Source organism: Brassica napus, chromosome C3 (genome assembly GCF_020379485.1).
Source record: "Brassica napus cultivar Da-Ae chromosome C3, Da-Ae, whole genome shotgun sequence".
In the NCBI taxonomy this organism is placed as follows: Eukaryota; Viridiplantae; Streptophyta; class Magnoliopsida; order Brassicales; family Brassicaceae; genus Brassica; species Brassica napus.
This window is the reverse complement of record NC_063446.1, coordinates 48615030-48687118: the sequence shown is the minus strand read 5'-3', so window position 1 is coordinate 48687118 and position 72089 is coordinate 48615030. Positions and strand designations below refer to the sequence as shown.

At 39.5% G+C, this 72089-nt stretch overlaps 2 protein-coding genes and 4 long non-coding RNA genes across 9 annotated transcripts; 4 read left to right on the top strand and 2 right to left on the bottom strand.

The window, feature by feature from the left end:
- Nucleotides 1-18816: 18816 nt before the first annotated feature.
- On the bottom strand, nucleotides 18817-20197 carry LOC106404627. Its single transcript, XR_007321397.1, has 2 exons — nucleotides 19555-20197; nucleotides 18817-19013 (listed from the first exon to the last, which is right to left on the bottom strand). It is a non-coding gene; the product is annotated as an uncharacterized LOC106404627 (long non-coding RNA).
- Nucleotides 20198-21032: 835 nt separating this feature from the next.
- LOC111204652 lies at nucleotides 21033-35660 on the bottom strand. The gene is made up of 3 exons (XR_002657145.2): nucleotides 35426-35660; nucleotides 22205-22379; nucleotides 21033-21815 (listed from the first exon to the last, which is right to left on the bottom strand). It is a non-coding gene; the product is annotated as an uncharacterized LOC111204652 (long non-coding RNA).
- LOC111209769 lies at nucleotides 27628-36027 on the top strand. 4 transcript variants are annotated; one of them, XR_007321396.1, is made up of 6 exons: nucleotides 27628-28293; nucleotides 28390-28670; nucleotides 28890-28945; nucleotides 29530-33740; nucleotides 33837-34392; nucleotides 34977-36027. It is a non-coding gene; the product is annotated as an uncharacterized LOC111209769 (long non-coding RNA). The 4 variants fall into 4 exon arrangements; XR_007321394.1 differs by lacking the exon at nucleotides 28390-28670 and having other exon boundaries at nucleotides 27632-28293; XR_007321395.1 differs by lacking the exons at nucleotides 27628-28293; nucleotides 28390-28670 and having other exon boundaries at nucleotides 28677-28945; nucleotides 34977-35344; nucleotides 35512-36027.
- Nucleotides 36028-47201: 11174 nt separating this feature from the next.
- On the top strand, nucleotides 47202-49089 carry LOC125584469. Its single transcript, XR_007321392.1, has 2 exons — nucleotides 47202-47961; nucleotides 48055-49089. It is a non-coding gene; the product is annotated as an uncharacterized LOC125584469 (long non-coding RNA).
- Nucleotides 49090-54592: 5503 nt separating this feature from the next.
- On the top strand, nucleotides 54593-55528 carry LOC111209491. The gene has a single exon (XM_022709419.2). The coding sequence runs from the start codon at nucleotides 54593-54595 to the stop codon at nucleotides 55526-55528; it is 936 nt and encodes a 311-aa protein (XP_022565140.2).
- A 2408-nt stretch (nucleotides 55529-57936) lies between these two features.
- LOC106403603 lies at nucleotides 57937-60419 on the top strand. Its single transcript, XM_013844419.2, has 3 exons — nucleotides 57937-58228; nucleotides 58297-58671; nucleotides 58717-60419. The coding sequence occupies exons 1-3, from the start codon at nucleotides 57937-57939 to the stop codon at nucleotides 60417-60419; spliced, it is 2370 nt and encodes a 789-aa protein (XP_013699873.2).
- Nucleotides 60420-72089: the final 11670 nt, after the last annotated feature.

The following is a 72089-nucleotide window of genomic DNA, read 5'->3' as shown; positions in this document are numbered from 1 at the left end:
TTGATGAAGCACGTGCTGAAGACTTGAGGAGCAAGATCGCTACCTTCTCTCAGGGGCCTGCAGAATCATTCAGAGGCTCTTGGATCAGATTCAAGTCTTATCAGAGAGACTGTCCACACCATGGATTCAATGAAGTACAACTGCTCAGTAATTTTTACAGAGGCATCGCGGTGCAGTACCAGATGGCTTGATGCTTCCAGCAATAGGAACTTCAACACCAGGAATCCAGAAGAGGCAGTAAAGGTGATTGAAAACCTAGCATCTAGCAACAGCACCAAGAACACTGATTTTGAGAGGAAAAAGTCTGCCACCATCCTTGGGAATGATCAGATAGATGAGGTGAAGGCAAAGCTAGATAGTGTTCACAAGCTTCTCAGGAAGCAGGTTTGCTTGGTTGAAGATGCAGAAGCTGTAGACACAGAAGGTAGAGCAGAGGAAGAAGAAGAAGTGAACTTCATTGGTGGAACTGGATTCCAAGGTTCTGGAAACAAGGGTGGAAACAGAAATTCCTATGGAAATAGGGGAAATTTCAACCATAGTTCACAGTACTAGAAACCTTACAACAACAACTATAGCAACAACAAGAATTATGCAAGTTCCTACTACTAGAAGCCACCACCGCCTACTCAAGAGAGCAAGATTGAAGAGATGCTTGATAGGGTTCTTGAGACACAACAGTGAATGACAGTGGACTTCAATGGGAAGATTGATTCTGTCTACACCAACCTGAACACAAAGTTTGACACTTTGAGCACTCATGTGAAGAAGCTTGAGATGCAGGTTGTGCATACAGGAGATGCTGTCAAGAGGCAAGAAGCCTCGACAAGAGTAGTAGGGGATGATGTGATGAAACACCACGTGAATGCCATCATTGAGGATGATTTTTGGCAAGTACTGAAGGAAGAGAAGCTGCAAGAAGGAGATTTCGAAGTAGAAAGTTTAATGAGTTTCGGCGGATCGTATTGGTGTCGGTCGATGCCAGACTTCGAACATCGATCGACGCCAGCCAGTCCAAATTGATCAACAGGATCTCAAGAGCATCGACCGATGACACCAACGGAGTCAACCGCATCTTGCAATGCCATAAGGATTCTGACTCACGAGGAGTTCGCAGCGAAACACCTACATCCGCCCAGCCCTGATAACGTTCGAATCGCTCGACGAGCTGACACCTTCATCGATCGACATGGAGAATCTAATATCGCTCGACAAACAGAGTCCACCATCGATCAACAACCTCTAGTGCCTATCGATCAACGAGCACCTATTACCTACCGAGTGCAGATGCCAAAGATAGATGTTGCACGTCTTAATGCACTCAGGCCCAAACCCAAACCTTCAGAAAACCCACCAGAGACCGTCAGGACACCTTCAGATGATGGAGAAGATCCTATGGAAGAGGATAGGGTTCCTACTGGAAGAACCCTAAGGAGAAGAAAGGAAAAAGTGGTGAAACATCTGAAGAGGGGGGCTAATGAAAAGGAAAAGGAAAATTTCCGAAAGAGAGTCTTTAGGATTCCTGTAGATAAGCCATTCAAGGAGGCTTATTATACTCACAGATTGTGGATGTTCTTCAGAGAAACTAGAGAGAAAGAAAAAGACATCAAGAAAATGTTCTGTGAAGCTAGAGAAAAGATGAGGATGAGGATTACATTGAAGAAGAAGAGTGATCCCGTGCAATTTGTAATACCATGCACGGTGAAGGGTATTGAATTCCCACATGCCTTGTGCGACACATGAGCATCAGTCAGCATCCTACCTAGGGTTATGGCAGACCATCTGGGTCTGCAGGTGGAGCCTTCGCAGGAATTGTTCACTTTTATGGATTGTTCCCAGAGGAACTCGGGAGGAATTGTAAGAGACCTAGAGGTGCAGATTGGTAATGTCCTAGTTCCAGTTGATTTCCATGTCTTGGACATCAAGCTAAACTGGAACTCTTCTCAACTACTTGGGAGAGCCTTCTTATCAACAATGGGAGCAGTGTGCAACTTGCAAACCAACCAGTTGTGTATAACACTCATAGATCCTAATGCCCACTATGACCCCATTCCAGTCAAGAAGCCACATATGTCCTCTAGAAGAATCAACGATCCATGAATCATTGCAGCTTGCCACTGTGGAGCCGAGTACGAGACGGAATACTCAGCATCGATCGAGACTCACACAGCAACATCGATCGATAGTGGCCATCATAAATCGACCGACATACCACATGAAGACTCGGTCGATAGTCGTCCAGATGATTGGGAGAACGACTACTACAACCCCATCATGGGAGTAAACGATGCACCACCTGAGACCCCTGATGATTTGTATGATGAAGAGTACAGAAAGAAAGGAATTCTAGTCCACAAATTTCGCCCTCTACGACCAGAGATTCAGGCACAAGTGGAAACAGATTCAATTCTTGCAAAAGCCTATAGAAAAGGAAGCAGTTCCAACCAAATCAGTGAAGCAGACAGACGAGCAGCGATCGACAGAGAGATACAGGAATCGATCGATAGAGCCAAGAAGAAACCGTTCGATATTAACATGCCACCATCGATCGATAGACATCCAAAATTCGACAAAAGAGCCTTTGAACTTTTTGGAGCCAGAAAATTCCACTGGGAAGACAAGGACGAGTATGGAATCTACAGAGATGATCAGGGATGTGCCAGAGATATGGATGGACACATCATCAATGTGTCCAAGGAAAAGATCAGAAAGCTAATGGAAAGAGCTTCGAGAGATGAGCCAAGCTACATATGTCTTCCTGAACATGTTAACTTATTCACACAGGCAAAGCTGGTACCAGAGATCTACACCAAGGACAAGATCAATGAGATGTTCTATGGAGTATGTGGAGAACAAGAGAATAACAAAGAAGCTTTCCAGATGAAGCTTGATGGTGTTTACTATCCATTGAATGATAGTATCAGTTTGCTCACTACTTGCATGGAGGAGATGAAGCAAGACATAGCCAGAATTCAGCATGCTACCGACGTTGCTCGATCGTCATCGATCGATAGGGATCAAAATACATCGATCAACATTCGTCAACGCACATCGATCGACAATCAGATGCCAACATCGGTCGACAACGATCCACCACGCCCACATACGATGAAGTCTCAACAAAACTTTCACACCAGGGAAGAGATAGATCAGTTGGTAGAAGAGATCTATAGAGCTCTGGAAACTACAGAAGAGAAGCTTGATGGGAGATGTGATGACATATATTTACCAATGGATCTTAGCATCAGTGCTTTGACTTCCAAGATTGAAACTATGCAAGGACAATTGGTGGAGATTCAGAGTTACATTGCTCGTCGACCAGAAGCATCGTCTTTGATCGACAGAGGCAACAACAAATTGACCGACATTCATCATCGAACATCGGTCGACGACGCTACAAACCGAGGCTGGCTAGTACCAAAGATGACATCAGACATGTCCGACACACATTACCATGGAGAGGAGATCTCAGTTGACACTTACGCCACACTTAGGAGACATCAGTTCAACCTGGAGAGTCTTGAAGAAAGATTGCAGAGGATGGAAAACACAACTACAACAATGAAAAAAAATGGCGTAGAGGGGATGAAGCTATGAGAGACTTCACTGGTACATGGTTAAACAAGCGCAAAGAAGAGATGGATACTTGTCTTCCAACAAATTCCAGCTTTCAACACTACTAGCCCAATCACCTCCAAAGTCAAGCTAAATGACTATAACAAAGCGCTGAGTGGGAGGCAACCCACTATTAGGTAATATATTTATTTAGTTTTTATTGATATATTATTTATGTTGGTTTTTAATTATTGCAGGTCAAAAAAAAAAGATCCAAGTAGACGATTACCGTGAGTATCGACCGACGAGAAGATGTCGACATCGATCGACATTGCCTAACCTTCCGCAACCGATATCAACATCCCTACATCGGTCGACATCCATTCCGGTCCGGTATATCGTTCTAACTTGTTACATTGAGTCCTTATGATTTAGTTATCACCATAACTCCGACTGAATTTACACTGGGGACAGTGTAGTTTAAGTCTGGGGGGGAGGTTTACAGATAGTCATTTATTTATGAGTTTTATTAAAATATTTTTCAAAAAAAAAAAAACTTTTTTTTTGATGAAATGTGAAATTTATTGATCATGTAGAAAGAATATGAATTTACAAATGCTATGGATACCTCAGAACATTTACAAGGCTGTATAATGAATGAACTCATATGATTTAAAGTGTAACTTCGAACCAACGTTTTCTCAAACCCTCCAACTTGTGACCCACCTTGTAATGGAGAGAGGTGATTCTGTTCCTTATCCCCTTATCAATGATTCTCACTACTTGTTCTGCTGTTCGAAAGCCAGTATTGTGTCTGCGAGTATTCCTCTCCTTCCATACATTGTAGACACACGCTTGGAACAGCATTTTAATCAGGATCTTATCCATGCTTTGCAAATTGTTTCTGCACACAAAATGCAGCGTTGCCGACCAGTCAGGATCAGTCCTATTCCCAGTCAGTCGGTTCGCTAATGTATCCCAAACAGTGAAGGAGAAAGGACAAGCGAAGAACAGATGATCTTTCGTCTCATCTCTTTCTCCACATAGAGGACAGCCTTGTTTTATTCCCCAAGTTCTCATTCTGTCTCCCGTTGACAGTCTATTGTGCACTGCCAGCCAGACAATAAAGGAGAACCCCGGCACTCCTTGACTAAACCAAACTCCTTTACTCCAAAACACAACATTCTTCTTCTCTCTGATTTGATTCCAAGTTCGGGCAGTAGAGAAACTGGGTTTGTAAACATCATCTGAATGTTTCCAGAGCACCACATCACTACCCTTTGAGCCGTGAGGGACCGGAGTATTTTGGATGCGATCATAGAGGGCATAAAAAAACGACTTCTATGCCCCCTAATGTTCCAGCCAGCTTGTGTAACAGCATCACAGACCCGAGCCTTACGAGCAACGCCAAGATGGCATATACCGACTTCCCCGGTGACTTCTATAACCTTGCCTTGCTTCAACCAATCATCAAACCAGAAAAAAGCAGTCTTGCCATCATCTATCTCATACCTGAGGAATTGGTAAGCCACTGAACGAAGCTTCAATAGCTTTCTCCACATCCATGATCCTTTCCCATTCTCCTTTATATCCCAAAAAGAGTTTTGGCGCAACAGGTAATGATGTATCCAAGACACCCAGAGAGAATCCCCGTTTGAAAATATCCTCCAAATGAGACCCAAAGCAAATACTCGAGATGAATCATGTAGCTTCCATAACCCCAGCCCTCCTTCGGTTATAGGACAACATAGGTCATCCCATGCCACCTTAGCTTTGTGAGTCAGATTTGGAGAGCCAGACCACAAGAATGCACTACACATACTCTCTATCTCATTCAAACACGCCTTGGGAAGGATAAATGCCTGACTCCAGAAGTTTACGATGCTCGAGATGATGGATTTAATCAATTGCAGACGCCCAGCATACGACATACATTTGTTGCTCCAAGAAAGCATTCTTCCCCGCACCTTATCAAGCAACGGCTCATAGTCATGTCGTGTCAGAGCCTTTGTAGTTAAGGGCATACTTAAGTAATGCACTGGTAGAGTCCCAACCTTGATCCCAATGTCCGCAGCTTCAGTGAGCAGAGGGGTAACATCTTGTCCAGACGCAAATATAGATGACTTAGAAGCGTTAATGTAGAGTCCCAAAACACTCGCAAACTGTTCCATAACCTCCAAAACGCCTTGAAGGGAGTCTGTTGATCCATCAGTGAAAACTAAGATATCATCCGCGAAGCTAAGATGCGTGAGCTTCACTTCTCGACATTGCGGATGATACTCGAACTTCTGTGCTTCAGCAGCCTTGTTTAACATCTTAGATAAAACGTTGTTCAATATAACGTACAAGTAGGGCGAGAGGGAACAGCCCTGGCGAATCCCTCTAGCGCTTGTGAAAAAAACCCTCAAGACTCCCATTGACATTCACCGAGAAAGCAGTCGTAGAGATGCAGACCCTAATCCATAGAATAAACTGAGCAGGTAAACCCATTGCTTTCAGAACCGAGGTGATGAACGACCACTTGACCGTATCAAAAGCCTTCGAAATATCAAATTTTACCGTTGCTCTACTAGTCCGCGAGGTCTTATGATACCCATTCACCAACTCTGAAGCTAGCAAAACATTCTCGAGTAGTAGTCTTCCTTTGAAGAATGCAGTTTGATTTGGCTCAATAGCTTCCGGGAAGATTGCTTTGAGCCTACGAGCTAAAACTTTGGAGATGACTTCGTAAATCAGGTTGCAAAAAAAAAGTTTTATTGAGTCAAGAAGGCGATAATGAACTTATAGATTTTGCTTGTTATCTAACCACTCTTTAGCACCATTCTAGATTTACTGATTGCAGATAGTACTAAAGATACTAAAGTGGATCAACCTGTCTACTATTCACACTTGCTGAGATTGTTTGAAGGAACCAAAGCTGACCTCCAACACTAAACTCGACACAATTGCTTGTCTTGGGCTTGGTATGCATGGGATCAGATTCTCAAACAAGTCTGGAAGGTAAAGCCTTGTGTATACAACCATTAAGAATAAAAAAATATATTTATTGTTATTTACTATTATATATATCTATTAGAGATTTATTAGAAAGGAATTCGAACACGACTTGGTGGCTACAACCATTAAGGCTTGCTTCATAAGAATTCGAAATTATAGATAGATAGAATAAAAAAAAAATATTTATTGTTATTTACTATTATATATATCTATTAGAGATTTATTAGGAATGAATTCGAACAGGATTTGGTGGCTACAACCATTAAGGCTTGCTTCATAAGAATTATATAAGTAAAAGATTAGAACAGGACTTGGTGGCTACAACCATTAAGGTTTTCTTCACAAATAATCCTAGAATATATGTCGAAAAGAAGTGAACAGGACTTAGTGGCAACCACCATTAATGGAAGCCTGTCCAATCTTGGTCAATGATCTTGCTAATATAAGCAGACTTTGACTAAGAGAAAAAAATTAGTAGAGAGAGAGGATATGAACTAATGTTTACCTGCAGGTCCAGATATTTATTTGAAAGTCCTTGCATCATGTGATCGATACCCCCAAGGTAAAGCCTACACTTTTATTTATGCTAAGAAATGAGGTTGGTATAGGGGAATGTCAGACAAGATTTGCTAAGTTGTTGGCTAGATGAATTTGGTTTCTAAGCTAGGATATGGTATAATGTGCTTTTGGGATTAGGACTTTTTAGATATGGATTGCATATTGTAGAGGTTATAATTCTAAGTTTTAAATCATGTGAGTCCCTGCTGTTTTAAAACCACTTTTAGAGAGACTGTCTGTTTGTTTTGCTTGAGTACAAGCAAAATGGTAAGTCTGGGGGAGTTGATAGACCATGGATTTGACTCATTTTCATCCATGGTTTATAGGTGTTTTTACAATTAATTATTATATTATAGAATCTATTTACTATATTTATAAGATCAGGAGTGATTTGGAGATAAGTGATGCTTTTGGAGCATTATGGAGATATTTGGATCAAGCACCCGAGATGACCATCGAGCTCGACCATCGGTCTATATTGGAGAGGAATAATTGATCGGTGTTCATATCTTGACATCGATCGACAGGGAAGCACGCAGAAAGCCCGTTTGGTCACAGCCGACTTGAAGCCCAAGTCTTCACCAATTTACAAGATTGCCCCTGACGAGTTTTAACCTAATTATATAAGCTTTGCCACCATGTTAGAGACAAAGTATGCTTTTCTAGTTTTATTATTTTCACAGCAAGGTTTTCTAGGATTTTGATCGATTGGAGAGAAGATCCAAAGTTATAATTTGTGGTTGGAACTCCATTAATATCTATTTACTATTATAATGAATTTTTCTTACATAATTGCTGTTATGAATTGCCTAGCCATGTCTGAGTAGTTCCATTATTAGATTTTAGGATTTAAATAGGTTAGGAGGGATTAGCCCCATCTATAGATTGCTGAGTTGTGATAATTGTCATTAGGATTGTTCATTAATGCATGTCTCTAGATTAGCTACCTAGAACCTGCCCTAGGATTGATAGATAAAAGCGAGAGTTTCATTCTCATCCTGAAAACATTCTAACTGAGCTAAGTTTCTTGCTATGAGTAAGGCGAGAGCTGATCTAGTGAGCTTAGTAAGCATTCATTCAACCCGCGCATAAAGCTTAACTAGAAGCGCGTCGATCGATATCATTATTGAATAATCGATTGACGAAGCGAAAGGTGTATCGATCGATATCCCTATAGGATCATCGATCGACACTTTCTATTGATCGACATACGATAGTTGAGATTATTAGATCTAGTTAATAGACAAGTCAAAACATTGCGAACGCTGATGGATTTGTTGACTAAGTAGTTGAGCTTTACATTATCATGCATGCAACTCATTAGGCATATGTAGGATTATAATCTCAAGTTTCCTGAATAAAAACCCTAAGTCTAACTATTTCCTTTTTAACCACCAAAACCTCGATCAATCTATTGAACAAACACTTGTTCAATATAAAACTGCAATTTACATTTAAATCTCTAAAACCATCTAGCTTAACAAATCATATTAGATTTATGTTCGGGAAAAGACCCTTATACCTTAGCCAAAATCAGAAATAATGCAAAAATGCCTGAAAACAGATATGCTTTGTCCAACAAACTCTCTTAGGGTTTAGAACAAATTACTTGTCAAGCAAGTAACATCCAAAGTTGCATGCTTCCTCCCTACGCATGAAACATTTAGCTTATGCTAAATATGCTGCTTGTAACTCACGTAACAGATAATATAACACTTATCTGCTACACGGCTTTGAATACGGTTAATGATGGTGGCTGGCTCGAACTCCGGTGATCACGAAACGACTCTCCGGTGACATGGCTTGCTCCTCCTATGGCTCACGGTTAACGATGGTGGTGATTTGTGTTAAACGTCACAGCTCCAGTTTAGATCGTGCCTCCTCCGCATCTCTCAATTAAGATCTCAGCCTTGACGAGGGTTGATAACGGTTCCGGCGCGGCAAGGATCTCAGACCCTCCTGCGGTGAGATGATCATGACGGTGGTGACACACAGCTGATGGGTCTCGTTTTACACCAAGAGAAATCCATTAAGAAGAAGAAGGAGATGACGTAGGTGGTGAGACGCATCAGCAACTTCTCTCTATTCACAAATTCCAACGATGGCGGCTGAGCTTTAGGTTTTAGCTAGAAGGAGATACTTACAATTTATATAAATGCACCCGGTTTGGTTCAGTAATTAATCCAAACAAATTTCCAAGCCTTGTTTTGAGACACCGGGTCGTTACAATTATGTTTGTTCTTCTACTTGTTTAGAAATTACACTGAAAAAATGGTGGAAATAATGCATTTGTGATTACTGGCTTTGATGACTGGAACAAGATTAGAGATTACATGATCATGTAGGAGCAGTAAATAATTATCACAATAGTGCATTGAAATGGGCTGATTATTTATTGAAACCAGGGTAATTAATTGTTCATTCTTTTGAAAAGCAAGATGGCGCGGTTAATATGAATACAAGATCATATTTAATGCTTCAGTTGATGCTCTTAGGTATTGGTTATGACAAGGAGTACCATTCCGAGATCATGATGAGTCTGTGGATTCAGTTAACAAAGGAAACTTTTTGCAACTTGTGAAATATATTGTAGAGCAAAATGAGCTTGTAAGTAAGATTGTTTTAGAGAATGTTCCTTAAAAAAAATCAGAGATAGTGTCCCACAAAATTCAAATATATATAAGTCATTGCTTTGCAGAAGAATTGAATATGTTATTCAAGAAGTTGGTCATGATAAAATTTTCTTGTTGGTCAATAAGACTGTAGATGTTTCTTGATAAAGAGAAAATGACAGTGGTTTTTCGCTTTGTTGATAAATATGGGATAGTTAAAGAAAGGTTTTTGGCTTGGTTCATGTGAAAGAGACATCTTCTTAATATATGAACTGTCATGTTGATTCATTGTTTGCTAAACATGGATTGAGTATGTGAAATTTAAGAGTACAAGGTTATGATGGAGCGAGTAATATGAAGGGTGGATTCATTGGATTCAGATTTTTCATTCTTAGATAATTGAGTTCTGCATATTATGTCCATTTTCCTCATCAGCTCCAGTTTGTTGACGTGGCAGTTGCTCAAAAGCATTTTGGAGTTGGAGATTTCTTTGATAAGCTTGTTGCCTTGTTAAATGTGGTTGGGACTTCTTGTAAGAGGAAAGATATGGTTCGAGAAGACTTTCGGAAAAAAATAGAGGAAAGAACTAAGAAAGGTAAAATTAAAACAAAAAAAGGATTAAACCAAGAGGTTTTATTTCAAAGACACGATAAAACTTATTGGGGGTTCTCACTATAAGACATTGTGGCGGTTGGTTGATTTGTTTTTTTATATCCTTAAAGTACTTTATTATTTTGAAAGCCATGATGGTATCAAAAGACGACATTTTAATGGTTTTCTCAACCATTTCTACACCTTTGAGTTTGTGTTCTACTAACAGTTAATGTTGCTTATTCTTTGGATCACAAATAGCTTATCAAAGGGTTTATAAAGGAAATATTTGGATATTCTAAAATTCACTAAGAAAAATTGTATAAGCTCAGGGAAAATGGATGGGAGTCTCTGATCAACATAGTGTTTTCCTTTTGTTAGAATTACAATACTAAGTTACTAGTTATGGATGACGTATTTAATTAAAAAATTCGACAAAAAATAAGCAATTGGTTCCAATATAACCAACTTGCATCATTACATGGTGGAATGCTTTTAGACTGTATTGGATATGCAAAATTCAGGAGTTTAATGAACGCTTTGATTAGGTAAACACTGAATTTCTTGGTTGCATTGGTTCTTTGAGACCCAGCTATTCATTTCGTGAGTTTGATCACTTAAAGTTATGAGATTTTCTGAGCTTTACCCTGAAGAAGATTGTTAAAACTAGCTTTCGAAACCGGATAAGTGATTAGTTTTAAAATAATTGTGCTATTAGTTTTGTTGAGAAAGAATTGTTTGAGAAAATAAAAAATGATGTGATAAAAATTCCAAAATGTGGAATCGCTAAGGTGTTTTTCAAGAGTTTTCTTGTATAAATGAATTTATTTATAAGTGATGTTGTGCTCCGGGTAGAAAATAGTTTTAACTCCGCCTTTGGTTGGGTTTATAAACTTCTATAAAAAATTATAAAATTAATAAATGATTTAAAAAAGTCAGTTCAGTCTTTTTTCATCACGAACTTAAAGTATTTATAAAAATAGTTATCATTTAAAAGTAAATTTGGAAAATAATATCAAATTGTGGTAAATTTAAAATTTCTGTAAACTTCCCTAACTACTAAATTTTGTTAAGAATTGTGAAACACTACGCTGCATAGGTCCGCTGTTTCCTATTTTAAATCTATTGATTTTGATTCAGAAATAATAAAAGATCAATACAACGTCCATATATTAGAAGCTTGTGATTTGTTAAGATTTATTCTACTGGAAATATAGGAATTTCCAAAATATAAAGACTATATTCCTAAGATATATTATGCACCTGTAAACTTTTTCGCCTATGATGGGATTATAAATAAAATCATATCTATCATTTCCATTCTTCCCGATTATCCTAAGAAAAATAAAACATGATGTCTTCTAGTATGAAAATCACTTCGAAAGATGTTAAACCTTTCACACAGAACCACAACATGAATAATCAATACAAAAACATAACTAGGACCTAAATTTGTCTAGCTAGTGTGTGAGTCCTGTCTCAAAATTTATTTTACAAAATACAAAATCAGTGTTGCCTTCTTTGAATATCCCTTGATGAACTGACGATAATAGTTGACCAGACCAAGGAAATTAAGCAACTCCGTCACATTGATCAGGGCCTCCTACTCCATAATTTTCTTAACACAATTATAAATGTATTATAAACAAACATAAAATTTCTGAATATTTTGCAATTATAAACAATCTTACAATTTACAAAAAAAATTATCTATTAAATAAACAAAAAATTCACTTCAAAAGCGCGGATCAAAATCAAGTTATACATATAAAATGAATTGTGTGCGTCATATGGCGTACATCAAAAATGCTCAATATGAGTTTCAACCTTATCATTGAATCTATGCTACGTTTGGGCATTTAGTTTTCAGTTCGATTCTCGTTCAATTCTGGTTATTTGAGAAATAAATTTGGTTTTCTCATTTTTTAGTTTGGTTCGAATAAAAATGTTTGAAACTAGTTAATATCTAATAAAATTTTGGAACCAATTCGATCCGATTTGGTTAATTTCAGATAATCAGGCATAAAAATCAAATATATTAAGTTTTTCGGATTAAGTATCGGTAACTTGTATAAATTTAAATATTTTGGATTAAAAACATTTGGAAAATTTGTTTTTTCGGGTTGTTAGGTTTATGAGTAGCACTTTTAAAAATATTTGGTAATTTTAAAGCTAAATAATGAATATTTGTAAGTTATATAAACTGTATTTTAGATATTTGAGTACATATTCAGTTTTGGTTTTGGTTTTGAATTTGGTTTTTCGGTTTATATGCTCTAACTTAATATAATTCACAATTTATTATTGCCTCAAACACAACACAAGTCTTTCATCAAACCCCATGTCCTTTCTGTAACGACCCGGATTCCTAGAGCCGTTTTGATTTTCTCTTTCTATTAATTATTTTTCACTAAACCGATCTGGTTTCTTTTTGGTTTAGTTAATTATCTGCACCACTTGTTTTCTTGAACCAAACTGTGTATGCATGTACTTAAAGCGTATGCATCTTTCTATTATTTCTAACCTAGCCGTCAAAGTCATTGTTCCTCCACTCAGAACCTAGCCTCAAACCATGATTGATCTCTCATGCTTCATCTCCTCCCCATCTCTTTTGCTCACCACTTGTGCCATTCTCTTCTTCTCCCCCATGTTCTTCATCTGTTCGTGTGTTTGATGACCGAGAAGACGTGACGCATCCACCATCGCTAGTCACCACCGGAGCCATGCCATTCATCATCAACCACCGTGAGCCATGCCACTGGAGCCAGCGCCTTCACCGGAGGAGTGGCTCGTGTACTAGAGATCTGTTGTCACCGTGGAGAAGAGGTGTACGAGCTGGAGCTTTGGCATCTTGACGCCACCGGCACGCATCAACACCACCAAGCACCACAACCGGAGCCGTTTCAGTCTGACCAGCCGTGATCCTCAACCGTGAGTCACCGTAGATGAAGCCCACGTCGCCGAAGTGTGAGATCCTTTAACGTGATACCAAGCCGTAATAGCTAAAGAGGTGTTAGTGGTTTATATATTTTGATTAATTTAGAAATCCATATAGTATTTATAAATCCAAGTAAAATATGCAAATCCGGAGATTTTTTCTTGGATTTGAGTCTTTGTGTTTTTAACTAAAAAATCCAAACAAATTCATTCAAATCCATTATAAAATCAAATATATTAATAAGTAGGGGTTATTGGTTGTTGTATTTTAATGGATTTGAAAATCCGAACTAAATCTAGTGTTATTAGTTCTATGATTTTCAAATCTGTATTAAAATCATGTGTTATTGGTTTAATGATTCATAAATTTTATATCAAATCAAGTGTTATTCAATCGTACGGATTTACTAATATATTTGATTTAATAATGGATTTGAATGGATTTGTTTGGATTTTTTAGTTAAAAATACAAAGACTCAAATCCGAGGGAAAACCTCTGGATTTGGATTTATAAATACTATATAGATTTATAAATCAATCAAAATATATAAACCAATAAATCCGTACAATTGAATAACACTTGCTTTGATACATAATTTATGAATCATTAAACCAATAACACATGATTTTAATACAGATTTGAAAATCATAGAACCAATAACACTAGATTTAGTTCGGATTTTCAAATCCATTAAAATACAACAACCAATAACCCCTACTAAGTGACCTTTTTCTCTATTCCTTGTGGGGCAAGCTACCTTTGTAGCATAAAACCTAATCGTAACTTGTGCATGGTGTAATCTTATGATTTAGGTGAGACTTAGTCAACAAGTAATCCATGCTAAAATTTGGTAACGACTTGTTAGGCGGGGATATTCGTTTTCCAATTTATTTCCGATATTGGCTAAGGTGAGAGTCTATTCCGTAAATCCCGTACCAGTGTAGAATTCTCTCTATCGTAGTTTAGATTTCGAATCATGATCCGTCTGATTGAATTGAGTCTTGGTTGTTAGATAGTTCATTCACTGTAAACTGGAACTAGGGGTCTAGAGGATTCAACCGTTGATTGATTGCGTGATGTTAAGAGATGCGATATATATATGTATGTACACATAGCTATGAGTAGGGACTATGTGCGCGGGCGGGGGCTCAGAGATGTCTGGGCTAGCGACGCTACTTTGATTGTGCGGGCAGGGGTTCAGAGACGTCTGAACTTGCGATGCTACTTGTGCGGGCGTGTGGTGCAGAGACGTTTGTACCAATGACGCTACTTGAGAGGGCGGGGGTACAGAGACAGACTGTACTAGCGATGCTACGTATTATATATCCATATGAGGAGATGCGGGGTGTATGGACTAGCTATGTGCTATCATCGCATTGTTTGTGTTTGTGTGATGCGCTAGGTGTCGTGTGTGTTCATGTTAGAGCTAAACTTCCATAGTGGGAGTTCTATTTACTCAAGTCAGTGGTTTGCGTATTTAGCATCTCATACCTCACGGACTAACTCCCATGTTACTCAGCCCTCCTATTCCTTCCCCTTTCAGGTGAGACTGACGAGCATGAATGATTGCTATCGGACAGGTTCTTTGGGAGTTTTATTTCTTTCATTTTCAGACATGCGGTTTTATGATTTTATCGATATTTCTGGATTTATCTCTTTTATTGCATTTATGGTTATTTATTGGATTTAAGACTTTCGAGTTTACATTTGAAGAGTAATAAATGGAGATTTCAGACTTTTTATTTATTTAAGTTATTTTGAAAAATACGGGTGTTACAATTTGGTATCAGAGCGGGGTTCCGTCCCGGCTCTGACCCGGGATGGCGATTTGTTGGGACGTGGTTTCGACTCGTTTTTGACTTAGTTTTAATTCAGTTTAATCGATTTTTGAATCTGGGGATTTGGGAGTTTTAAAGAAAGAAAAATACAGCACATTTCCGTTCAGTAACTTCTAACCCAAGTGTCTTTTTATTGACGATGAGTTTATCATCGTCATCCGCTCTCTAGCTAACAGGGTTTCAGCCAGATGTTCGAGAGATGGATGATGTCACAGTTTGATAGATTGCTTAGGTGTGTATCAGTTTCGTCTGTCGTGTTCGGAGATTGTCCGCATGTGGATATGTGATGTTGTTGCCACCACCCAAACTTTAAGCCATCGCTCCACGAGTTTTTGTTATTGGAGATTATGTGGTATGAGATGTGAGCCTTGAGTTGGCATGTGTTATTCGTGTGTATGAGTATATTTACTGCCTTGGAGGCATGGTTATTTTGTAAACTCGTGGGGATCGCTTTGATTAGGGTGCGACAGCTTGCGTTGTGTGATATTGGAGTGACGCTTGGTATGTTTTCCATTTTTTGGCAATGTTGATCATTTCAGAGATGTGTCAGTTCGGACAGCTGACATAGGAACGTTGGGAGCTATTTATATTGATTGTGGTGTACCAGTTATGCTTGGAGGGCCGATCGGTTCAGGGACTCGTCAGAGATGGAGTTGTGTTTTACGATATCATTCTTGGGATAGACTGATTATCACGACATTGAGTACTGTTGGATTGCCTGCGGGCAAGAGTTCATATTTCTGGAGCAGAGCAGATTTTAATTGCATACATGCTACATGCAGAGGAGTTATTGGATATGGGGAGTAAATGAATTTTGGTGATCATTTCGATGGTCAACATGAATTTCAGGATCTTCTAGTTATCTCAGAGTATGGAGATGTATTTGAGGCCTTTGGAAGGGCCGTCACCAGCCAGAGGAGATGTTCTTACGATCGAGTTGGAGTCAGGGACAGCACCGGTTTCACGAGTTCTATACCGATTAGCGCCAGCAGAGATGGCTGAGCTGAAAGAACATATGGAAGATTCATCAGGCAAGAGATTTATCAGGCCAAGTAATTCGCCGTGGGGAGCACCAGTGTTGTTTCTAAAGAAAAAAAAATGATGGGAGTTTTAGGCTTTGTATCGACTACATAGACTTGAACATGGTAACCATCATATTGATGAGTTGTTGAATTAGCTGCATGGAGGTTCATGGTTCTCGAAAGTTGTCTTGGCATCAGGACATCATCAGATTGCTATAGTTGAGGAGTGTGTACGGAATGTGGGCTTCTGTATACGTTATGGATATTATGAGTTTTGGTGATATGATTTTGGATCGACGAATGCACCGATAGCATTTGAGAAGCTTATGAATGATGTCTTTCGCGAACACTTGGACAAGTGCGCGATTGTACGCATCGACGACCCCATTGATTTATTCTTGGAGTAGAGGGAGCATGATGAGCATTTGCGGATTGTGTATTGATGCATGAGGATCAGGTCATTCCATATACATTGCATCAGTTGAGACCTCACGAGACCCACTACCCTATTCATGATTCGTAGTGGCTGCAGTGGTATTTGCGTTATAGTTTTGGAGATTGTAATTGTACAGGGAGGAAGTTCAGATTCTCCGGGATCATTTGAGTCTGAAATCTATCTTCATTCATTAAAACTTGTATTTGGACAATGCAGTTGGATTGAGTTGGTAGCAGGCTACAGTTTGGATATTGCATACCATCTGGTAAAGACAACCAGGTGACAAATGCCTTGGGTAGGCACATGAGCGACATATCAGGAACCAAAGAGGTTCATGAGTTTACTGGGGCATTTGCTAGTCTCAGATTGTGTTCCATTACTGTCGATGGAGAGACAGATGGCCTTCGGACTTTGGAGCAGGCAGTCTTGCCATGGAGGATACGCCAAGCGCATGTTAGCGTTATGGCTTTGTAAGATGATCGAGATTGGGAGTATTGGATATCATAAGTGTTGAGCAGGATAGTTTTGAGCGGGATGTACCTTTACCAAAACTGAGTTGTGTGTTGGACGATAAGCTGTTAAGAAAAGGGATCTTACAGCAAATACATCACTCGTGTTTCTCTACCCATCGGGAACACCAAAGGGTACAAAAATATGAAGTGTTAACTATAATTGGCCTAGTATGAAGAGAGTTGTAGCTTCATTGCGTCACAGTGTCAGACATGTCAGATAGCTATGTCAGAGGATCAATTATCTATCATGTTATTTTTGAGCTTGCTTTTGCCGAAGTGGAAATGAGGCATGGTGATTATGGACGTTGTTATTGGATTTTAAATCACCATATGCGGAAAGGATGACACATGGGTAGTCATTGATAGACTTACCAAGTCAACCCATTTCTTAAGTAATTAAGAAGACATTCAGAGCTTATCAGTTGGAGCAAACCTACATTATTGAGTTTGGGAAGTTTCATGGATGTCAACATTGTATCGGATTGGGATTTGAAGTTCACGTCTACATTTTTGGAGTCATTCAGAAGGAACTTGGGACAAAGATCCACATGAATACAACTTATTATCAGCATATAGATGGTTAGTTAAAGAGAACTATTCTGACTTAGAGGACATGCTCAGGGATTGCGTCTTACAGTGGGATGGAAGATCGGAAAGCATTACATCTAGCAGAGTTTGCCTAGATCGACAACGATCGTTCGAGCATTGAGATGACACCGTATGAGGCTATTTATGGTAGGCCTTTTCGTATACCACTTTTTTGGACCAAAGTGAGGGAGTGATATGAGTTAGAACTATTAATGGTTCAAGAGATGGTATAGCAAATGGACATGCTCAAGGATTGGCTTTGGGAAGCTCATGACGGCGGAGGATTTATGCAGATAAGCGCTGTAAGGACTTGGAGTTTCAGGTAGGAGACTTAGTAGGAGGGTCTAAGACTCGGAAGCTAAAGAAGCTTAAACCGAGATATATGGGACCATACCCTATTGTGGAGCGGATTGGAGCAGTGGCTTACAGATTGCGGTTATCAGCAGAGTTGTCGGAATTCCACGATGTGTTCCATGTGTCAATTTTGAGGAAAGTTGTGAGAGAGCCAGAGCTCATTTTGCGGTAGCCACCTAGTGATCTTGAGAAAAAATTTGTCTGCATCTTGTCAGCCAGTTGAGATTATAGATCGGCACGTGAAAGTTGTTCAGGGGATGATGACCAGTTTGGTTAAAGTCCATTGAAAGAGAGACGGGATCCAAGAGGAAACCTGGGAGACTAAGACTCAGATGAGGGTTAATTATCCAGAGCTTTTTCAGGATGGTACTGGGCAGCCGATTCACAAGCCGAATTCGGGGTCGAATTCTTTATTAGTGGGGGAGAATTGTAACGACCCGGATTCCTAGAGCCGTTTTGATTTTCTCTTTCTATTAATTATTTTTCACTAAACCGATCTGGTTTCTTTTTGGTTTCGTTAATTATCTCCACCACTTGTTTTCTTGAACCAAACCGTGTATGCATGTACTTAAAGCGTATGCATCTTTCTCTTATTTCTAACTTAGCCGTCAAAGTCATTGTTCCTCCACTCAGAACCTAGCCTCAAACCATGATCGATCTCTCATGCTTCATCTCCTCTCCATCTCTCTTGCTCATCACTTGGGACATTCTCTTCTTCTCCCCCATGTTCTTCATGTGTTCGTGTGTTTGATGACCGAGAAGACGTGACGCATCCACCATCGCTAGTCACCACCGGAGCCATGGCTGTAACACCGGTCTTTCAAAACTAACCAACTTAATAAATATATTTCATAAAAATCCATCTTTATTCTTAAAGAAACATCTTAACATGAAATCATAAACCGCATAATTCGCAAAGTCAAACCAACGTAGTTATATCTGAAATAAAACATAAGTAAAACTCATTTTTAAAACCAGTACCCGACAAGACTTGCTGTGAACCTTCACTCCTCACCTGAAAGGGGAAAAGGGGAAAGATGGATGAATAACACACAGTCATTCAGTGAGGATGGTCATGCATGTCCACATGACTCCTAACATTATTAACCAACTTGTACACAAAAATACTAGTCCTATAACATGCATCACTCAACATATTAAACAATTAGCAATCATAACAAATTATTCATATCAATACACTTCCATTAATCACATTAACATTTCTTATCTCATAACCATTCCCAATATTAATAATAACATAACACTTAGGCTGGCCGTCACCTCGAAAGGTCGTACGCCACCTTGGGCTCGTCAGCCGGTTTACGGGCTTTGACGGGATCGCCATGTCCTCGTCCTCAGTCCGACTTCACACATTTTATATATACTTTACACTTTCATCACTTATCACTTAAACCATTATCAACTAATCATTAAAATTATCATCACAAATAATCATCACACATCAATCACAATCAAATACAAACAAGTTCCTAGACCTAGCATTTAAGAATACAACTTGACTAATAATATTAAGAATCCACAGATCGCATCCTCACCTTTGCCCTAAGGTTGAAAGTAAATTCTGAATATAGCGGTTGAAATACTGTTCTAGCGATCTGAAACTCTAAACAAGAAACCGTCAACTAATACAGATTCCTCGAAACAAGAGCTTTCCAGAGATATCTTACTCGCTTTCTAACTCTCTCTGGTTCACCGGGAAATCTTCTCACAAAACCCCTATGTGACACTCGTAAATGTGTGGTCGTGGTGGCTGTAGAAAGCTGGGAACGTCAGCTTTCCAACCATAACAATACCGTCACCTAGATCCTTCTGTATCAACCGGAAATTGCCCCCCAATATGGCTCTCGTAACTGAGATACGAAAATTGCTGTGTCCTCCTTGAAACGAGATCTATCGATCCAGCTAAGACTCTTTGCTTAAATCTTAAGTATCTGGCCGTAAACTCCTCTCCAAAACCTCAACTTGACACTGACCTCACTTAGAGAACAGAGTGTTGCAGGCTGCGTTTTTGGTGAATTTGGCAGGGCTTTGCCATCTATTTTCTCTCCCTCTCCTCTCTAGATCGTGGCCACAACATATAAGTGAAATATCTTAGGTTGCAGATCATCCAAAATGACTAAAATGCCCTTCTGTAGGGTTTTTCTTTTGACTCAAAATATGGGCTTGGGGGTTTGAATGGGTTTGGGCCATGACAATGGCATTCACCATCAACCCCCGTGAGCCATGCCACTGGAGCCAGCGCCTTCACCGGAGGAGTGGCTCGTGTGCTAGAGATCTGTTGTCACCGTGGAGAAGAGGTGTGCGAGCTGGAGCTTTCGCATCTTGACGCCACCGGCATGCATCAACACCACCGAGCACCACGACCGGAGCCGTTTCAGCCGTGATCCTCAACCGTGAGTCACCTTAGATGGAGCCCACGTCGTGAAAGTGTGAGATCCTTTAACGACAAGCCGTAATAGCTAAGTGACCTTTTCTCTATTCCTTGTGCGGCAAGCTACCTTTGTAGCATAAAACCTAATCGTAACTTGTGCATGGTGTAATCTTATGATTTAGGTGAGACTTAGTCAACAAGTAATCCATGCTAAAATTTGGTAACGACTTGTTAGGCGAGGATATCCGTTTTCCAATTCATTTCCGATATTGGCTAAGGTGAGGGTCTATTCCGTAAATCCCGTACCAGCGTAGAATTCTCTCTATCGTAGTTTAGATTTCGAATCATGATCCGTCTGTTTGAATTGAATCTTGGTTGTTAGATAGTTCATTCACTGTAAACTGGAACTAGGGGTCTAGAGGATTCAACCGTTGATTGATTGCGTAATGTTAAGAGATGCGATATATATATGTATGTACACATAGCTATGAGTAGGGACTATGTGCGCGGGCAGGGGCTCAGAGATGTTGGGCTAGCGACGCTACTTTGATTGTGCGGGCAGGGGTTCAGAGACGTCTGGACTTGCGATGCTACTTGTGCGGGCGTGTGATGCAGAGACGTTTGTACCATGGACGCTACTTGAGAGGGCGGGGGTACAGAGACAGACTGTACTAGCGATGCTACGTATTATATATCCATATGAGGAGATGCGGGGTGTATGGACTAGCTATGTGCTATCATCGCATTGTTTGTGTTTGTGTTTGTGTGATGCGCTAGGCGTCGTGTGTGTTCATGTTAGAGCTAAACTTCCATAGTGGGAGTTCTATTTACTCAAGTCAGTGGTTTGCGTTTTTAGCATCCCATACCTCACCGAGTAACTCCCCTGTTACTCACCCCTCCTATTCCTTCCCCTTTCAGGTGAGACTGACGAGCAGGAGTTATCGGACTGGTGCTTTGGGAGTTTTATTTCTTTCATTTTCAGACTTGCGGTTTTTTGATTTTATCGATATTTCCAGATTTTTCTCTTTTATTGCATTTATGGTTATTTATTGGATTTTGCGACTTTTCAGTTTTCATTTGAAGAGTAATTAGTGGAAATTTCAGACTTTTTATTTATTTAAGTTATTTTGGAAAATACGGGTATTACACTTTCATTCACAAACACAAATCCCATGTCTTTTTTCATTCACAAACACAACACTTCACATTAACACACACCGTTCATCTTCTTCGTATCCTTCACAAACTTCCTCCATCCAACAATAACTTCCATTGGTTTCTCCCTCTTCACCTTCTTCCCTTTCACATTGCCAAAATACTCAGCTCCCATCTTCCTTGATATTTTGTAAGGTAAGGTATCTAGCTCATGAAGCACCTTCAAAATATCATCCAAGTCTTTCTGCAAGTGTTCTTGAGAATTCTTCCCTGAAGATCAATCTTGTAATCTTAGGATTTAGAATTAAGGGGCGGGTTTTGGGGATGGGTTTCAAATTTCGAAAAAATAAAAAAATTAAAATTAAAATTTTCAAAACAAAAAGAAGCTATTTTGGTCATTTTATTTTTTGAGAGCTATTTTGTGATAAAAACTTTAAAAAGAGCTATTTAAGAGAATTGTCCATGTATTAATCTATGTGAACAAATGGCTTTTGAAAACTGGTTTCTGAAAATAACAATCGCAGTAATACATATAACATATTCTAGAATATTTTTTCTGAAAATATGTTAACTACATTTATATTTGCTAATTATTACGCTTCTCACCATTTTATTTCCTAAAATGTTAAGAAATAGTGAGATAAAGATGCTATACTTACTTGAACATTGGCTCCGGTGACAATGTTTGGTTTATCATAGGTTTTACCCTCAGCTTTGCGTTTGTTCTGCCAGTTCCTTTTTAAGGCCAATCCGGCTAACATGATAGCTTCTGAAGATCCAACCGTCTCCAAGAGGCGCATTGAACAGTCGAGCTATCATATTTACACATCGGTTCTGTTTTTCCAATCAATTAAAAATGATGATTTACGACCACAAGTTTTTGCAAAAAAAAAGAAAAACAGAAAAGAGCACGTTTTTGTAGCCCTTCACCATTCGGTAGGAGACGTAATTACAAGATTGGTATGTCCAATGGATCGAATTCATGATCAACATATGAGAAATGAAATATAAACAAATTTCATAAACTAAGGTAAGCTATAGTATTGTTAGTCCGATATATACACATAGATATATATAATTTATATGATAGAAAACAATAAGAAACATATTATTCGCGATAGAATATCATATGATCTTCTTATTATTCATACCATAAAAATCCTTTGATCTTTTTTCTAATATTTATAATCATATAATTGACAAAAAAAACATTTTTTTTGTTAAAGACAAAAGAAACAGTACATCTTTAAAAGCTGATATACAAGGTTTAAAAAACCTGTCCAAGAAAAAATATTTAAATATCAAGGGACTCCGCTTCTTCAATGTGAAAAAGGAAAAATTAAGAAATTATAGGTCTTGATTCAAATCGGTGAGAAAAAAAAAGATGATGAAACCGTGTAGGATTATTGACCAAAATCTAGAAACATGAGTTAATCAATTTCCGGACACCTCAATTTTGGTCAAATAATCCACATGATGTCACCAACTTTCTTTATTTATCACCGATTTGTATCAAAACTCTAATTTCTCTGATTTTTTTTTTATTGTGATGGTCAAATTTTAGTTAAATTACCATAGATTATGTCAGATTTTAATTGATCAAAAGAAAGGATTAAATGGAATTAACATCTGAGACATTCAAATCACTTTTTAGATTAATAAAATCAAGTTCATAATGTTAATTACATCTTATATATTAAAACAGAAGTCGCAACCTTGATTTATGTGTGATTTTTTTTTAATTGACCTAATGTACCTATAATAGAAAATCATGTTACATTTAATCTCTAATCAAGGTTGTTATTATGTCTAACTAAATGACATCAATATTCCTAAAATTCCATTTTCGATAACCACTAAAATGTCAACCACTATTCCATTTTGGAAACCAGCATCAACGACAAACAAAATATCCAAACGATTTTTTCAAAAAAAAAATTGCTTCAGGATTGCAACTTAGAATATTCTAAGGATACGTATCAAACCTATTAGTTAGATTTCAGTAATTACTATTGCCCTTAACTAATCACGAAATCTTTAATATTTTTCCATAACAACTAATACAGAATATCCTATATTTATTGCGTCCATAAAAAATATATCAATATCCACAATATATTAACAATAACAACCGAATCATAAATATCCACTATATATTTCGTGATTTCACAGAATATACTCTTTACAATACCCTAAATATTTAAACATCTATGACGTCTCCTAAATTTGCCTTCAGCCATTTCTAAAAATAAGAGTATTAAAGAGAAGACATAAGGTTGGAGTTTTTTTCCGGAGAAAATTTTGTTACCTGATCATTTTGGGCTAAAAACATTAATATTGGACTTTCAATAATTGAATTTAAAGAATACTTGACCCATTATATTTATATTTTAATGAATACTTGACCCATATGTATACTATTTAACACTTTACAATCTTAACTTTTAAAATTATATAATTCATTTAAAAAAATATAATTAAATGTTTAATTAATTTTTTTATAAAATTTATACATGAAGCTTTAAGTTTAGTTTTTGTTAAGTTTCTTATTTTGTGAAATGTTTGATTATATTTGGAGATAATAATATTTTATTATTTTCCAAATTATATTTCTATTTTTTATTCAATAATGAAATACTAATTCAACAAACAAAAAAATATAAGAACAAACAAACACATGTGAAATTTGAAACAATCTATTTGATGGAGAACAAGCATCCTCTTATATTATTATGTTTGATCAACCTTAAATATACTCGATAATATATGAAGCTAAAAATTAAATTTTAAAACTTTTTAAATTTGTGAAATATTACAATATCTTTCGATCAGGATAAATAAAACAATATTTACCAATCTTTATATACAATTACGAGTTAAATAATGAAATAACAATCCAAAAAACATAATAAAAAAATATAAATACATGTAAAAGTTTGGAACAACCTATTCAATAAAAAAACATATCTAGTAAAATTATTATGTTTTAAAAAGTGATAGACACACTTTATATATATATTATAATATATACCAATTTAGAATTGTAAACAAAATATTTATATAAAAATAAATGGAAACAAACATCTGCGCGGTTGTGCGGATCGAGATCTAGTAGCATCATTGAGTTTAGAAAATATATCATACATGATATATGTTTCATGTAAGTAAATATATATAAGTTTAGTTTGCCCATCTAACCGTAAGGTCATCAATACTTCAAATAACCATAATCATTTTTTTTTTAATTTAGGCATGTACCTATTCCCTACGCCCATCATCGCTTGACGCAACTATATTTAACTTTTCAACTATACTAGGCTTGTTTGCAAAAAAGAAAAAAGACTATACTAGGCTTTAACATCTTTAAAATGCAAGATTACTTTTTAGTTTTTACAAAACATTTTTCATTTATATATATATATATATATATCAGATTGGTTTTTGATTTTTGGGTAATAAATATGTTTAGGTTTGTTTGAGCTTGGAATAGGATTGTTAATGTAAAAAATGTTTAATAAAAGACATTATATTTTTCTCATTAACTGATCAAAATTTAATTAATTTTAATCTTAATATATTTTTTTAACATTTCGAATTTCATTAATTATTTTTAAAACATTATTGAAAATATATTTTATATTGTTATAATTTTTGTTTTAAAGTATGATTTTGTTATAACAGAAAATTCTATTTTAAAAATAATTAATATATCGTCAATACATGAATTAGAAGTAGATTGAAATTATTATCTTTAAGGGAATTACAAAATAAAATTATTTTCATTAGCATATTTCATAGATAAAATATAAACTAGACGTAAGTTTTAAATGGTATTTTTAGATACAAACCTCTGCTTGGAAGATATAAGCTCCACCAAAAATTAAACATTTTATTTGGCAGTTGTTATCTGGACAATTAGCAGGGACAAACAATTTGACACATCAAAATATGAGATGAGACAGCTGTTGTTTCAGATGTGGTGCAGAGGATAAAACTGTAAATGATACCATATTTGAATGTCCCCCGTCTCTTCAGACATGGACACATACAGCAACACCAATTCCACTGGCAGTGCTCCCTAATGCAAGCCACCAGACAAATATGGACTATCTATTCTGACGAAAGAACAATATTAAAGACTCAAAGATAGATAAGGATCATATCCTTAGATTATATGGTACATTTGGAAAACGATGAAAGATAAATTATTTAGAAGAATAAATAAAGAATTTTGAAAACTGTTCGACATGCTAAGTCAGAATGCCATGCTTGATTTGAAACTAATTTTAGAGAGGAAAAACCAACAAACATACAACATCCAGCACATGGTCTGACCCCGGAAACATGAATGATTGAGGGATCATGGATACATGACTCAATTTTTAGTAGTTGTGGATGAACATGGACAAACTCAAGAGAAGCAATTCAGCTAATGGGAGCCAAAAACCAACTGCAAAAATTCTCACTATTTTCGGAAGTCGAAGCTCTTTTAAGGATAATGGAGTGCATTCTACAACAATCGTCGTGCAATATTTTGACACTAATTGGATCTTGCATGGCTTAACTTTTCCACAGAGCTTAAGGAGTTGACGAACCTAAAAAGTGAATTAACAAATTTTACTTATTTGATTCATTAGCTAAAATAGCCAACCTTTTCATAGGAACTTGCACTACATTAGTTGTTTTGTTCCAGTCTGGTTTTTCATACCCCCTCAAATTTGAATAGTAGAATAATCGTTTAATGAAAAATGGTACTAGTAGATAAAGATAAATACAAATATCGTATCATACCCCCAAGTGAGAACTTACCGAGTCAATTTTTTATATTTTTTTCGTTAATTGTTTCTTTATGGATAAAAGGAATTGAGTGGACCAATCAAAACCAAAAGCGTGGCGACGTGTGAAACAACGAGAGGTTTACCAACAAAACTTTCTATTTTGGCTATTTGATTGTTATGTTTTGCCATCACCTAATCTTCTCCTATATTTTAGGAGGAGTTATTTAGATATGAATTTGTGTAGAATTTGTGAATTTTGAGAGTTGATAAATTTAAAAAAGTTATGTGGATTGTAAAAGTTTATATACATTAATTTATGAAATTTGATCATAATTTTTTAGATTGATATAGATTTTCATGAATTTGTATTCTCTTTTATATTTATTTTCTAAATCATATAGCATGATAATTTATTTTTTGCTTTCAAATTAAAAAGAAAATAATATTGATACATACAAAACTGAACAATTTTCTTAAATAGTCATTTTAAATGATTTTGTCATAAAAAGAGCATTAAAAAAAAGTTTCATTAAAAAGGTAAAAAGCTATTTTACTCCTTGCTGTAGAGATGTAAAAGTAATAAAGTTTTTATATAATTTTGAATTATATGTTTTTAATTTCGAACATTTTTATATTTTTTATAATTTTTCTATTTTTTAAAAAAAAATTATTTTTTCAAATTATTTTTTTGAAATTCGAAAATATTTTTTGAGGCTATTTTAAAAAACTATATATTTTAAAATTATTAATATTTGTAAATGTAATTATTAATATTTATATAGAAAAATACAATATTTAAAAAAAATATATATTCAAAAATGTAAAAATATATAAATGTAATGAATTATAATTTTGAACATATAATTTAGATTTAAGTGCAATAGATATTTGATAAAAATAATTACTTTGTTTTCTAGTTTTTTTATCACAAGAATTTTGAAAATCACATGGATACATACGATATTTTACGATATTTCGAAAGTTGAATCTTATGAGTAAAAATGAATAGAATTCATCTCCCAATAACACTAGATTTAGTTAAAATTAAATAATCAATTATAACTAAACTTTTTGAATAACAAGAGATTTTAATGGATTTTGAAAATTCTTAAAATGATAACAACGGATTCTACTAAAATTTTTGAGATACAAAAACCATAACAATGAATTCTTAAAATTTTCAAAGTTCATGAGAATTCACTTACCAATAACATCACTTTAAATTCTCGAAGATTTGCATGTTTCAAATATTTATATATAAAAAAATGTTGTTTCTCTCCTGTGATGCCACCTAAGATCCAGGTCATTAAGTCGATTGATCTGGTGTTGACACGTGTCCGACTCTAAGTAAGTTTCTTCGATTTTCGTTTTGATTGTATATGGGCTTTTAATTTAAGATGAACTGCACTTACTGGGCCAACTATCGACAAACCCATATCAACCCATATCATCATCGTTGTCCCCTCGCATTTCCTAGCTCCCACAATCTTTTCGACGCCATTGAAACGTCATATTCAATCTATATTCAATCTATCTAATAAAGCTTCATGTTTATGAACCCAAACCTATTTAGCATTTAATTATTCAGCCCCACCGCCTTTGAAATTCTCATAATTGTTTGTATAAATACGGATGTTGTCTTCCATGATTCTCATCATTTCATCATGTTCTTCACAATTTTTTTCCTCTGAATTGCTGTTTACCGCAGTGACATTGTAATGACCCACCACTCCCACCATCTCCACTTCTTTCTCCAACCCCACCACTTCCACCTTCTTCTCCACCATCTCCACCTTCTTCCCCACCATCCCCATCTTCTTTAAAGCTTGAGAAAGAGAGAGAGAGAGAAAGAGAGAGAGAAAGAGAGAGAGAAGAAGGAGAAAGAAGGGAGAAAGCTCACCTGAACTCGTCGCCGGAGCAACCGTGCGCCATGACCACGTTCAGCTTGCCACCACCGATAAACACCCTAGGTAATCGCCGGAAACCGCATTCCTTAAGCTCAGTTTCGTTTCCGTTTAGTAAATCGCCCATAACTTCTTAACTATTGATCATCTCGTGCATTCAAGACCACCATCGTGTTCCTCTCATCGAGACGAAGCCGTAGACACCAACCACGCCTCAATCGGAGCCCGGACGAAGCCTCACGCGCCTCCGGAAGTTTCGCCTCTGCGCGCGCATGAAGTACATGCGCCGCCGCCGGAAAACGTCGCCACCGCCGGACCACCGTCCCCCGCCGTCGGAATACCGCCGTCGCCGCCGACAACCGCCGCCGGAATACCGCCGTCGCCGCCGGTGACCGACACCGGTGACTCGCCGGCGACTCGGACAACTCGGCCGAGTCAACTCAGTGAGTCAACTCGGTTGACTCGGTTAACCGATCGGTTAGCCGGTTTAAATTGATTTCGGTTCGGTTAGGGTAAACCGGTCGGTTTAGTCAAATCGATTTCTGGTCAAAGCTTGACCGGGTTGACTTTGACCAGCGGGTTGACTTTTCCGAAAACCTTGACCAGTTCCGTTTTCGACCGTTCGAAAGGCGTTCTGACTCAGAATTTCGATCTGATTTCAGATATGGAGTCTATTTGAGCAGCTGGAGTTCATAGACAACACTTTTCTATTGCTAAGGTGAGGGTCTATTCCCAAACTCCTCTTATTCGGCTTAGGACCTCGAATAAGTATAATTTATTTCTAATGTGTTCCGTCTGTGTGAAATCGAGTCTGTCATTGTTTGTTTAGTTTTAGGTTCTTTGCATAAACCGGAACTAGGGGGTTAGAGGATTCAACATTGATTGTTTCACTTAATGTAAATTCTTAGCTAGGATTGTTTTTGTTTGGAGACGGATACAGAGTCGGACTGCTGTATGCCGGATTGTATGGAGGTCACGGCCAACTTTAGTCGACCGGTTGAGCCGTAGACTGGAAGTGTCGATAAATCGTCTACGGGCGTGTGTTACCGAGCACTTTTTCGGTGTGTGTATGAACCGAGCACCTTTTCGGTAGTGTTTTGGCCTGTTAGTGGGCGGCGAGTGCGCACCTCGCTAGGACCATTGTTTGTTGCTTGAGTACTTTAGGTACTGTGTTTGACATGCATTAGAATTAAATTATATTTATTCGGAGTGCTATGTCCGGGTCCATGGACTTCGGGGTAGCATCCCATACCTCACTGAGCGATTCCCCTGTCGCTCACCCCTCACTCTTCCCCCTTTCAGGTGAGACAAACAAGTATGTGATATTTGGACGGACTTGGTGCTATTGGACTTTTCTTTCGGATTTTATTTGGGCATGGGTGAGAGTTGTCGGGTTTATGGGCTTTTATATTACGGGATATTGTTGGTGGCCCGTCGTCCTTAGTGTCAGGGAGACGGGTGTCACATTGTTGTATGATGACGCGTCGGGGGTGACACGCTGTCCTCCATATAGGAGGTGACGGGTGTCACAATTTGGTATCAGAGCGGGTTCCATCCCGGTTCCGTCCCGGGATGGCGGTCAGGGGATTCGGTTTTCATCGGTTTTCAAAGTTCTTTTTGTTTTAAAAAATATATATTTATTTATATATTTGGAAATTCTTTTAGCACCATTATGTCCAGTAATTACTAACTCAATTGTCTCTTTCAATGACGATGAGTAAAAATCATCGTCATTCGTCCTTCGACTAACAAGGTTCTCGACAGATGTTCAGCAGTTGCGTGAAGTCCAAGTTCGTCAGTTTTCTCGGGAGTTATCAGTTCTTCGGTCATGATTTCGAGGCTATCCAGGAGTGGATATGTGACGTTTCTGCCACCAGCCCACTTCAAGCAATCGTTCCACGAGTTTTGTTACTGGAGACTATGTGGTGTGTGGTATGAGCCATTGGTTGGCATGTGTTGTTGTGTGTACGAGTATATTGACTATTTTGGAGATATATTTGTTTTGTGAACTCGTGGAGATCGCTTTTGAATTGGGGTGCAGCAGCTTGCGTTGTGTGGGTGTTGGAGTTACACTTTGGTATGTTTACCAATTTTGGCAGTGTTGATCGTTTCAGAAATGTGTCAGTTTGGACAACTGACATAGGACATTGGGAGCTATTTATATCCATCGCAGTGTACCAGTTATGCTTGGAGGGCCGATTTGTTCGGATATTCATCAGAGATGGAGCTACGTTTTTACGATGTTATCCTTGGGATGGATTGACTGTCACGGCATCAAGTAGTGTTGGATTGCCTGAGGGCAAGAGTTTCGATTGCTGGAGCAGATGGAAGTTGTTAGTGCATGCATGCTACATACTGAGGAGTTATGGGATATAAGAACAGAGAGATTTTTGGCTACCATTTCAATGGTTAAGGATGATGGACAGCATGGGCTGCAGGATCTTCCGGTTATTGCAGAGTATGAGGATATATTTGTGACCTTTGGAAAGGCCACCACAAGACACATGAGACGCTCTTGCAATTTTATTTTATTTTGGAGCAAACAGCACTGGTTTCACGAGTTTCTTATCGTCTATCACCAGCATGGATGACTGAGTTGAGAAAGCGATTGGAGGAACTCTTTGATAAGGGATTTATCAGATCGAGTTCTTCCCCATGGGGAGCATCATTGTTGTTGTAAATAAGAAAGGTGGGAGTTTCAGATTTTATATTGACTACATAAACTTGAACATGGTAACCATCGTATTGACGAGTTGTTAGAAGAGCTTAATGGAGGTTCATCGTTCTCGAAGTTTGTCTTGGCATCAAAGAAACCATCAGATTGCTATAGCTGAGGAGTATGTACGGAATGCAGATTTCCGTTATGGATATTACGAGTTCGTAGTGATACCATTTGGGTCGACAAAGGCACTGTTGCATTCATGAAGATATGAATGACGTTTTCGTGAACATTTGGATAGGTGTGCGATTGTATTCACCAACGACATCCTGATTATTTTGGAATAGAAAGGAGATTTGTGAGCATTTAGCGGATTGCGTTGGATAAGCCTGGAGAGCATCAGTTGTTCGCTAAGTTGAGGAAGTGTAGCTTCTGGCAGAGGAATGTTGTATTTTTGGGTAACATGGTTTTGGAAGCAGAATTTTGATGGATCCAAAGAAGATTAATACCGTTTCGGGAAGGTCGGAACCTAAGAGCGCTACAAAGATCAGCCGTTCTTTTTGGGTTGATAGTTTACTACTGGAAGTTCATCAAGGGTTTCATCGTAATAGTAATGTTAAAGACGCGGTCTACATGTAAAGACGTTAAGTGTGGTTGGATAGATTTTTGTTCGAGGAGTTTCACTGAATTGAAGCACAACTAATGAAGACACCAGTTTTGGGTTCTACTGAGGCTGAGGCTTACTGTGATGTGTCAGATACTGGATTGGATTTAAATTGAGGTATGAGGATTAAGTCATTCATATGCATCACGCCAGAGAGGCTGTAGTGGTATTTGCGTTATAGTTTTGGAGATCGTGATTGTACGGGAAGGAAGTCCAGATTCTATGGGATCATTAGAGTATGATATTTATCTTCACTGATTAAAAATTGCACTTGGGCAGTGCAGTTGGATTGAGTTTGTAGCAGACTATAGTTTGGATATCGCATACTACCTGATAAGGACAACCAGGTGATAAATGCCTTGGGTAGGCGTATGAGCTGTATCTCAGGAACCAAGAAGGTTCATGAGTTGGAGATTTGCTAGTCTCAGGTTGGGTGCCATTACTATCAATGGAGAGACAGATGTCCTTGGGACTTTGGAGCAGACAGATTTGCTTTGGAGGATACACAAGCACAAGTTAGCATTCTGGATTGGTTGAACAGATCGAGATTGGGAGTATTGGATATCATACAACTCTGAGCAGGATATACTTGTACCGAAACCGAGTTTGTGTGTTGGACGATAAGTTGTTAAGAAAAGGAATCTTACAACAAACATATCACTCGTGTTTCTCTACGCAGCGGGAACACCAAAGGGTACAAAGATATGAAGAGTTAACTATAATTGGTGTAGTATGAAGATGTTTGTAACTACATTACGTCGCGGTGCCAGACATGTTATATGGCAATGACAGAGGATCAGTTATCTATTATGTTATTTTTGAGCTTGCTTTTGCCGGAGTAGAAATGAGGCATGGTGATTATGGACATTGTTATTGGATTATAAATCACCATATGTGGAAAGGATGCCACATGGGTAGTCATGGATAGACTTACCAAGTCAGCCCATTTCCTAAGTAATTAAGAAGACAATCAGAGCTAATTAATTGGAGCAGACCTACATTATTGAGTTTGGGAAGTTTCATTGATGTCAACATTGTATCGGATTGGGAATCGAAGTTCACATCTACATTTCAGAGAGCCTTTCGGAAGGCACTTGGGACAATACATCTTATCACCCGTTGACATATTGTCAGTCAGAGAGGACTACTCAGAACTTAAAGGATATGTTCAGAGATTGCGTGGGATGGAATTTCAGAAAGCATCTACCTATACCAGAGTTTGCCTATATCGACAGCTATCTTTTGAGTATTAAAAAAAAAAATTTATTATATGAGGATTATTTATGGTAGACCTTATAGTATACCACTTTGTTGGACCAAAGTGGGGGAGCAATATGAGTTAGAACTATTAATGGTTCAAGAGACAGTAGAGCAAAGGACATACTCAAGGATTGGCTTTCGGAAGCCCATGACGTCAAAAGATTTATGCAGCTAAGCGCCGTAAGGATTTGGAGCTACATATGGACACCTAATATACCTGAAATTAAGGACATTTCAGGAGGAGCCTAAGACTCAGAAGATATAGGAGCTTAAACCGAGACACATGGAATTGTATCCTGCACTGGAGTGGATTGGATTAGTTGCTTGCAGTTACTTTATCAGCAGTATATCAGCCTTCTAGGACTTGGTTCATATGACAGCATTGCAAAAGTTGAGAAGGCGCTATAATTATTTTGCAGTTGACGTCAAGTGAGTTCATAAAGATTTTATGGACCTTATCATCTATTGAAGATTTTGGATCATCAAGAGAAAACAGTTCGGAGAATGTCGACCGTGCTTGTCCGAGTTCGTTGGGAGGGAGATAAGACTCAGGAGGAGACCTGAAAGGCCGAGCGAGGATTAGTATTCGAGGTTTTGGAGGTTCTGCTATGATAACATTGGGCATGTCAGCTTATGACTTGAATTCGGGGACGAATTCCTTATAAGTGGGGGAGAATTGTAATGACCCACCACTCCCACCATCTCCACTTCTTTCTCCAACCCCACCACTTCCACCTTCTTCTCCACCATCTCCACCTTCTTCCCCACCATCCCCATCTTCTTTAAAGCTTGAGAAAGAGAGAGAGAGAGAGAGAGAGAGAAAGAGAGAGAGAAGAAGGAGAAGAAGGGAGAAAGCTCACCTGAACTCGTCGCCGGAGCAACCGTGCGCCATGACCACGTTCAGCTTGCCACCACCGATAAACACCCTAGGTAATCGCCGGAAACCGCATTCCTTAAGCTCAGTTTCGTTTCCGTTTAGTAAATCGCCCATAACTTCTTAACTATTGATCATCTCGTGCATTCAAGACCACCATCGTGTTCCTCTCATCGAGACGAAGCCGTAGACACCAACCACGCCTCAATCGGAGCCCGGACGAAGCCTCACGCGCCTCCGGAAGTTTCGCCTCTGCGCGCGCATGAAGTACACGCGCCGCCGCCGGAAAACGTCGCCACCGCCGGACCACCGTCCCCCGCCGCCGGAATACCGCCGTCGCCGCCGACAACCGCCGCCGGAATACCGCCGTCGCCGCCGGTGACCGACACCGGTGACTCGCCGGCGACTCGGACAACTCGGCCGAGTCAACTCAGTGAGTCAACTCGGTTGACTCGGTTAACCGATCGGTTAGCCGGTTTAAATTGATTTCGGTTCGGTTAGGGTAAACCGGTCGGTTTAGTCAAATCGATTTCTGGTCAAAGCTTGACCGGGTTGACTTTGACCAGCGGGTTGACTTTTCCGAAAACCTTGACCAGTTCCGTTTTCGACCGTTCGAAAGGCGTTCTGACTCAGAATTTCGATCTGATTTCAGATATGGAGTCTATTTGAGCAGCTGGAGTTCATAGACAACACTTTTCTATTGCTAAGGTGAGGGTCTATTCCCAAACTCCTCTTATTCGGCTTAGGACCTCGAATAAGTATAATTTATTTCTAATGTGTTCCGTCTGTGTGAAATCGAGTCTGTCATTGTTTGTTTAGTTTTAGGTTCTTTGCATAAACCGGAACTAGGGGGTTAGAGGATTCAACATTGATTGTTTCACTTAATGTAAATTCTTAGCTAGGATTGTTTTTGTTTGGAGACGGATACAGAGTCGGACTGCTGTATGCCGGATTGTAATGAGGTCACGGCCAACTTTAGTCGACCGGTTGAGCCGTAGACTGGAAGTGTCGATAAATCGTCTACGGGCGTGTGTTACCGAGCACTTTTTCGGTGTGTGTATGAACCGAGCACCTTTTCGGTAGTGTTTTGGCCTGTTAGTGGGCGGCGAGTGCGCACCTCGCTAGGACCATTGTTTGTTGCTTGAGTACTTTAGGTACTGTGTTTGACATGCATTAGAATTAAATTATATTTATTCGGAGTGCTATGTCCGGGTCCATGGACTTCGGGGTAGCATCCCATACCTCACTGAGCGATTCCCCTGTCGCTCACCCCTCACTCTTCCCCCTTTCAGGTGAGACAAACAAGTATGTGATATTTGGACGGACTTGGTGCTATTGGACTTTTCTTTCGGATTTTATTTGGGCATGGGTGAGAGTTGTCGGGTTTATGGGCTTTTATATTACGGGATATTGTTGGTGGCCCGTCGTCCTTAGTGTCAGGGAGACGGATGTCACATTGTTGTATGATGACGCGTCGGGGGTGACACGCTGTCCTCCATATAGGAGGTGACGGGTGTCACAGACATCTTCTCAACTCCTGCTCTCTCGATTGAAATATGGTCGTTGTTATAAAAAAAATAGTGACCCTTATTCTGGGAGGCGTGTAACGTCAAAAAGGCGTTGAACCCATCGGCGTCGCCATGATATTCATTGACAAAAGGTAATTGTTTTTAATGAAATGGTGATTCTAAGAAAATCCAGGCTATGCCGTCACAATTGACTTTTCAGATAAATGTTTTACCTGAGTTGGTGGTGGAAACGTTCTCATTCTAAACAACCACCACGTCTCTTAGACATCGCTAACGATGTCTTCGTTGTCTTGGGCAGGGACGAGAGAGGAGATATGAAACTCTGATGGCTGCAGTTGCAGAGATCGTTGGCGGCTAGGGCATTGCTGGGAAAGACATGCAGTAACCAGAGAATCGCTGCAAGAAGACGGGAAATTAGGGTTTGTTCGCCGCCGGCGTCAGAGATGAAGTGGATTGTGCGGCTGTGGAGGGTACCGACCGATGGATCCCAGGTTAATCCCTCCCAGTAGAGACACGGCGACCAAAAGTTGATTATATTATGCTTTGTGGCCCAGAAAGTTGAAAATTGATCATAACCACGGCGTTAAGATTGAGAGGACAAAAGATGATCGTATTCGATTGAATGACATGTTCACTTTGTTTTAATTTTATTTTAGAAAATTTTAGAAAATGCTCCGATTTAAAAAATAAACAGATCAACTAATGGGCCATTTATGTCACCAATGGATTTTATATCGTGTAAACTTTTCAGGTGGCTTAAACCCCATTTCCAGGTTTACTTACATTATGTAGAACACTATATTATGCTTGGACATTAGGATTTTCTGATTATTATATTCATGAAATTAGATTTACAAATAAATAAAATATTCTTATATTTCAAAATTTACATTTAAAATTTACATACTACTTGAAAATATCTTACGATAATTTTACAAATGAAATTTTACATGTTTTTCTTTGAAAAAAAACAATATTTTTTCTTTAAAAAAATAATCTCTCCTTTAATGAAGCCACAATATCAACTGAAACAACATAAATTGATACATTATCACAATTCTTTAAAGCTTATGAAAAATTTCATAACTCTTACTCTTAGTATTTGAAGCAAATATACTAATACGTCTACACATATTTATAATAAAAAATTGAAAATTTTCAACTTAATCCAATTTTATTTTTAAAAGTATAAATAAATTATTTCAAAATGGGGTTTTAACAAAAATAAATTTATTTAATTTGGTTATATAAATATATTTATATTTTCAATATTTTAAAGACTTGAATTTTATTTTAAGCAGTAAGTCAAATTCGATAATCAATATTATCACCATCATCTATGTCACAAATATTTAATTTTAAACTTTTTAAATATATATATATATATATATATGTGCGTGTGTGTGTAATTATATTATGTAAATGTAAATAACTATAATTTAAAAATGTATAAAAGATAGAAAGCTCCATGTCTTCTGTGTCAAGCCACCGAAGGTTTTGGAAAGTTATTCTACTTACAATCAAAGCAAAATAACCAACAACGTAAGAAAATAATATGTCCACAATTTTTAATGAAAGTTGTTGTAAAAATTATTAAAAATTAATAATACTTATAATTAATAATAATTAAACAGTTTCACTAAAGATTAATGGTAAAATATATATGATTTGTAAGTACATCCTACTAATATAAAAAAATGAAAACATTGTTTTTGATATATTGAAAAATGTGAAGTTATTGTATTCAAAAAATATAAAATGTTTTTTAATAAATTACATATTGAATTAAAAAAGTGAATTATCGTTTTAATAATGAAATGATAAAACATTTAAATATATAATTGCTTAATATGAACGAAATATCAATAAAAAGGTGAACTTATATGATTTAAAAGAACAAAATATTAAATACATATACACCACCATAATAAAAATAGAAGATACTCTCATTCAAATCATTAAAAAGATTAGTTAACTGCAACGAGACTAAAACTTAATCTTTTTACAAAAAAAAAAAAATTAATAGTAAAAATTACAAAAAATAAAAATAATCATATAAAGAACAATTGACACATAATTCAAAATCAAACATTTTAATAAAAATACAATTTTAGAATAAAATATATAAAGAACATTTAAAACTATTACTAACAAGAATAATATATCACATATAATCCTTCCTCAGCTAAAACTTTCTAAAAAAACAAAAATCATTATTATACACATCTTTTGCAAATGAAACCAAAAATATAAACCACAAATCATTAAAAAATAATAATCTATATCAAAAATAATGTATGGACGGGCCGACCTAGTGATATGATATTTACTTGATAAATCCATTTCAAATAAATGAATTAATAAAGTGGGGGTGCTTTTTCCCAAATTTCAAATCGAACGGGTCACTAGTATTGATGACAATCTGACATAATTCAGCACAGTTATTTGTGCTAAGAAGATTATATAGCTAAGAGCATATCCAATGTATGCCTCTATATTTTTCTCTAAAATAGAGATCTCTATTTATAGACGTGGATTTGCTTCAATGTATGACTCTATAATGAGTTTCTCTATTTTAAAGGAAAATATAGAGGAATGTTACTTTTTACCTCTATATTTAGAAGTGAAAATAGCACATCTCTATATTTTTCTCTATAAATAGAAGATCTCTGTTATAGAGACATACAATAGAGCAAATCCACCTCTATAATAAAATGTGGGTTGCTGAAGAAACACAGGTCCTAAACCTGGAGAATATTTGTTTGGTGGATGGTTCATGGACCTCTACAGCTCAGTTTAGTGGAATGGGATGGGTCTGGAAAGATACTATGGAGAAGATTCAACTTATGGGGGCAAGGAACTTAAGAAGGCGTGAGTCATCGTTACACTCAGAACTGGAAGCACTAAAATGGGCGATGGAAAGCATGATACAACACTAGGCCTGTTAGAGGTTTGAGACAGATTGCAAGGACCAGATTGCAATGATAGAAGAGCCGCAAGCTTGGCCCAACTTCTCAACTGAGCTGGAAATCATTCAAACTCTTCGGTTGTGTTTTTCGGACTTCAAGATCAGCCACATCCCAAGGACGCAAAATGAGATTGCGGATTCGTTAGCTATGAATGTACGTTCTTTTCATAGGTTTTTATGTTTTATTGGTTGTTCTATTCCGGTCTGGCTCCCCAGACCACTTCAAGTTTGAGTCAATAGAATAGTCGTTTGCTGTAAAAAAAAAGAATGTGGATTGGAGATGGTCTAACAACTCCGTAAATCCAAAAATTCAAAAAACTGAAGTCAAATTTCCGAATAATTATTTGAAACTTAAATAGCCATCTTAAATAATTATTTTTATATTTTCTGATATCTAAAAATATTAAAATATTTGAATATGAACCAAAGTAAACTAAATCTGAAGTAAGTATTAGAAATAAAATTTGGAATGCATTACAAATTATATTCAAACCTGAAACTTTTTAACCGAATCTGAATCCATTCTAAAAGAATAAAGCCAATGAGGATATAAACCTAAATACCCAAATGTCCATGGTACCAAAAGAATAAAAAAAAAGAAAATTGTCATGTCAATTACTTAAGTCACTATTTTAAAAATATTAAAATAAATTTCTGAGAAAATAAGTAGAAATGTTAACACTGGCAGAATTGGTTGAATTTCTTTAGAGCCACCTCCAAGGCATAGCTAAAACGACTTTCTTACTCATTGAAATAATGAAAAACAAAAAGAGAAATCAGGGGGGAGATAAAGTATCTGAAGAGAGATTTTAAGAAACCATGTAGATCTTACAGTGTGGATATTGTAAGATCGTGTGTTTAGTTATTAGTCAGTTTTATTAAAGTTTTATTATTTAAATTGTTGAGAAGCTCAACAAGAGGTTGCCCTAAATAGAAGTTCAAATCAAAATAATATTAACTTTAATTATGATTTAATTATTCTTTAGATAAAATGATTAAATAAAATTAGATCATTCATACACAAACATATGATAAAAAATCTCATTTGAAAACACTACTTGAGAAACTCTTCTTTTTTGAAACTGAAAAACTCTTCTTTTTCTTACTTTTATTGTTACAAATAGTCACAGCGTATTTAGCAAACCTAGGAAATGAAATGTTGCAAGAACCTTAATAAATCAGCAATGAAAGGTAAAAACAACATTTCCACAAATCTACTTTTTGATATTCGTTTACAAAAGAAAACTAATTCAAACTCATGGGTGTTTGAAAAAAAAACTAAATCAAACTCAGAATATTATATTATTTGATAATATTATAACAACTGTGCTGTGATGATGTGTTATTACTAGAATCATTATAGAATCATTAGAATCATTTAAAATATGATTTTGTTATAACAGAAAATTTAATTTTAAAAAAAAATAAAAAATTATCTTTTTTTTTACAAACAAACGGCTATTCTATTACTCAAACTTGAGTTGGTCTGGGTAACCAGACCTGAATATAACAACCAATAAAACACAAAGATCTATGGAAAGAACGGGCATTCCTAGCTAGCGAGTCAGCAATTCCATTTTGCACACTTGGGAAGTACTCGATGTTGAATGACCTCCAGCTCGGTTGAGAAATTTGGCCATGCTTGTGGATCCACTATCATTGCAATCAGGTTCTTGCAATCCGTCACAAATCTCTGACATGTCGAGTGTTGTAGCATGCTCTCCATTGCCCATCTTAATGCTTCCAGTTTAGAGTGTAGTGGTGTCTCACGCCTCCTTAATTCCTTGTCCCCATTAGTTGGATTTTCCCTCTGTCATCCTTCCACACCCATCCAATTCTAATGAATTGATCCGTAGAGGTCCATGAACCATCCACTATATAAATATTCTCCAATCTTAAGGCTTGTATGTCTTCAACAGTTTGTGTCTATGGAGGAGCAGGTATAGAATCCTTTGCATTGTACCATGCCTGGCACTCACTCTCAGCATATCTGACTAACTCCAAAGGGTCTCTATCTATACCTCTGAACAGCTTATCATTCCCCGCTTTCCAAATGTACCTAATTATCCAAGGATATGGGTCTCTGTCATTTTCTGGTTCCAAAATACAATTTTTCCTCCAAAAGAGATAGTCCATGTTGGTGTAGATACTCGAAGTGGGGAAAGTCTGAGCGCTTGACGGTGTTGATGATAATGCCCATGCTTGTATTGCCGATGGGCATTCAAAAATCGCATGAGTAATCGTCTCTTCAGGCTCTCCACATCTTGGGCAGTAGTTATCACCTCGCATATTGCGACGTAACAGATTCCTTGTGACATCTACCTGCCATGTAATTAGTTGCCATATAAGATGACAAATCTTTTGTGGTGCATTGACTTTCCAAACGAAGGCTTGAAATTTGGTTATGCTGGGCTCAACAACTTATTTTTCCTCAACATCTGTCAGTATATTTGTAGCTACCCAATATCCTGATTTGACAGTATACTGACTATTTTTGGTGTAGCTCCAACAAAAGGTATCACGTCGATGAGTACTTTGATAAAATGTTTAAATAAAATTAGATCATTCATACACAAACATATGATAAAAAATCTCATTTGAAACACTACTTGAGACTCTCCTTTTTTGAAACCGGAAAACTCTTCTTTTTCTTACCTTTATTGTTACAAATAGTCACAGCGTATCTAGGAAACAAAATGTTCCAAGAACCTTAATATGTCAGCAATGAAGGGTAAAAAAAACATTTCCACAAACCTACTTTTTGATATTCGTTTACAAAAGAAAACTAAATCAAACTCATCTATACTATTAAAACAGAAGACTTTTTGAGGTGCCCTTCTGTTTTAATAATATTTACAGCTTTCTGCCGATGTTTTATTTTAAACTATGTTTTTTAATTATCTTTATTATTCACGAAATCCTTTTATTCCAACAAACAATATATGGATTTTGTTATAAAAAGAAATGAAATTTTATTGTATCGCGGGAATTTAAACAAAGAAAAATTTTATACCTGTACGAAGAAGATAACACTGGTATAGAGAAAGATTTTATTATAAGGGAGAAGGTATTGTGTTTTAGAGATATCTCACAATCGATCGAAATGATCGATTTATATAGAAGTGAAAAAGTTGAAGTTACTGTGCGTGCATAGTGACGGTGTGCTCCACATGATTTATGATGTCAAAAGTTTGGTGCCGTAAACATTGACGTTGTTTACGTTTATAACACTCCCCTTTGGAGACCAGTGTCACTATCGCTTCTTGCTTAACGTCTATGTTGCCTCGTTAAAAACCTTTCTAGGGAAAACCCAATGGGAAAAACCATAGTAAGGTAAAAAGAGTACAACTACGTAAGCTCCCCCTCGAATGAGCAGTCATAGATCCTTCTGATGACGCATTGCAATGTTACGAACATGTTTTCTGAATACCAAAGTCGGAAGTGATTTTGTGAAGAGGTCAGCTGCATTGTCGCATGATTGGACATATCTTACTTCAATCTCTTTCTTCTTTACGAGCTCTTGAGTGTATGAGAAGAACTTCGGATGAATATGCTTCGTTCTATCGCTTTTAATATATCCGTCCTTTGTTTGAGCAACACATGCTGCATTATCTTCCTATAGAATAGTTGGCTCCGTATTTTCGCCAATCCCGCTGCTTGAACAGATGTGTCGGCTCATTGATCTCAGCCATACACATTCTCTACTTGCTTCATGGAGTGGAATGATCTCAGCATGATTTGAAGAAATAGCCACGAGCGTTTGTTTCTTGGAACGCCAAGATATAGCAGTGCCTCCGATCGTAAAAACGTATCCTGTTTGCGATCGGGCTTTGTGTGGATCTGAAAGATATCATGCATCTGCAAAACCAACCATTTGACCTTTTGAACTTTTAGGATAAAACAAGCCTAAATCAATGGTCCCTTGGAGGTAACAAAAAACATGTTTAATCTCATTCCAATGTCTTCGAGTTGGAGATGAGCTGAATCTTGCCAAAAAATTCACAGCAAATGATATATCGGCCGTGTACAATTTGCAAGGTACATCAGCGCTCCAATTGCACTTAGATATGGGACTTCCGGACCAAGTATCTCTTCTTTCTCCTCAGGTGGTCGAAATGGATCACTTTCAATATTAAGTGACCTAACGACCATCGGGGTGCTAAGAGGAGTTGATTTATCCATGTTAAATCGTTTCAACACTCTTTTAGTGTATGTGGATTGATGCACAAATATACCATTTTGTGAATGTTCTATTTGTAGGCCAAGACAATATTGTGTCTGTCCAAGATCTTTCATCTCAAATTCTCCTTTGAGATATTCATCTCAAATTCTCCTTTGAGATAGTCTGATGTCTTTTGTATTTCCTTTTGAGTTCCGATAATATTAAGATCATCAACATATACCGCGATTATTACAAATCCGGATATTGTTTTCTTGATGAAAACACATGGGCATATAGGGTCATTCATTATCCTTCTTTTATTAAATGATCACTGAGTCGATTATACCACATACGTCCAGATTGCTTTAACCCATATAATGATTTTTGCTTTTATTGCACATAACTCTTTAGGTTTGGAACTTAATGCTTCTGGCATTTTAAATCCATCAGGGACTTTCATGCAAATATCAGTATCTAATGATCCATATAGATAAGCTGTAACAACATCCATGAGACGCATTTCTAGATTTTTATCAGCTGCTAGACTCATCAGGAATCTAAACGTAATGGCATCCATAATTGGAGAATATATACGTTTCTTCATAATCGATTCCAGGTCTTTGAGGAAAACCTTGAGCCACTAGACGAGCTTTGTATCTCGTAACCTCATTTTTCTCATTTCGTTTTCGAACGGAAACCCATTTGTACCCAACTGGTCTCACATCTGCAGGTGTAAGCACAATAGATGTACTTCTCGTTTATTAAGCGAATCAAGTTCAGCTTGTATTGCATCTTTCCATTGTTCCCAATCATGTCTCTTTTGACATTCATAGACAGATTTTGGTTCTGGATCATCGACTTCTTCATTTATTTCACTTGACACAATATATGAGAAAGCATCATTAAGATCATTTTGTTCATTTCTATTCCATATCCTTTTATTATGGATATAGTTGATAGAAATTTCATGATTACTTTCCGACTCATGATGCTCAACTTTCTCAGTATCCTCATTATTTGTTTCTTCCAAAATACTTTCTGCTATTTTGGAAGTGTCATTTATCTTGACATCCTTTTGTTTTCTAGGATTTTTATTCTTAGAACCAGTAGGTCTGCCACGCTGCAGGCGTGTTTTAGACTCTCGTGTATCGTCCGCTTTTCCTTGCTCATTTGATATTTTGATACAAGCAGGAGCATTCACGGCTGGTATATGAGATTTAGTTACCGTCTTGGTATCCGCAAATGCATCAGGTAACTGATTAGCTATACTCTGTAAATGCATGATTCGTCGAATTTCTAGTTCAGACTCTTTAGTAGGAGGGTCAAGATATAGTAATGAAGGTACACTCCATTTGATGTCATTTTCTACATTTTTGTTTTCTCCCCATAGAACTGGGAATACTTTCTCATCAAAATGACAATCGGCGAAACGTTCCGTAAAAACGTCACCAGTCTGTGGTTCTAGATATCGTATAATTGATGGAGAATCACAACCAACATATATTTCCAATCTTCTTTGTGGTCCCATCTTTGTACGTTGTGGTGGTGCTACAGGCACATATACCACACAACCAAAGATTCTAAAGTGGGAAATGTTTGGTTCTCGACCAAACGCTAACTGTAGTGGGGAATACTTATGGTATGCACTCGGTCTGATCCGAATGAGTGCTTCTGCATGCAAAATGGCATGTCCCCATACAGAGGTTGGAGGTTTTGATCTCATGATCAATGGTCTTGCAATCAATTGCAGACGCTTAATTAAAGATTCAGCCAAACCATTTTGCGTATGAACATGAGCAACCGAATGTTCAACTTCAATTCCCATTACCATACAATAGTCATTGAATGCTTGGGATGTGAATTCACCAGCGTTGTCTAGTCTAACTCTTTTAATAGTATAATCAGGAAACTGTGCTCGCAGTTAGATTATCTGAGTTAAAAATCTCGCAAATGCCACATTTCGAGATGATAATAGACAAACGTGTGACCATCTACTGGATGCGTCAATTAATACCATAAAATAGTGGAATGGTCCACAAGGTGGGTGTATAGGTCCACATATATCGCCTTGAATTCTTTCAAGGAACTTTGGTGATTCTTTATCGATTTTGGTTGGCGATGGCCTTACGATCAATTTTCCTAGAGAACATGCAACACATGTCATTTTATTCCCTTGAGAAATCTCCTGGATTTTCAGTGAATGACCATGTGAACTTTCTATGATTTTACGCATCATTGTAGTGCCTGGATGGCCAAGGCGATCATGCCATAATGTGAACTCTTCTGGGTTCCGTTTTACTACAAGATTTGATTCGATTTTATCGATATAAGTATGGTGTAGGCCCGAAGGAAGTTCTGGAAACTTTTCCAATATGTGTTTTCTGCCACATTTCTCAGAGGTTACATACATGTATTTCTTTCCATCCCCAGTTGCAGACTGAGTATCATATCCGTGAAGATATATGTCTTTAAAACTCAACAAATTCCTTTTAGAACTTGGAGAATATAGAGCATTATTTATGGAAATTTTTATTCCATTAGGCAACGTAAAGTTTGCTTTACCAGTCCCTTCAATCACGTCTGCAAGACCTGATATTGTATTGACGACAATTATTGTCGGTTTTATATCGGAGAAATATCTCTTTTGTCTCAGAATAGTGTGCGTTGTTCCACTATCTGGTATGCATATTTCACGAATCCGTTTCTTGGATTTTGCTTCATTAGCATTTTGATCCATTTCTGAAATTGTCATAAATATTAATAAAAGAAAAACATAATATTCATTCATATAATAATCATATAAGGAAACACACAATAATTATACATAGTTGATGTTAAAACATCATTATTTGTTTAAAACAGGAAATGTAATAATTATAAATGACAACATTGAAAACTATTCAATAGTCTTATTATACGCATTTTGGCTCTCTTCAGGAGTAATCTAGTCCAGCTCATTTGCGAAGTCGGAGGCATCGAGGTACGATGTCCCTTCAAAGTTTTCAGTGAGGTTCACTTCTTTAGCTTTGCCTTTCGTGGATTCTTGATATAACTTACAGAGATGTGGAGGAGTACGACAGGTACGGGACCAATGTCCTTTACATCCACATCTGTAACACACTATCCCACGCTTCTGGGTGGTATCCTCTTGAGTTTCTTTTCCCTTAGAAGCTTGTTCGGATCTAACCCACTTGTTAGATCCCTTCCATTTGAGATTGTAAGCTTTTCCACGTTTATTATTGAAGCGGCGACCATAACCTCGGTTGGTCTGATTCCTTCTTTCTGAATTTTCTACCGCTGTAGCATTCACTTCAGGGAATGCTTTGGCTCCCGTAGGTCGGGAATTGTGGTTTTTGATTAAGAGCTCATTGTTCTTTTCAGCCAACATGAGCGCAACCATCAATTCAAAAAATCTTGTGTACCCGCATCTTCTGTAAATTTCGGGCAAGAAGTGAAGCTGTTTGTGGAAAGTGTTATATGTTTTATTCATCATTTCTGCCTCAGAGACATGATTACCACAATACTTCAGAAGTGAAACTATCCTCAGGACAACGGAATTGTAATCGTCAACCTTTTGAAAATCTTGGAACCTCAGATTTTTCCACTCTTCTAGAGCGTGAGGGAGGTTGATTTGTCTCTGGTTATCGAACTTTTCTTTTAAAGTTTGCCACAGTTCAGATGGGTCCTCGACGTTTGCATAGTCGTGCGTTAGATTTTTATCTAAATGCTTCTTCAGGAAGATTATCTCTTCGGCTATATGCTCGGGTGGTGATTTGTTACCGATTACAATTGTTTCGGTTATCTTTTTCATCACCAGATATGGTTTCACGTTTGTGACCCACCCGACGTAATTTTCGCCAGTTATTTTCAGGGCCGGGAACTGGAATTTCTCGATGTTTGCCATTTGTATTTCGAAAAACACAAAATAAAATATTTTATTAGAATTTCGTAATTTTAAAACGAACCATTTATATTGATAATACACTCAATTACAAGGAGAAGCAACGCATAGAAAAGTAAACCGACATTAAGCGCAAATTCTCCAGGAGCAAATTCTCCAATAAAAAGACCATACATAGAAGCAAAAATAAAAATTGCACATAAGGCAAAAAATATGCGAATCATCTTTCTTGAAATGAAAAAAAATCGGAGGAGAGCGATTTGAAATTTTTTTTTTAGAGAAGATGAAATGTTTTGGATGATGAAATGAAGTGAAAATGAGTTGTATTTATAGATGAAAATCACTGTTCATGACCGTTTGAGAAAGGGAAAATTTTTGAAAAATTTTCTTTGTTACCGCTGGTGTTAAATCGAGTGCACCAAAAATCAGTATGAAAAAAAAACAGCCAATCAAATCTATAAAATTTCATAAAAATTAGTAAAGGTAAAAATTATGGCAACAAATCATGCGACGGCTCAGCAGGTCAATGCAGAGTAATAAATAAATTATACGGCGGCTCGGCCGACCAATTAACAATAAACAGAATATAAGGCGGCTCGGCCGACCAATTAACAATAAACAGAATATGAGGCGGCTCGGCCGACCAATTAACAATAAACAGAATATGAGGCGGCTCGGCCGACCAATAAATTAATTAAATTATTAATAAATAATATAGGCGGTATTCCGGCCATTATAACATGATATAAATAATAGTAGAGGCGGTATACCGACCATTATAGCAGGGTATAAATGATACAAATAAATTTTACCAAATTGAAGAACGATCGTGCTGATAACGTGTTATAAAAAGAAATGAAATTTTATTGTATCACGGGAATTTAAACAAATCAAAATTTTATACCCGTACGAAGAAGATAACACTGGTATAGAGAGAGATTTTATTATAATGGAGAAAGGATTGTGTTTTAGAGATATCTCACAATTGATCGAAATGATCGATTTATATAGAAGTGAAAAAGCTGAAGTTACTGTGCGTACATAGCGACGGTGGGTTCCATATCATTTATAATGTCAAAAGTTTTGTGCCGTAAACATCGATGTTGTTTAGTTTATAACAGATTTCATTCCAACAAACAATATATTTCCGTTTTTCTCGATCCCTTTCAACTAAATAATTTTTGGCATAATTAAAAGTGTTTGTGATCTGGAACAAGAGATCATCGCGGATTTGCGGATTTCAAGTTAAGCGCTTTGTACGAGGTCATTATGAAGGCGATTTGTCTTAGGGTTCGGAGAAGTGGACGAAGGTTTTGCGACTTGATTTTCATCTTGCTAGGAAACCCTTTAGTGGCTTCTCTAATGGCGGTTCTTAATTCAAGATGGAGACGCTGATCCCTGCTGCACTAACAAGTTCCAAGTTCACAAAAATAAAAAAAAAATCAAAAGAGAAAGAAGATTGAGCACTCACTGATTAACATAAATATGTCTGTCTTTTTATATATCTTATAACTCCTTTGTGGTTTTGTTGACATTTGGTCGGTGTCAGTGATTTGTAGTGTCTGGGTTTGAAGAATCTTCGGAATACATATTTTCTGAATTCTGTATCGCAATTTTTGACATACACTGAGTGCTTAGATGCTTACTTTCTTGATGTTGGCAATGTGAAACGTTGTATGTTGCATTTGGAAGCTGGTTTGATTAATTGCTTGGCTTGGTGGGTCTTTTATTCAGTGTCTAATTGAATGATTCTCATGAAAACGTTTGTGTAGTCCATGTGACTGGGTTTTGTGCTTTATGTGCAATGCAGAGGCATGTTAGGACGGCCCTTCAAGCTCCTGGCAGAATAGCAGCACCAAGTCTCAAACTTTGGAGGTACACTTTTGTAATCTTTTGTAAGAATCTAATCATATCTTTCTGGAAAGAGATGATCTTCACGGCAATACTATCAATTGTACATTTATGCGTCATGTACGTCAGTAAGGTTATCATCCAGAGCTCATAGATTTCACCTTCGGCAAGAGATCTCTGCCCTTGCAGGATCTTCTTTGAGGAATGAGAGGAGCCACATCTCATGTCATTGCCAAAAAAGCTGAGCTAATTTCTAAAGGAATTATATAATTTCATAAATAGGAGATTGATTCATTGTCATTGATTTTGTCTTGATTAATTACTACTCTGATAGATAACAGAGCTAAAGATGTTACAAGTATTTCCAACGGATCTTGTTTGAGACTCTTAAAATTTTTGAATTCCGAGATTCGCTTATAAGTTTACGTGGAGAAGTAGTGGCTTTTGACCAAAATCCTTGGTCTAATGGTTGCAGGATTTTTACAAAATTTCCAGTGGATGTTTATTCTATGCTTTAATTGGAGGATAGCAATCAATAAACACCTCAGCTTTTGTCTATCATTTTCATAAGATTTTTTTGTTTCACTTATATATTTGTGTACCTCTCAGCTTTCCTCTGATGTTAAAGAGCAGGAAACTTCAGCAGTTGATTACACAGCAGGGGACATGATCTTTTTCTACTGTGATTCCCCATACCTCCAAGGTTCTATCTGAAGTAGAAGAGAGTGATAGTACAGGAAATTCCATGAAAAGAGGATGACGAAGAAGATGAGCATGATGAAGAACATTTTCACTAACCTGGGGTAGAAGAACTAAATTATAAAACATCATAGAGTTTTACCTCTATCGACTGAGCTGTGGAAAGTCTGTAAACATGAACATGTTTGGTTTGACCAATTCGGTGACATTTGTCCATGGTTTGCAAGGCCATTCGAGAGTTTTGTATCAGGAACCCCCATAGGGAAAAATATTGTTAATAAAATTTTCTAAATAACAAACTTTCCTAAAACTACTCAACGAAATCAATTACAATATACAGCTCCAGCATGCCGGTTTACAAAAACCCGGATGGGTCCTATTTTCTAAATCAGAAAAACTAAAGTCACACCGAATACTAAACGGGTATCTGAATATCTAAAATATAATAAAATATTAATATATATATATATAATTTAATTTATAAATAAAAATATCTAAAGTCATGAATTACTTGAATTACTTGATTTTTTCAGGTTTTTAGGTTTAACTTGGGATTTTTGGATTTTTGTCAGATTTTTGAGTTTAACCCTAAATTAACACCAAACATTTTTTTAATTTGGTTTACTTCGGGTTTTATGGATAGTAAAAACCCGACTCGAATCCAACATTACCCGAACCGATCTGATCATGTTCCTAAACGGGTCTGAAACACCTAACCCCTATAATTTGAAAACCGAATAACCCGAACCGACACAAATCGAAAATTCGAATGACCATCATTATAAGACGTCAAAATTAATTTGATCTTAGATGTCAAAACTTAAATAGTAAAATTCAAACCAAAAAATTAATAACTTTTAAATTGGAAAATTTAACCAGATAGTTTTGAAAGCGCGAGTCAAAATCTAGTGGGTGTTTAAAAAAACTAAATCAAACTCAAGGTATTATATTATTTGATAATATTATAACAACTGTGGATGATGTGTTATTACTAGAATCATTATACAAAATAAGTTCAAGTTGCTAAAATAATTACAATACATGACATTTATTATTTGGTCCAAAATCTGAACATATATTATCATTAAATTAACTATAAAACTAATTAGTATTCTACAAAACAATCTCCTTCTTACAAAAATTACAAAATTACTTAATCTGATTTAAAAATATATATGATAATAAATGATATTACATAATAAAGATTCTATAAAAAAATTTGTGTCTTCTACTATTTTTACTAGGGGCATTGCCCCCGCACAAGTATGGGGTTGTGGACAGAGTTCTTTTTTCATCTCATTATTTGCTAGGGTTATTGTAGTTGTGAATTTTGTGTTTTGGGTTGATCATTGTTTTTCAAGTTTTTTATTGTTATAGGGTTAGAGTTGTGATGATGAACTATATATGCATTGTTTTCCACTTATGAGGGACTAAACTGTGTTAGTAATGTGATTGATATAGTTCGTGGTGTTGTTTGTTGTGTCACTGAGACTTATTTTTTGTTTGTCTTTTTAATTTGTTTCTTGTACTGTTGAGAGTACATAAATTATATTAAGGTTGTTGAGAGTACCTTTTGTTTCTGGATATTTTTTCTCGAGTTTAGTTGTGTAAGTTATGTGTATTAATTAATAATTTTTATTATCCTTATTATGTTTGTTATATGTTTTTTTTATTTTTGAACTTGTTTTTTTACCGGACCTTTAAAACAAATACATGAAGACTTGTAGAAATTACTATAAAATGAGTGACAATTTGAGCCTTAATGGGTTTTAAACGAATTTATGTATTATTCATAAGAAGACAATAGCATTGACCTGTTGACATTGGACATGAAAACTATTTTCATAAGACAAGAGGAGTGAGCAGGTGGAGATGTTGTTGCCACCTTTGTGTCTGTTGGGATTGTCTCTTGTATCTCCTGGTGTGGCTGTGTTTGTTTATATTTTATTTGATGGGTAATATGCAAAAAAAAATCATTGTTATTTGTATTTATCAAAGTTCGTAACTTACTCTACATTTTTTTGTTTAGATAATTTCACTGATATTGGTTGTCGTCTTTGTCTTCTTCGTAAGCATCTGCGAAAGTAAGTTTGTAACTTGTTAAATAGCTGGCCGTGTAGTTTGTATTTGTTTAGCTGACTCGATGTATGTGTCGTTGAGTTTTAGTTGAGGTGATTGGTTTGGTATATTTGTTTTGAAGTTTACTCGTAAGATTAGACAAAAAAGAGAAGTGATCATTAATGATTTGTCTTTTTTTGGGATTCTAGTTTTTGGTGTTTTGATTGTTTGGGTTGTTGTGGTTTCTTTTAAGCTGTAAAATAAAGTTTTGTGTAAAATTAATTTGATAAGTGATGGAGATAAATAGACGACCACAGATCTTGGGTAGGAAATATTTTTGATTATTGATGTTAGAACAATATAGACAATAATATAAAGGGAATTATGTGTTGATTGTTTCTCACGGATCAATGAGAAGACGGATAACGACTCGAGTTGTTTCTTTGGTGAGGTCAGAGACATGGGCAGAACGGATTTCCCAACCACATGTACGAGTTTAAATACCAGTTATGATATCGAAACATAATATAAACCTAGATGCAATATGATAATATACATGCGAGTTCTAGGTTTGTGTTCGCAATCACTTGAAGATTGTCGAACAGTCTAATCATGACTGGAGATTGATCTCAGGAGCACCCGTGATGATTTCATCAATAATGGTTGGTGAGATGAAACGAATGAGGAATGGATTATCAGTTTTCTTGTACATGCTTGAACATCTAACAACCTCAAAACGATCGACTTTAACAATGGAACCGGCTTTCAAAGATGACCTGTAATGATTAGCACGTTGGGCTGGAATCAACCCATGAATCACGGAATCTGCAAATAATATTATTCAACAAAGAATCAGGAAATCAATTTAAAACAATTATGTTAAATAAATGTGATAGATCGAAGATTAACTTACATTTTCATCAAGGAAGAGAATCGTGATTCCCGTAAACTCAGTGTCTTTGTTGAAGTTCAGAGAATCCCAGAAGCGGAGGAGGCCAGAGGCTATACTCTGACTACTAAGACCAAGACGGAGAGACTCGAAGATTGAGTGACGGACGCCGGGGAGGCCGGTTTGAGGAACTGGAGAGGCAGAGAGAGATATTTTCTAAAAGATGGTTCAAGCTAGGAGGAATCAATGAGTTTTGTGGAGATGCAGATTGGGTTCATCAAAGATGCGAATCATATATATAGGGTTTGCAAAGGGGCTACAAATCAGGAACATTTATGATCAAGCAATTTAAAATGGGGAGATGAAGAGTTCACCGGTGAAAACATAGATTACGAATAGATTTGTCTGAGACAATGATGAAAAGAACCATAACTCATGTCAAACGACGACAGTTTACAATATGGGAAACTATAATTGTTGCAAACTTGAGTTTTTTTTTATATAACATGATGAATCTCATTTAAAAATAAAACCCATAATACACTTGTAGGCCCGACCCTCAGAGGAAGCCGAAGAAGCAAGGGCTTCCGACCTTCAGAAATATATATTAGTTTCGGCCATCAATGTACAAAGTATCCTTTAGTTTAGTGGTATAAATGTTGGTGCTTATATCTCTATAACCCGGATTCGAACTATGGGCCTGACACTTTTTCACAGTTTTTAAAAGTAGAACCCGCAAAACGCTGACATGGCGCGCTAAAGAGTACAAAGTGCCTCATTATAATGTAGATTAAATTTCATACTGTTTAAAAAATTTTAACAGGTTCGTTACTTTCGGTGGTCGTTCGGCTTACAACCATCTTTCTTTTAGGTAGTGAGAGGAGATGAGAGGAGAAAAAAAAATTATAGAAGAAGACAATGATACTGCGTGTATTATATATATATATATATATATATATATATATATAAAAGTTGAGCCTACAATAACAGTACTGTAATTAATGTTTTCTTTGCACTTCTGTTATTTTTTATTTATTAAATTGATATGTTCGAACTTAGTTTTAAGTCGACAACTTCGGTATTCACGTGCAAAATACTTCCTCCGTTTTTTAATATAACTCGTTTTAATATTGTGCACATAGATTAAAAAAATTATTAATTTTTTATATTTTCTAAACAAAAACATCATTAATTATTTATCTAACCACAAATCAACCAATAATAAAATAGAAGGTATATTATCATTGGTCATATAACATTAAGTGTTAATAAATTTTACATAGAAAACCAAAAATGTCATATAATTTGGAACATAAAATTTTTTCTAAAACGATTATATTAAAAAACGGAGGGAGTATCTACATGACGATACAATTCAGTAATTAAATTCCCTATAAAGACTCATAATTGCTAATACCAAAGTTCAATTTATATTGTTACATTACCATCAAGTCATAAATGGGTTTTTAACATAGGAAAGAGTTTGAGGAAGAAACTGTTGGAATAAACTTGAAGTTAGCTTGAGTTACAAGCTATCCTAATCACATAAGGATATGGTTTACTAAAGTATTTAGGATATATGTGTTTTGTTATTTCTTATAGAATTAGGAGTTTCCTAAGTTCTATATAAGCTGATACCGACTTGTGGTTAAAGCTATGAGTTTGTGAGTGATTGTGATTGAAGGTTTTTGAGTGAGTTTTATCCTTTGATTGATTAATAAGAAATTGATACTTATTATACGTGTTCTTGAGTTTGTGATCTTGCAAAACCTTGAGACAATATTTGGTATCAGAGCCATACAAAGAAGTTTTGAAGTTGCAACTGCATACATACAACCATGGGCGATGTGAAGGAAGAATCCGTGATGAGCAAAGATGCTAGACCCTCCTCCGTCAAATTTTTGATGTTAACTTCTTCAAATTACACCGTATGGTCCATGGTCCATGAGAATGAAGATAGCACTTAAAATATGTAAGGTTTGAGAGACAATCGACCCTAGAAACAAAGATGAAGAGAAAAACAATATGGCAATTGTGTTTTTGTTTCAGTCCATACCCGAAGCTTTGATCCTGCAAGTAGGTGACATAGACACGGACAAAGGTGTATGGGAGGCAATAAAAACGCGACATGTTGGAGCTGAGAGAGTAAAAGAAGCTAGGTTACAAACTCTAATGGCAGAATTTGATAGGCTCAAGATGAAAGACAATTGATGCTTTTGTTGGGAGACTATCAGAGATCTCATCAAAATCTGCTTCATTAGGGGAGATGATAGAAGAACCTAAAGAGCTTACTGTTGGGTATGGGCCTAGCCCTCCCAAAAGGCCCACAAGAAAATTATCCAGACACATGATCACAACAAAGAAAGTCGGCTCGTCGACTTGCGAGCCTGTGATCGACTCGGCTTTAGACTGCTTTTGATCGGCGAGATGACCAACCGAAAGTCATCGGCTCGATGACTCGAGTCAGCGGCCCGACACCTCGGCCCAACCACTCGAGGAGGCCCGTCAGGACAGAGCACATTAGGTTAACGAGCATGTGTCTATAAAAGGAGGAGAAAATGCAACAAGGGGGGGATCCGCAAACTATTACACTCACTTTCGGCTAGATTTAGGGTTTCTTATCTTACCTCTCGCTGACTTGTACGGTCCGACGAACCAGCTTTCGCCGGAATAATTCCTTTGTTCTCTCCCCCTTTTGTAACACATTTTCGACTAATTGATCTAATAAAACACGTCTTTGTCTTGACTCACCGACGAGAACTCGTCCTTTCTCTTTACTAGTTTATCGACAGTCTCGGTTCAAACAGTTGGCGACCACCGTGGGACAGACAGAGTAGCGTCAGCAAAGATCATGGCTCGACCTGACTCGCCGTCCGATGACGACTCACCTAGGACTGGAGGCGCTCCGACAGCAGCGGCCTTCGCAGATACCATACTCAAGAGGATGGCACAGCAAGACGCCGTACAGAAGGCGACGAACGAACAACTCGCCGCCATCGCCGCCATCTTGGCTCCTTTGGCCGGAAACTCAGAAGATCCGGCCTCGACGGTCCGAAAACAGCTGTTTGACACTTACCGAACAGCCGGCACAGAAAACACGACGAACACAAACGCCGCCCAGGTTCAAACACCCGGTGGCGTAGACCTCGTCACCGTCCAAGAACTCGCTGAGCTTAAGCAGTCGTTCCTGGACATGAAAGACCGAATGTTCGAAGGGCCTACGGCAGCGCCGCTGATCGAACGCGTCCTGGCCGAAACCCTAAAAACCCCTTTTTCTCGGCGAGTCACCGACGTTCGGAACCGACCAGCCGAGAAAATCCGCCTTCCAACATACGCCGGAAAGGCAGACCCAACCGACCACATCACTGCTTTCAACATCGCGATGGGTCGAACTAACTTCTCCGAAGAGGAAAGAGACGCTGGCTATTGTCGCCTCTTCGTCGAAAGTCTTCAAGGACCAGCCCTCGGATGGTTCACTGGATTGGAGCGAGACTCCATCCACGACTTTCACGACCTGACGACTGCATTCCTCAAGCAGTACATTATGTTTACGAGACAAGGAGCGACCTTATCTGACCTTTGGAATCTATCTCAAGGGGCGAACCAAAGCCTCCGTGACTTCATGGAAAAGTTCAAAACAGTCGCCTCGAAGGTGCAAATTCCAGACAGCGTCGCCGTCGCGCTGATGAATACCCTCTACTTCAAGTCCCTGTTTCGCGAGGATCTCTACAGAAACCCAACCACTTCGCTCCAGGACGCTATCGCGAGGTCGAACAACTTCATCTGAATGGAAGAAGATACAGCAGCGATACTCAAGAAACTGAACACGGCCGCTAAACCGGCGACTGCTCCAAAAGCTCCTGAGGCACACCAAGAACCTCGACAGCACGCCTCAGGCAACAAGTCTAACCAGCCAAAGAGCTTCGTCTATGTAGTCGAAAACAAAAATCCGTCCCCGGGATCGACTGTCGTCGTACGCGAGAAAGGTTGGAACGTCTGGGAGAACAACGAGAGGCCCCAATCCTCTTCGGCACCTTCAACTTCGAGTCCTGGCCCGGCCGAGCGAAACCTATGGTGCAGCTACCATAAGTCCAAGGCGCACGACACGAGGAACTGCAGGCGTCTGGTCGATGCCCTCTTCTCATCCTACGAAAACAGTACAACCAACGTCGAGCTTCCTAAGCCCATGCCAAACAACACCAAGAGCTGGAGCAAAAACAAAGAAAAGAAAGCTCAGAAGAATCAAAATAAGTCTGGAACTCGGCCAAAGCGCACAGAGGATGACAAGCCAGAAAAGCGAGACGAAGACGAGGGCAGCACAAGTTGAAGAAGAGCAACCTCGTAATCGTCGACATGTCCAAGTCATCCTCGCACGACCAAGTCCCTGTTCAGATGAAGAAGAGGACAAACAGGTCCACGACTCGCACGAGTACCCCAGCAAGCGACCAAATGAGAACGTCGGACCAGAAGGATCAAACGACTTGAGGAACAAGCTCAGGCGAAAGTCGCAGACAACCGATCGAATCCACGACTTTAACGACGATCTCCGCTCAATCATTGAAGAGTCCAAGGCCAGAAAGGTCGAGGACTCCAGTGCTCGATCCCATCTCAGGCCCCGAGTCATCGATCTTCGCGATCAGCTCAACTCAAAATCAGAAGATCTCAGGATCAAGCTCAGTCGACCTAAACGTTCAGACTTACGACGAAAGCTCGAGGAAGCGAAGTCCAAAAACGACGACAAACACGAACCCATTGTCGAGGACTCGCCTAGCGACTTGAGAACTCAACTAAGAAACAAACGGATCGTCGAGCCGAATTTCTTAAACGTAATTATGGATGGCTCACCTCCTTGCGGCGATTCGGTCTGGTCAGTAAAGGACCATCGACGGCAGGCAATAACCTCGAAGAAATGGCCATCGAAACATGAGAATGATTCCTCGATCACTTTCTCACTTGACGATGCCATCGGCGTCCACCTACCTCATAACGACCCCCTACTCGTCGAAGTAGGAATCGCGAAGTGTGACGTCGCTAAAGTTCTGATCGATACTGGCAGTTCGGTCGATCTGATCTTTCAAGATACGCTCGATAAGATGGGAGTCGACTTGCGTGACATGAAACCGTCATCCCGCTCCCTCACGGGATTCAACGGAGCTTCCGAGACGATGATCGGGATAATCAAACTCCCAGTCTATGCATGCGGTGTGACACGCACAGTCAAGTTCTCTGTCATCCGAACAAAGGCTCCTTATAACGCGATCCTCGGGACCCCCTGGTTACATTCGGTCAAGGCAGTATCCTCGACGTACCATCAGTGCGTGAAGTTTCCAGGACTGAACGGCCAGGTTCAGACACTTCACGGAGACCAGCAGGCTGCTCGTGATCTACTAATTGCAACGGTGAAGATGCAACAATCGACTCCCCGCATCAACGCAATAGCAAAGCAAATCCAACCTCAAAGAGACGAGATCCTAGAACTTACGATAGACGACTCCGACAAAAGCAAAGTAGTCCGAGTCGGCGCCTTCCTCTCCGAAGAAATTCAACAGGCAATCGTCGACTTCCTGAGGAAGAACGCATCAACATTCGCTTGGACGACATCGGATATGAAAGGAATAAATCCCGCCGTCACGTCCCACGAGTTGAACGTCGATCCAACCATCAAGCATGTCCGCCAGAAGAGACGCAAAGTTGTCAACGAAGAAGTCGAGCGACTCCTCGCAGCTGGTTCAATCACTGAAGTGCGATACCCCGAATGGTTGGCTTACCCGGTCGTCGTTAAAAAGAAGAATGGGAAGTGGCGCGTCTGCGTCGACTTTACCGATCTAAACAAGGCTTGCCCCAAAGACAGTTACCCGCTTCTGCATATCGACAGACTAGTCGAGTCGACTGCTGGAAATGAGCTCCTAACCTTCATGGACGCATTCTCAGGCTACAATCAGATCATGATGCATCCAGATGATCGGGAGAAGACAACGTTCATCACTGATAGAGGGACGTACTGCTACAAAGTGATGCCGTTTGGTCTTAAGAACGCCGGCGCGACTTACCAAAGACTCGTCAATCGAATGTTCGCCGACAAACTGGGGAACACGATGGAGGTCTATATCGATGACATGCTAGTAAAGTCACTCCGCGCGACGGACCATTTGAACCATCTAAAAGAGTGCTTTTAAAACGCTGAACGAATACAGAATGAAACTCAATCCGGCCAAATGCACCTTCGGCGTCACCTCAGGCGAATTTTTGGGATACATCGTCACCCAGAAAGGAATCGAGGCAAATCCTAAGAAGATCACCGCCATACTAGACCTCCCTAGTCCAAAGAATAGCAGAGAGGTCCAGCGACTCACGGGGAGGATCGCGGCGCTGACCGCTTCATCTCCATGTCCACAGATTAATGCTTCCCTTTCTACGAGCTACCACGCGGAAACAAACGTTTCGTCTGGGACGAGAAGTGCGAGGAGGCTTTCGAACAACTCAAACAGTATCTTACGACTCCTCCCGTGTTATCGAAACCAGAAGCCGGTGATACACTCTCTCTTTATATTGCAGTATCCTCCACCGCGGTCAGCAGCGTCCTTATCCGAGAGGATCGAGAAGAGCAGAAGCCCATCTTCTACACGAGTAAGTGGATGACCGATCCGGAAACGCGATACCACACCCTCGAGAAGATGGCTCTTGCAGTTATTACGTCAGCGAGGAAGCTGCGTCCTTACTTCCAATCGCACACAATCGAAGTACTAACGAATCAACCGCTACGCACAGTAATGCTGAACACCAACCAATCCGAACGATTATCGAAGTGGGCTATCGAGCTCAGCGAGCACGACATTGTGTTCAAAAATCGAACAGCAGAAAAATCCCAAGTCCTCGCTGACTTCCTGATCAAGCTCGCACCAGAGCTAGAGCAAGACCTAGTTCTTCCAAGTCAGAATTGAATACTTCACGTCGACGGATCGTCAACAAATAAAGGATCAGGAGCAGGAGTCCAACTGCAGTCTCCAACAGGCGAGCTAATCAGACAGTCGTTCAGTTTCGGCTTCACCGCTTCAAACAATGAAGCAGAATACGAGTCATTGATCGCAGGACTACGACTCGCTAAGGCAGTCAAAGCAAAACGCCTCAGTGCATACTGCGACTCACAACTAGTTACCAGTCAGTTTAGCGGCGACTACGATGCTCGTAACGAACGAATGGACGCGTACCTTAAAGTCGTTCAAACACTGGCTAGGGACTTCGAATTCTTCGAACTCACCAAAGTCCCCAGAGGAGAGAACGTGTGCGCCGACGCCCTCGCTGCCTTGGGTAGCAGGCTGCGCGATCAGGTGAAACGGACCATTCCCATCCACAAGATCGACAAGCCAAGAATCGAGCTCCCGCCTAGCGAAGTGACCGTCGTAGCACCCATAACCGAAGCCATCCCCATGGACGAGGACCCCGCAACAGAACAAATTGAAGCTACCGACTGGAGGACAGAATTCATCAACTATCTGGTCGACGGAAAGTTACCCCCCCCCCCCGAGAAATGGATTGCAAGACGGCTCAGGACAAGGAGTGCCCACTACGTCGTCTTGGATGGAGAACTCCATCGATGGACCGCAACCAAGGTGCTTCTGAAGTGCATCAATGGCGAGGAGACGCACCTTGTCATGGCCGAAACGCATGAAGGCACCGCAGGAAACCACTCCGGAGGTCGAGCACCCGCGTTAAAAGTCAGAAGCCTTGGCTTTTACTGGCCAACAATGAATGCAGACTGCGAAGCTTATGCCCAGCGATGCGACCAATGCCAGCGACATGCCTCGACAATCCACTCCCCGACGCAGTTGCTGCGAACGATGACTGCTCCATACCCTTTTATGCGATGGGGAATGGACATAATCGGCCCTATGCCGAGCTCTCGACAGAAGCGTTTCTTCCTTGTTTTGACAGATTACTTCACAAAGTGTATTAAGGCGGAAGCCTTCGCTAGCATAACAGAAAAAGAAGTTCAACGGTTCCTGTGGAAGAACATCATCTATCGCCACAGCCTACCTTACGAAATAGTGACTGACAACGGTCCCCAGTTCATATCGAACAAGTTCCGAGAATTCTGTGAGAGATGGAGAATCCGAATCAACAGAGCGAGCTCGCGATACCCTCAGAGCAACGGTCAAGCCGAGGCATCCAACAAGATCATAATCGACGGTTTGAAGAAACGCCTCGACTTGAAAAAAGGATGTTGGGCCGATGAACTCGACGGTGTTCTCTGGTCACATAGAACAACTCCTCGAGGAGCAACAAAATCAACTCCTTTCTCAATGGCACACGGAGTCGAAGCTATGGCCCCCGCCGAAGTGAACGTAACCAGTCTTCGACGGTTAAGAATACCGCAGAACATTGAACTCAACAGCGACATGCTCTTCGACGCTCTGGACGCCATAGAAGAGCGCAGCGACCAAGCCCTGCTCCGCATCCAGAATTATCAGCATCAGATCGAAAGCTACTACAACAAGAAGGTCAAGTCTCGACTTCTCGAACTGGGCGATATAGTACTGCGCAAAGTGTTCGTGATCTGGGAAGGGCCTTACAAAATTGCTCAAGTTGTTAAACCAGGAGTCTACCGACTCGAGACGTCGACTGGCGAACCCGTTCCCAGAGCATGGAACTCCATGCATCTCCGAAGATACTACTCTTGAGAACATGTCTAACGGTCGAGCACCTGCAAGTCTTACTCGATCGAATCTCCGAATCAATTAGTGAATGACAATCCTGTCACTTTCACTCGTAAAAAAAAAAAAAAAAAAACAAGTGAATGCGCTTCCACTGCCACTTTCACTAATCCAAAAACGAACTACGAATGGCTTGATCCTCTCCTAGAGATACGTAGGCAGCCTTAAATGGTCCAGCTATAACAAAACAATCTCCCAACAAGTTGGAGCGCGAATTGTTTTGAACAATGCTTACGCACGAGCACGACCTTGTCTCTCGGACGAACGTACTAGCACTCGTGCCCACTAACGAGCATGTCCTGATCAGACACGTGCGCGAGGGATCCTTTGAAGCCAGGTTTGGCCAACCTAAAATTTTTAGGATCACTTTAAGATCGAATGAGAAACGCTGTCGCTCGAAACTATAAACGATTATCTTCAAAGTCGAAAGTTTATACTTTTTCGAGGACTCGAACTGACGACATAACGCGTCAAGAATCGATAAGACTGGACAATCGACTCTCCGGTTTAATTCGGAACACTGACCGAATCGCCAAGTCAAAATCGTTAGAATCTACTGTCCGAAACACAATTCAGCGACTCGTCGAAAGGCAACTACTAGCACTTCCGAGTCCACGAGACTGTGTTTCACGACTAAGGCAAACTTCGTTTTAAAAAAAAGGCTTACTGAAGGTCTGAAACGAAAACAGCCGCAAAGTAAAGAGTTCAGAAATTACATCAACAAAAGCCTCGAAGGGCTAAAAAACAGAAAGCTTAAGCAAATCAACAACAACATATGAGGTTATTCTTCGGCACGATCGGGGTCTTCCTCGATGACTCGAGCTTTGAGCTGATCTAAGGCACCTCCAGCCTCGTCCGTTTCCGAAGCAGGCGGATTCTCAACTTCGTCGACCAATCCTTCCTCTGTTCCTTGCGGATTATCCCCGCGGACCCGCTCGTCCGATTTTTCACCACCCTCTTCTTCAGCTGAAGAGTATGAGAGTTCGAGCTGGTCAACAGGCTCCGATCCCGCCTCCTTGAGTCCCAAAGGAGGAGTCGGATTCGCGTCGCTAACTCCGAGTATCGGGATCAACGACTCCTCACTCACGACGAGGTTGGCCATTGACGGGGCATGGCCCAATACAAGTGGAGCAGTCGCATCCTCGGACCTTTCGACCCTGCTAACGACCTCGTGTCCCTGAACATACGACTACCTGAGCTCTCTCCCGGTCATTTCGTTCGCCCTTACAGTCGCATGATCTCCCTGAGAACTAGTTGGAGTTTGGAGGGAAGCCGCGGTTCCTGCATCAATCAGACCTGCGTTCGACCCGTACGGGTCGATCGCTGCCAAAACGTCCTCGTTCAAGAAGGTGGACGGGAGATGAAGCGGAGACAAACAGAGAAGCTCTTCGGGAATCCCACCAACAGTTAAGCGCTTAGCCTCAGCTTCGAACTCCTTCTCCTGCTCAGCAAACATGTTGATCGTCTCTTGCGAGATATCAATCCCGCTCTCCTTAAGTGCTTCAAGACACTTCTTCGTTCCAAAGGCTTGGCTCTGCAGGGATCTCGCCGTCTCGAAGTCGCCACGACGCTTCTCGAGGTCTCAAATTTTAGCAAAACGATGATTGCTTTTTACAATCATAGCCATTTGAACGCGGACTCGCTCATGCGTAACCTCGTAACTTCGAGAGTCCCTCAACCGGTTGACCTCCTTCAGATGCCTTAAAGTCGTAGCCACCCTCTTCTCCTCCAAAGCAGTTTTCTCTTTTTCCAAAGCAGCTCTCTCTCTCGTTCGAGTCCTCTGATCTTCTCACCGGCATTTTGAACTTGTCCTTCAGCTCCCCGAACTTCTCCATAAACTTCTCCTTCTGAGCTTTCTTCCCTGCGAGTAACCGACTCTGCTCCGTTGCTGCCTTGTCGATCGCCGCCCTGAATTCACTCGTCTTGCGATTGAGAACCGTGTTTCTCGCTCGCACGAGTCTGTCAGATTGCTTCAGCTTGGAGATGGTCTCTTTAAGGGCTGTGTCATACAACTCAACGACGTAGTTCATGCTCCCATCGCTCTGCACAAACAAAGGGGAGATGGCCTTTTCTTCTTATTACCGTCTGTCACAGATGGCTCGGCAGTCTCTCGTTCAGAAGACTGCATGAGGACCTCCCTCGAGGATTCGATATTGATTGGGCCTACAGGTGGTCCCGAGGAAACAGCAGGTGGGGGAGGCTCTGAAGGAGTCATCTCACCAGGAGTCGTCTCACTAAGAGTCGTCTTACTAGGAGTCGTCTCACCGAGAGTCGCAGAAGACATCTTTTTCCCTCCGCTCAACTTCTTCTTGATTAGTGCGCTAAAGTCCAGAAGTTCCTTCATCTCCCTAGCTGCATTGATCACCTTTTGCTTGGCACGATTGAATATCGAAAAGCGCCGCTTGTTGCTGGTAATCAAAGGTGGTAAATCGGATCTCCAGTCCCCTGCAAGAGGTTGACGAGTCAGATCCGGATAAAGGCCTCGAGTGAACAGATGCGAGCCAGGAAAAATAAGTAATCACGAAAAGAAAGCTTACTCTTCGAAATCCTATCAATGGCTCCTCGAATCCTCTCGACAGTGATGTCTTTCCAACTTACTTGAACACGCGATACGACGGCACGAACATTAGCAATGAACTCTTCTGGATAGGAGGCCGAATCTGGGTGATCGACAGCAATCAAACGAGGACTCGTCAGTCAGAAAACGAAAGAAAGAAACAGTCGATAAGCTAACAACAGAGCTCTACCGAGCTTATGATTCCATAAAAATTGAAAGGAATCGTCGGGCGGCTCCTCGAAGGCGAAACCATCAGATTTGACGTAAAAATAGAAGCGCTGCCAATTGGCCGTCCTGCTGGGGTGGTCAACAATCACATTGTAGTTGGGCCTCATCTGAATCGAGAACAATCCGTCCCCCATAGACTTAACGTAGGTCAGCTCTTCAAGAGTCCGCACACTCATTGAGATATCGATCTCCGCCGCCGTCACCATCAACGCTACCGAAATACGGAACGCGCCATTCAAGAACTGGCTCATTGCTGCGTCACGACGTCTCGCATAAGATGTGATGAGTCAAGGAATCGGAAACCAGAGCTTGGTCTCGCTCTGAAAGTATGACTCGTAGACACACTGAAACCCCAACGGAGGGGACCACGGCCTATGAGACCTCGTCGGGATTAGGAAAGTCACTCCGACTCCTCCGCACTCTCTCAGCAAAGCTTTCACGCTGCTAGGAGTCGAACGAGTCTCCTTGACGTTCTCCCACGTTAGTCCTTCCATGACAGGAGAACGGATCTGTTCTGGCGCCAAAGCCGGGAGATCCTCGAAGATCCCTTCGGGGTGATAACAACATGGAACAAAGTCAGGGAGAGAATCCTCTCCTTCACTTGCCCCACCCTGAGTGTCTCTTGCAATCAACGAAGCAGCCTCTCTCTCCTCGTGGAGTTGACGTGCCAACTCAGCAACGAGGACTCGCTGAGGCGTATCCATATTCTCCGTATCCATATTCTCTGTATCCATCATGACTTCACGATGAATCGTCTCGAATTCAGAGGGAGAGTTCGACTCGACGACACGAGCAGGACTCGATTCGGTCGCTCTCGCCACAGCCTTCCCTTTCTGTGCCCTGGAAAGCCTACCGCAACCGCCCGACGACATTCTCAAAGGACTAAGACTACAAAGTTAGAGAGAGAAGCGGAAACCAAGAGAGAGAAAGTACCTGAACCGGATGAAGAGTGGAGAAAATGAGACGCGAGGGGGGTATTTATAAGGGAAGGAGCGCATCGCACCCCGAGGCGTCATCATTAGGCTTAGATGGGCATAGACCGGCCCATTTGGGCGCGTGAAGCTGACCACAACTCGCGACGTTTCGACTTCTCAAGGAAAACTAAGACCGGTTTGAATCGAGACCAACAGTCGAAATCAAAACCGAAAGAAACCGCCGGTCCAAATCGAATCGATCAATTCACGGAGTTAGAATAAACGAGCTGCTCACACAGTCGAGGAATCGAGTGAGATCATAAACCTGGAACGATTGTCTTGCAAACCCTACTTCCAAATTCGCTGAGTCGGCTACGCTACTCACCAGCGAACTGGGGGGGACTTACTGTTGGGTATGGGCCTAGCCCTCCCAAAAGGCCTACAATACAATTATCCAGACACATGATCACAACAAAGAAAGTCGGCTCGTCGACTTGCGAGCCGGTGATCGACTTGGCTTTAGACTGCTTTTGATCGGCGAGACGACCAACCGAAAGTCATCGGCTCGATGACTCGAGTCAGCGGCCCGACACCTCGGCCCAACCACTCGAGGAGGCCCGTCAGGACAGAGCACATTAGGTTAACGAGCATGTGTCTATAAAAGGAGGAGAAAAGGCAACAAGGGGGGGATCCGCAAACTATTACACTCACTTTCGGCTAGATTTAGGGTTTCTTATCTTACCTCTCGCCGACTTGTACGGTCCGACGAACCAGCTTTCGCCGGACTAATTCCTTTGTTCTCTCCCCCTTTTGTAACACTGTTTCAACTCATTGATCTAATAAAATACGTCTTTGTCTTGACCCACCGACGAGAACTCGTCCTTTCTCTTTACTAGTTTATCGACAGTCTCGGTTCAAACACTTACCAAGGAAGAAATACATTCATATTGTTGCTTCCCTTGAACAAGTTCTCGATCTAAACACAACAACATTTGAGGATATTGTTGGGAGATTGAAAGCTTATGAAGAAAGAATTTGTGAAGATGATGATGATCAATCAGACGAACACGGCAAGCTGATGTATGCAAATTCAGAACCACAGCAATCTGGTTATGGTAGCTCTAGTGGAGCTAGAGGTAGAGGACGAGGAGGACGTTCTGCTTGGAGAGGAAGGGGTCGCGGCAGGTATGGGAACTTTCATAGTCAAAAAGATGCGTACAGAACAGGACAAGGACGCGATCTTTCCCACATTACATGTTTCAACTGTGATAAACAAGGCCATTACGCGTCTGAATGTCCTGATAAACAAGGACTTAAACTTCAAGAGACAGTTGAAAATAAAACAGAAGAAACACACGAGGCAGATGAACTAATGATGCATGAGGTTGTCTATCTCAATGAACAGAAAGTTAATCCGAGCGTGTTTGACACTAACCTTGATGCAAGAAACGTGTGGTATCTGGATAATGGAGCAAGTAACCATATGAGCGGTAACAGAATGTTCTTTGTTACACTTGATGAAACAATCACCGGAAAGGTAAGGTTTGGAGATGAATCTCGCATTGACATCAGGGTAAAAGGATCAATTCAGTTCGTGTTCAAAGGAGGTGAGAAGAAAATCTTAGGTAACGTGTACTACATTCCATGACTAAAGAGCAACATAGTTAGCTTGGGCCAAGCAACCGAAGCGGGTTGTGAAGTTCGGATGAAAGACGATCAACTTACCTTGTTTGATCGTTATGGAAAGGTGATGGTGAAGACAACTCGAACGAAAACCCGACTATACAAAGTCACTCTTGAAGTAGATAGCCTCGACTGCCTCCAAATCACAGCAAAGAGCGAGTCATCAAGATGACACGCACGCCTTGGACACATCAACACCAATACGATGAAGGCAATGATCAATACAGAGCGAGTGATTGGCATACAGGCAATAACGGTTAAAGCAGGAGCATGTATGTCTTGTCTTCTTGGAAAGCAAACGACGAAATCGTTTCCTCAAGCAATTGTGTATCGAGCTGATAGACTATGGATTTGACCCATTTTCATCCATAGTTTATAGGTGTTTTTACTAATAATTATTATATTATAGAGTCTATTTATTATATTTATAAGATCAGGAGTGTTTTGGAGATAAGTGATGATTTTGGAGCATTTTAGAGATATTTGGAGCAAGCACCCGAGATGACCATCGAGATCGACAATCGGTCGATATTGGAGAGTTAGAATCGATCGATACGCATGTCTTGGTATCGATCGACAGCGAAGCGCGCAGAAAGCCTGTTTGGTCACAGCCGACTTGAAGCCCAAGACTTCACCATTTTACAAGATTACCCCTGACGAGTTTTACCCTAATTATATAAGCTTTGCCGCCATGTTAGAGGCAAAGTGTGCTTTCATTGTTTTACTATTTTCACAGCAAAGGTTTTTAGGATTTTGATAGATTGGAGAGAAGATCCAAAGTTATAATTTGTGATTGGAACTCCATTGATATCTATTTACTATTCTAATGAAGTTTTTATACTTAACTGCTGTTATGAATTGCTTAGCCATGTCTGAGTAGTTCCATTGTTAGATTTTAGGGTTTAAATAGGTTAGGAGGGATTAGCCCCAACTATAGATTGTTGAGCTGTGATAATCATCTTTAGGATTGTTAATTAATGCATGTGTCTAGATTAGCCACCTAGAACCTGCCCTTGGATTGATTGATAAAAGTGAGAGCTTTATTCTCATCCTGAAAACATTCTAATAGAACTATGTTTCTTGCTATGAGCAAGGCGAGAGCTGATCTAGTGAGCTTAGTAAGCCTTCATTCAACCTGCGCATAAAGCTTGACTAGAGCGCGTCGATCGACGGTGCAAAAGGTGTATCGATCGATATCCCAATAGGATTATCGATCGACACTTTCTATTGATCAATATAATGAGAGTTGAGCTCATAGATCTAGTTAATAGACAAGTCAATACATGCGAGAGCTGATTTACTAGTTAATCAAAGTAGTTGAGCTTTACATTATCATGAATGCAACTCATTAGGCATCTGTAGGATTATAATTCCAATTTTTTTGAAAAAAAACACTTGTTCAATATAAAACTGTAATTTATATTTAAAACTCTAAAAACATTCTTGCTTAACAAATCATATTAGAATCCTTAGGTTCCCTAGCACCCTGTGAATTTTATCCCTAAATACTACAACTCGACCTCTTATTTAAGAGAGTATAAATTACTCCTTAGGGTAATTTGAATGGTATCAAATTTGGCGCCGTTGCCGGGGTGCTTTGATCGCCTATTTTTCTAATTTTTGTTAACTTTCTGACATAAAATTTTTTCTTGGATTTTCAGGTACATGTCCAGCAGTACCAGAAGCAACAAGGAAACTCAACTGCTATTTTCACCAGATCCTGCAAGTTTGGAACGCTCGATCCGCAAGGAAGCATGCTCCTTATCGACCGACAACAACACTTCTGTGTCGCTCGATTCTGCTCAACCATTGTCGACCCAGACACCAGTCCCATCGACCAATTCTCGCTCACCCCTGTCGACTGACAACACAAACCTTACGTCGACCGACATCATCCACCCGACATCGATCGACATTCCATCTCGGATATCGATCGATACTGAGCCGCGAGACATGGTTGCGCCTTTGATACTTGTTCGGGACAACAATGGAGACCTGCATGACCAGGAGGGTCATCTACGTAATGCAGCATGTCAGAGGATAGATGCTCAGGGGGCTGCAATCCCAGAGCCTGATGCTACTGCTACAAGTACTACCTTACCTGTAGATGAAGCTGCGCAACCCAAAATGTTGGCTGATTACAACCGTCCAGATCGATACTACACCAACACATCAGCCATCCTTCCTCCCACCATTGAGAGGGATTTTGAGTTGAAAGCGCAGTACTACACACTTGTGGGACAGCTACCCTACCATGGATTATCCCACGAGCATCCTATGAACCATCTGGAGAGGTTCGAGGATCTGATTTCTGCTATTAGAGTCGAGGGAGTCTCTGAGGACTACCTGTTATGCAAGCTCTTCAGGTACTCACTTGCTGGAGAAGCTCTGCATTGGCTCATGCAGTTACAACCAGGATCTCTTAAATCCTGGAGCGACATCAAGAATGCATTCTTATGCAATTTCTTTGATGAAGCGCGTGCTGGAGACTAGAGGAGCAAGATTGCTACATTCACTCAGGAACCTGCAGAATCATTCAGAGGCTCTTGGATCAGATTCAAGTCTTACCAGAGAGACTGTCCACACCATGGATTCAATGAAGTACAACAGCTCAGTACTTTCTACAGAGGCATCGCGGTGCAGTACCAGATGGCTCTTGATGCTTCCAGCAATGGAAACTTCAACACCAGGAATCCAGAAGAGGCAGTCAAGGTTATTGAAAACCTAGCATCCAGCAACAGCACCAAGAACACTGATTTTGAGAGGAAAAGATCTGCCACCATCCTTGGGAATGATCTGATGGATGAGGTGAAGGCAAAACTGGACAGTGTTCACAAGCTTCTCAAGAAGCAGGTCAGCTTTGTTGAAGATGCAGAAGCTGTAGAGGGTAGAGCAGAAGAAGAAGAAGTGAACTACATTGGTGAAGTTGGATTCCAAGGTTCTGGAAACCAGGGTGGAAACAGAAACTCCTATGGAAATAGGAGTAACTTCAACCAAAATTCACAGTACCAGAAACCCTACAACAACAGCTACAACAACAACAGGAATTTTGGAAGTTCCTACTACCAGAAGCCACCGCCGCCTACTCAAGAGAGCAAGATTGAAGAGATACTCGATAGGGTTCTTGAGGCACAGCAGCGAATGACAGTGGATTTCAATGGGAAGATAGATTCTGTCTACACCAACCTGAACACAAAGTTTGAGACTGTGAGCACTCATGTGAAGAAGATGGAGATGCAGGTTGTGCAGAAAGGAGATGCTATTAGGAGGCAGGAAGCCTCAACAAGAGGAGTAGGGGATGATGTGGTGAAAAACCACATGAATGCCATCATTGAGGATGACTTTTGGCAAGTGGTGAAGGAAGAGAAGCTGCAAGAAGGTGATTTCGAGGTAGAGAGTTTGATGAGTTTCGGCGGATCACATTGGTGTCAATCGACGCCAGACACCAAACATCGATCGATATACAGCAACACAAATCGATCGACAGGAACTCCAGAACATCGATCGACAATGCCTACAGAGTCAACCGCGTCTTGCAATGCCGTGAAGATTCCAACTCACGAGGAGTTCGCATCAAAACAACCACATCCGCCCAGCCATGATAACGTCTGAATCGATCGACATGCCAACAGCAACATCGATCGACCCACGGAGGCCAATATCGATCGACAACCATCACCGCCTATCGATCAACTAGCCCCTATTACATACCGAGTGCAGATGCCGAAGATAGATGTTGCACCACTTAACGCACTCAGGCCCATACCCAAACCTTCAAAACACCCACCAGAGCCTGTCAGGACACCTTCAGATGATGGAGAGGATCCTATGGAAGAGGATAGGGTTTCTACTGGAAGAACCCTAGGGAGAAGAAAGGAAAAAGTGGTGAAACATCTGAAGAGGGGGGCTAATGATAAGGAAAAGGAAAGTTTCCGCAAGAGAGTCTTCAGGATTCCTATAGATAAGCCATTTGAGGATGCTTATTACACCCACAGATTGTTCTTCAGAGAAACCAGAGAGAAAGAAGAAGACATCAAGAGAATGTTCTGTGAAGCTAGAGAAAAGATGAGGATGAGGATTACATTGAAGAAGAAGAGTGATCATGGGAAATTTGCAATACCATGCACGGTGAAGGGTATTGAATTCCCATATGCCTTGTGCGACACAGGAGCATCAGTCAGCATCCTACCTAGGGTAATGGCAGACCATCTGGGTCTGCAAGTGGAGCCTTCGCAGGAATTGTTCACTTTTGTGGATTGTTCGCAGAAGAACTCAGGAGGAATTGTGGGAGACCTAGAGGTGCAGATTGGTAATGCCCTAGTTCCGGTTGATTTCCATGTCTTGGACATCAAGTTTTTTTTTTTGAATGAATATTAAATTTATTCATCAAAAAAACCCTTATTACATCATGTGTGAACCTCTGTTTCTAACTCCATTATTTCTACAAACTCCACCTTCTACAAATCTGTTTAAATTCGAGTACTAAATCAAAATTGAAGTCCATTTTCCCACCCCTTCATATGCTTCGTTCTCAATACACTCAGTTTGTTCCTAATGCCCTTCTCTACCAACTTCATAACAGCAGCAATAGGTAATGCCATCTCATTATGCCTTAACTTGTTCCTCTCTCTCCATATAGCATGTATAGCTGCTTGAAAAGCATAGCGCAGGCAATATCTCTTCTTGCTTTCCAAACGCTCATCCGAAATTATGGACACAATATCTTGCCAGACATTGGAATGGTCACTGAGCAAGATACCCTTAGTGAGATGTTCCCAGACTTGAGTAGAGAAACCACACTCGAAAAATAAATAGTTTCTGGACTCCGGTTCACTTGGACATCAAGTTAAACTGGAACTCTTCTCTACTACTTGGGAGAGCTTTCTTGTCAACAGTGGGAGCAGTGTGCAACTTGCAAACCAACCAGTTTTGTCTAACACTCATCGATCCTAATGTCCATTACGACCCTATCCCAGTCAAGACGCCACAGACGATCTCCAGAAGAATCATTGATCCAGGAATCATTGTAGCTTGCCACTGTGGAAATGAGTACGAAACTGAATACTCAGCGTCGATCGAGACTCACACAGCAACATCGATCGACAGTGGTCACCAGAAATCGACCGACATACCACATGACGAATCGGTCGATAGTAGTCCAGATGATTGGGAGAATAACTACTACAACCCAATTATGGCAGTAAACGATGCACCAGCAGAAAACCCCGATGATTTGTATGATGAGGAACGACTCAACATGCAAATACGCGATTAAACACGTCAAGGAGACACTACTTGGGGAAGAACACGAACAAGCCATCTGATCGACAGAGCAATCCGCCCATCGATCGACATTTATCACCAACAATCGATCGACAACTAGAATGCAACATCGATCGACAACCATCCAATACCGAAAACCACTGTAAGCGAAAAAGATAAAATTGATGACGAGTATCTAATTCCAGACGAATTAGGTATTTTCATGGACCCAGATGGCTACGCAAGAGCAATAGACGGATGTATAATGACTACCATTCGTGTTCACAACAGAGACATCAGAATACTTCTGGAAAGAGCTTCAAGAGATGAGCCAGCCTATATATGCCTTCCTGAATATGCTAGCTCATTCACACAGACAAAGTTGGTACCAGAGATCTACACAAAGGATGAGATCAATGAGATGTTCTGTGGAGTCTGTGGTGAACACGAGAGGAACAAAGAAGCTTTCCAGATGAAGGTTGATGGTGTCTACTATCCATTAAATGATAGTATCAGTTGGCTAACTACTTGCATGGAGGAGATGAAGCAAGACATAGCCAGAATTCAGAACGCGACCGAGACTGCTCGACCTCAATCGATCGACAGACGCAAACCCCAATCGATCGACAGCAGACAACCACCATCGATCGATAAGCACCATCACACATCAATCGACAACCGCTTGACAGCATCGATCAATAACAATCCACCACGCTCACATACGATGAAGTCTAAACCAGATTTCCACACCAGAGAAGAGATAGATCAGTTGGTAGAAAGGATCTATAGAGCTCTGGAAACTACAGAGGAGAGGCTTGATGGGAGATGTGATGACATCTATTTCCCAATGGATCTTAGCATTAGTGCTTTGACCTCCAAGGTTGAAGCTATACAAGGGGAGTTGGTGGAGATTCAGAGTTACATTGCCCGTCGACCAGAAGCAGCGCTATCGATCGACAGACGCAACAACATATCTACCGACATCCACAATCG

What these genes read in the sequence shown, in the direction of transcription:
- LOC111209491 (XM_022709419.2), top strand. Translation starts at nt 54,593, where the DNA reads ATGGCTCGACCTGACTCGCCGTCCGATGACGACTCACCTAGGACTGGA.
- LOC106403603 (XM_013844419.2), top strand. Translation starts at nt 57,937, where the DNA reads ATGAAACTCAATCCGGCCAAATGCACCTTCGGCGTCACCTCAGGCGAA. An exon ending in GCTTTCGAACAACTCAAACA is followed by an intron (nt 58,229 to 58,296) that starts GTATCTTACGAC and finishes TTTATATTGCAG; the next exon opens with TATCCTCCACCGCGGTCAGC. An exon ending in GCAAGACCTAGTTCTTCCAA is followed by an intron (nt 58,672 to 58,716) that starts GTCAGAATTGAA and finishes CAACAAATAAAG; the next exon opens with GATCAGGAGCAGGAGTCCAA.